Here is a 60,948-nt window from a genome sequence, read left to right as displayed (position 1 = left end):
GCTGTGTGTGCACCGCTGCCCAGCCCGCTCCAATGCAAAGCCGTCCACCGGCCTTTCAACCAGCTCTTTTACCAACCAACGCTGATAGCCACGGGCGGTCACACCCCTCTTCCCACGGGCAGCCCAAGCCATCGCTGTCGGGGGGGTCAAAGCATTAAAAAAGAAATCCCGGCCACGTTTGGGAGCGGGACCACGGCCAGGCTCTGCTCTAAGCACCGCGTGTCTCAGCACCTCTCTCCAGGTCACAGAGCTGTCGAAGCAGGTGAGATTTTAATGTACGTGGCGTGAGGAGAGCCCCAGGGAAATTAGCTTTCCCTTGAAGTCAGCCGCACGTCGCTCTATTTATTATTCATGCCTGCCTTGCTTTTTTTTTTTTTTAAATCCAAGCACGGTGACATCTTAATATGCTGCAAAGCGCAGAGGTGCTGCCAATTTTTCCCCTTCCTCCCAGCCCTCTGACACGTCTTTATTGGCTCAGAAAGAGAAATGAGCCTTTCCTCTCCCGGGAGCACGGGCTGATCCTTCATCACGAGCCACCCGCAGCGCCTGGAGTCTATATATACATATATGGTGGCATCCATAAGGAACGTACTTGAGAGAAGAAATACCTGGCTAGAAATCTCATGTACTCCATTTATTTAAGGGGGCATAAAGCACATCCCAGCACCCACTTTTAACCGGGCACAGGGCGCAGGCACCCCTTGGGTGAGGATGCTGGAGGGAAAGTGGATGGATGTGGATCAGCTGGGCTCTGCAGAAACTCTTCTCCAACCCACTCCTGCGTTGGGCGATGCCCTTTGAATGCTGGGCTTTCATTAAAAAATTCATCATCCTTTGAAAAAGGATATGGGAAGTACGGGCTGAATTCCCTGCGTGGGTTCGGAGATTAGAAAGCAAGGAGAAAGAAGAGCAACCAGGGAAAAATAAATCCTGAGCTAAGGGATACCTGGATGCAGTCCTCCCCTTCCCTCCGTTCTCACACATCACCCCAAACCCCAGCCCCAGGCAGAGCAGGGTGCTGGGTGCTGCTGGGGCCGGTGCTGAGCCACCCCTGCCCTGGGGCTTTGCTCTTTACAACAATAACCAGCACATTGACGGGGGCTGGCGGCCAAGGCTCGTGCCAGCCCCTTCTACGTCTCCGAGTTTAAAATACACCCCTTGAATACCTGGGAGGGCAGAGCAGAGCTGGCGGGGCAGGCAGGGCAGCGGCGTTGGGTGCTCTCTGGCCAGGCTGGGCGAGTGCAGGGTACGGAGGGAGGTCCCGGGGTGCAGGGATGGAGCGGCAGTAAATCCCAGCTGGCCCAAAATCCCACCGCAGCATCCCGAAGGAGAGCAGGAGATGGAGAACCTTCTCCAGCCCCAGCCCTCTGCTGCCCTGGGCGCAGGGAAATAAATACCCGCCGTGCACCTAACGTACCCTTCCAGGGGGGCTGGTTTCCTTTCAGACCCAGCACCTATTTTTCCCCCAGCACCTTTCTCCTCCCAGCACGGCCAGCACCACCGAGCTGCCTGGCGACACGGGGATGGTTTCCCTCTGTGCTGCAGGTTGCGTTTGGGGGCCGGGAGCTGCTGGTACCTGCGGGGCTGCCAGGGACGGAGCTGCCCCACATGTCCCCACCACGGACCGGGCGCTTTGCCCAGCCGGGGCTGGTGAAGGTGGCGAGTGGAGACCGATTTGGGCTGCTGAAGCCAAACCAAACCCTCCCGTGCTGCCACAGTGACACCAGGTGGGGATGGCGTTTTCAAGGCAGGTTGGGCAAAGCACCATCATTTCAGCAGCCACTCAGGGTTTTGGGGAGCAGCACATGAAACTGCCCAGGCACTGGCTCAGGGCAGCGGCGGCTGCATCCCCCATAGCCTCAGCTCCGTCCCCCCTAGCCTCAGCTCCGTCCCCCCTAGCCTCAGCCCGTCCCCCCTAGCCTCAGCTCCGTCTCTGTCCCATTTTTGGTTTCTCACGGCAGTGGGACACCAGCCGACTGCCCCACAGCCCCTCGGGGAGCCGGGAGGAGCACATGCATCCGCCCTACGTCGCCATGCTGCTAGCAGGGACCTCGCTGTGCAGGTCCCCCACCACCAGCCTGGCCACGGCCAGAAAGGGTCTTAGAATCAGAGTGGGTTGGTTGGAAGGGACCTTTAAAGGCCATCTAGTCCAACCCCCTGGCCAGGAGCAGGGACATCTGCAACTAGACCAGGTTGCTCAGAGCCCTGTCCAACCTGGCCTGGAATGTTTCCAGGGATGGGGCATCTACCTCCTCTCTGGGCAACCTGTGTCAGTGTTTCACCTCCCTCACCGTAAATGATTTCTTCCTTATATCTAGCGCCTCTACCATGCACCCAAAGGGTCAGTTTTGCACCCAAGCCAACATCCGTGCTTGCTGCCGCCGTCTCGTGCATCCAGCCCACACAGCAGAAAGCCATAAAGCACCAAAACCCCCTTTGCAGGGAGCTGAGCTCCCTCCGCGTGCCGCAGCCGCGGAGCCATGCTGACCATCGCTGTGCAGACCCTCCACCTCTGGTAACCCCTGCGTCACCTTCACCACTGTTTTCTTTGGGGCAATAAACTGTCTCAGTGAGGCAGGGGGGCAGATCCTGCGCCTGAGCAACGGGGCTGCAGCACCAAAACGCAGGGCAGCGCGTTAACGGGTGGCAGGTGGTCAGTACAGGACCGAGGGCAGCTTTGCACAGGGCCCACTGTCTGTCGCTATTAAAAGTCTCTTACAAACTCACTATAGCAGAGCATAAGCCGAGTTTGCTGGCACAGAAGTCCCGCTATGGCTGGCGGCTCCTGGTTGCCGTGTGCCATGCCAGAGAGCCACAAGAGATGGCCAGCATCCCGCCCTGGCCAGAGGCCACCAGCCAGAGCAGGGTCCTTCCCGCAGACCCTGCTTTTCCACCCTGTTCCTCTTCCCTTTGCAGCCACCTCCCACACTCCTGGACCACAGGCTCCCACTTTCCAGTTGATTCCCTCTTTCGTCCTGGTCCCCCTTGGCAGCGTGGTGCCCCACGGTCCCACCAGCATGTCCTGCCCCAGGTGCAGAAGCAGAGGGCAAGATGCCGGAGGGTGTGAAGGACGCGGTGACGAAGGCACCTTGGTGGGGTCGGTGGTTTCGGAGAGTCACGCGCCCCACGAGCCCACCAACCCCAGGTCCCGGCGGTCGTACGCCAGACGCAGCTCTGCAGAGCAGAACCGAAAGCAGAACCAAAAAGAGGATCTGTCCTCTCCTCTGTGTGGGAGCATCCGCCGAGCAGCTCCGGGGCCATCACTGCTGGGAAGGGGGGGGCTCGGGGGCTCCTCAGCAGCACCAGCAGCTCTGGCCCCAGCAGAAGGGAGCGGGGCAGCTCAGGAGGGGTCTGTGCATGCAGCACTGCCTGGCCCTCCCCGCCCTCGCCCCCGCTCCTCAAATGCAGCTGGAGCAAATGACCTGGAGCTGGACCACAGCGGGGCTGAGCATCCCCAGACATCCCCCACCTCTGTTCCTGGTGTCCCGCTGCAGCGCTGCCCCGGAGCCGGGGCTGCCAGGTGCTGGCTCAGAGGTGATGGTTAGTCTGGTGTTTCTGGATGGACCCACCTGTGTCTTAAGGATTGTCTTCTGATAAGGTTGTTCCCTCCACGGCTTTGTTTGCAATCCCGCAGCAAACCCACGCACCTCTCTGCTCTCCTCCAAGCTTGGAGCCCCTGGGGTTTTGCCAGGAGGTCGCTCCCCCTGTGCAGCTCCGTGTGCTCAGGAAAGCGGGTTGCAGAGAAGCAGCTTGCCCTGGGAGAGGACTGCTGCTGCGGCAGCAGAGATGCACACCAAGGCCCTTGTCCAGGGGAAGTTTCAACATCAAGATGGGCAGGATTTTAGAAGAGGCATCAGCATGTACTGCAGAAGAAAGCACAATGCACAGAAGAGACACCCACAGCCGTACATCGAGCTGGGACCGACCTCTCCTGCCCTGCTGCCTTCAGGGGCCGAGAACAGCAGCCCCAAAACCGTATGAAATATGAACCAGGTGCTGCACCGCTGAGTTAAAATGGTCAAGGCAACTCAAGAAGCCAGGAACAAGCCTTGGCAATTCATTCAGTACTTCTGGCCACTGAATGCCCAATGATCCCAGAGGAACTTGGGCAGCAAGGTGCCTTCAAGCAGGGACACTGTCCCTGTCCCACAGCCGCTCAGCTGCCCGGTGGGAACCAGCTCCTGGGGCGAGCACCGCTCGCCTCTCAGACCCCACTCCTGCAAGGCTTTATGGTACGATGTATGATTGCAAACAAGACCTGACTATAGCTGTGCAAAGGGCTCCTGCCGCCGCAGCAGGAAGGGGAGGACAGGGACTCAAGATTGGATCTCCAGCCGAAGGCAGAGGAGAAAGGCAGGCCAGAGAGTGGGCTCACGCGGCGTGCAGGGAGTTCAGACGCCGGCATCATTGTTCATACAGAGGGATAACCCTCCCACTTCTCTCACCAAATCCACTAGAACAAATCCACTAATTGGCACCCAGAACCACTGCACTAATTATGAGCCATCCGTACCGCGTGTCCCCTCTTCTGCTCAAGACTTGGGCCAAGAGCCACAACCATTTTGGCCAGCCTAAAGCGAGGGCAAACACAACAGTGCTCACTGGGCTTGAAGGAAGCAGCAGTGTCAGGAATGGACACCCCCGCAGGTCCCCCCTTCCCTCCCATCCATCCCCATTTTCCCTTCCAACCTGATGTACTTGGGTACCTGCTCACTTCCCGAAGGCACAGCCTTGCCGCCCGACCTCTGTGGTTAAATCCACCTTCGCATGGCTTCTTACATCCCTCCGTGCAGACCTCAGCTCTTCGTGTCAGACATCTCCCCAAGGAGCACAGCCCAGGAGCCATGGCCTGCATCACTGCTGCCAAGGGCCAAAGCCCTGAGATACTCCTGAAACATCCCAGCAGCAGCACCGGCACCCAGGCCACGTGCTTCGGTACCAGCGTATCCATGCAAGAAGCCATCAAGGCCAAGCACATCCAGCAGCCAAAACTTCTGTTATCGTACACTGCTCATTTTTCTAGGCCTGGACCTGCTGGACTTTTGCACGGTGCGAACAGCAAACGCAGCGCGATCGTAGCTGAAAGGTTTGGAAGATGCAAGCGGGCAAAGCTCATAGGGACTGAGGTTTTTTTGGCAAACCAGTGGATAACAGCTGGAAAAGGCAGAGGAGCTTTTAGGCACAAACTTTTCTCCAGCTCTAGAGGGTTTTTCTGTTTTCAAGCTATCTCATCATCTGCTATGGGGAAGAGAGAGGATTGCAAAGGGTCGAAGGTGATAAAACCACCAGTTCCTGTGAAAAACAGAGAGTTAGAGCCTGTGGAAGGAGGGGAAGGGGAGCACTGGGAACACCACGTCCCCCAAGACACCATCATCCAGTCTGACAGTCCAGCGCTCAGCTCTTCTGAGTTACTTCCCCCCCTCACTCCTGAGCTTTAAGAAACGAGCCTGAGGCAATTCTGGAAATTCACTTATCTCCACCTGTAATTGAGAAAGCCATTTAATAAAGTTGCTTAAGCTCCGCCGTGCAGCGGCTGATGAATATGCATGTGCTGGGATTTACATGTGGAGGACAGGATGTCAGGCAAATGAGTTATGCGAAATGTTGCCTATGCAAATGTTGGCTCCGCTGTAACTTCTCCCTGTAATTCTCATCCTCGAAGCCATTTTTGTCGTTCTCTTATTTGCATTGGAAACGTAGCAACAAAATAACGTAACTTTACAGAAATTGCTCCTGTTTCTATGCACGCAGGGTGGATTCCTAAATATACCTGTAATAGAGCGGAGTCCTGGACTCATGGAGGCCAAAAAAAAAAAATACAGAAGTCCTGCCAAGATCCTGTCAGGCCACGCAGCTCTGGAGTTCTCCAAACCCACGTCTCCTTCATTTAACCTCCCAGCCCTTACCTGAACAAGGCTTATTATCAGCCAAAACACCACAGATCTGCAGGAACAGAAAAGCTGCTGTTTTCACCCACAGTTTCATTTCCATAGTTTCCTGCTCTCAAAAGGGGGACCAGGAGCCCAGCCCAGGAGAGCTGATAGCTGCTGTTTCCTTCAAGAGAGCCTAGGAACCCATTCCTTCAGGTCTTGAAAACTTCAGTAAATCGGACTAACCAGTTAATACCCTGGATTCTCTCAGGTTAGGAAGAGGCAAGAGGTTAAAAAAGAAAGTCAGAAGTGACCATACCTCACCCGCTCCAGTTGGGTTCCAGGTCACTGACGTCCTTCTCCATTCCAATGAGCTCCAGTGTTTCCAGTCCTCTTTCACTCCCCAATTAAACACAGCCCTCCCCAAGCCATGCGAATTGAGGGAAAGGATTGTAATGTTTTAAAAATCCTCTTCTGCCCTAGGTGCCTCACAGAAGATTTTCAGAAGCCCTCTGCTATGCATGGACCAGAGCGGCACACTCTGTCTAAGAGGAGGCAGGGGACAAAGTGCCTGTGTCCTTTAGATGCCTCCACTCAAGAAAAGGCTTTACGAGTAAGGTACTCATCCACTTGTGATGCACCTTGGGCAGAAAAGTGAAGCATTCCACGAACTTGGGGGTAAACCGACGAGTTACCTCATGGCTTTACTAACTGCTCTTTAAAGACACATTTCAAAATGAGCTGCCTCGATGGCTGAGCCTAGAGTAGCCACCAAAGGCACCTCCAAAGCAGGCTGCAGGTCTCGAGTAATTAAGCAAGCAAACCTCTACGTGATTTCGGTACATAACCACCATTGTCATTCAATATTAGACATCTGAAGTTACACACCTAAAGCTTTAGCACCTTCAGAGGAGGTGTTCAGGTGTAGCATGTAACATTCATACTTCCCCACAGCACTTCACCCCACTTCCCCATTTCCTCAATGTGAACATGCAAACTACCTCCTTTTCCTCCTCGTCCAAAGCAGCAGAATTAGTAAGGTTTAGCGGCTGCTGTAAAAACGTGCCCATAAACAATGCTCTTCCATAAGCATGCACAACCGTTACAATGCACCGAGATCAAAAGAAAGTCTCTCAGGATTAACTAAGTAGGTACGTGCTTTCAGAGTGAGCAGGGCGTAGCAGTTATAAAAACCCACAGGAGTTTTAGGGCAGCACAATCTGCATTTTCCCCCTTATAGTAAAGGTTCTGAGAGTGCCACAAACACCAGTACCTAAACACGGGGTGCTGGGGTTAGTCTCAGTGACCAGTGGATGTCACTATTGCTTTAGCCACGGACACCAAGGCAGCAGCCTGGCAAGTTACCCCAGAAACATGTAGTAAGTCGTGGACTACCAGGACGTCAGAAATAAACGTACAGCAACTTGTTTTCACTACACGGAAGTTTATTATGAAAGTTAAACATACAACACAAAAAGTAGCAAAAGCAATCGTGTAGCTTAAGGCAACTCTTACAGGAGATGAATTCAAGAAAAGATGATGCAACTTCAGTTTAAATAGAAATTATGAAAAATATCAAATTGCATCAATAACTTAAAATGCACTTTAAAAAGTCTGCGCTAACCAGCAGAGGGTAAGGGCTTGTCATCTTAATGCCAGCATTAAGATATCAAAAGCAGCAGAATGCTAAATGATGATAGGGAAAGTTCAGTATTTACACCAAGATAGCGACGTTAATATCTGACAGCGTAACTTCCTGTGTACTTATGGTTTAAAACCACCGTCTGAAAAGCCAGGAAAACCTTTTAAAATAAATCTTCAGACTATTCCATCAAAAATACACAGCTGGCAGAGAAGATCCAAGGCGAGGGATGGGTGCAGATGCATGCGTGTGTCCCTTAAATAACTCATTGCAGAAACACTTTAGAAAAATTATTTCTTTGGGGGAAGAAGAGCAAGAAGAATACGTGGCCACAGAGTGAAAAAGGTTATCTTTCAGGTGAATCACATTTAAATTGAAGTATCAAAATATTTCTATTTGATGACATTCTCACAGTTTACAGTTACTGACATTTTTAAGTGAATGTTAAATATTCATATTATTAACATACAAAGATTCTCCTTCACATTGACATCTGCTTACATTTTTGCAAGACCTCTTTTGCATCAATTGTTTTGCCGTTAATGAGGAATGTAATTATCTTAATTACAGAATTTAATAAAGATTTAACTGTTCTAGCCACATGGAGTTTCTACCTTCAAAATAATCTTTAAAATACCCAAGTCAGATCACCTATTTTAAAAAGGTATTGAAGTAACATGTTGATTAACCAGGCTGTACAGGAAGCACCGCATTTTAACAAAGCCAAATGACATCACGTTTCCAATCAATTTTCTTCAGATATTGGACGCAATGAAAAATTTTGGAACAAGTCCATTCACCATCACCTCAAATAAACCAAGATAATTCACACAGATTAACTCATCCGAAATCTTACCCTGTTAGAAAATGCAATATATACTGCAATGTAGTCTTAATTTGCATAAGATTTAAGAGAAGGGTCCTATGCACAGGATGAGATTTTTCTGCACACAACCTCATCGCAGCTTTTCACCATTCAGCACAACTTTACAAAAAGCCTAAGATACAAAATATACTTAAAGCAGCTATCTTAAACACGATTTAATATGGATCACCTTGGCAGCTGATCACTTTCATTCCCAGTTTAACACGCTGTTGAATCTGATTGTAGAGTTGCAGTATCCCTTTTAAGAACTATTTAAAAAAATCCCTGAATAAAACAGAAGCCAGCCTGCGACTTCCGATGAGTTTCAGTAAAGTACTATATACAGGGGTATAATAACCACCCAAACTCACTTGAGACAGAATAAAATCTAAGACTACTGGGGCAGAACACATCAATGCATGAAAATACACATTTTAAGATTTTTATCATTTAAAAAGTGGAACCAATGAATTGTTAGCAGTTAAAAGAATACTGCAACTGTAACGTTTACAAACCCACAAAGTTTGAAAACTGATTCCAACAGCTCTGATTCACTGGGTTTAGCTCGGAAATAATGCAAAATAATGTCAGCAGTTTTAAGAAGGTCTTGCAAATTTAGAGAAAAGAAAACTGAAAGAAAGATAAGAATGCGTATCTAAAATAAAGCAGGAGCACAATAAGGACAATCAAAATTCCAAAAGCCCATATTAAAAAAATTAAGCTTGGAATGCATTGGCTTCCAGCAGTTGATAAAAAAAAAAAATAAAAACAAACAAAGAAGAAGTTTTAAATCTGTAATATCTTGACCTATTTTTAAGTGACAATTTTTATTACAGTTGAGAAAAATGGTTTTATAGCTGCATAAGTTTCCATTTCACTAAAATAGTGCCAACAAAAATAAGTTTGCATAGAAAAACAAAATTTCAAATTGCCACTGGCTACATGCTTAAAATGGGAAATGCAGGTATTGTAACATAAACATAGTGCAAACCATGGCAGTTCATGGTGATTCTGCCTGCCGCAGGTCAGGAAACAGACCATAGTATACCCAGTTATCACAGTTTCTGGTCTTTTATTAAATCCTTTGCCAAGTAGAAGCAATGCATGTGTGCAGACCCATGGTACGCCTGCTGCTGTCGGTTAACGGAGTTTGAGATCATCGCCACTTCCTAGGTTAGATCCAGGACTAGGGTCTTGTTGTCTTCTTGCCTGTATTAACGAATACATATTTAGGATCAAAATAAAATGATTTAGAAGTTACTAGTTTAGTTAATTTCTTCAGTGTGTTAGCATGACTAAGACCATAACCAATTCTAAGGCAGAAATTTTACAATTCAAAGTATTAATTTTTAACATCAAAATCATTCCTTCCCCCCCAAGTCAATAATCCCCCACAACCAAGAGGTATCTCAGAGGAGGGCTGTGGACCCCGCAGCTGGGCACCGTCCTCTCTCTGGAGGGGCACAGAGCCCTCTCCATCCAGCCTGGGGGCAGGAAGGGCTGGAGTGAGTGTGCAAACACACACACACACACACACACACGCGTGCACACTCAGACCACCCCCGAGGCCCTCCTGCAGCCAGGCTGAAACGCTTCTCAGCATCACTTCAACAAAGCAAAGTTACACAAGTTCTCCTTTAAATAAGTGATTCTGTTAAACAGTTTGAGTTGATGGCAGTTTAAAGAGGAAATTAAGGATGCTCAGTCGTAGTAGTATCAGTCACAGTAAAGAAAATTCTATCTAGCTTCTCTACCCGTACACACGCAGGCTGCTTTCAAGTAGCACACACAAATGCTGCACGTAAATACTTAGAAACATTGATATATTTAAATTTTAAAGCAATACTTTGATTCTGGCAACATCTAATACATGCTAGCTGTTTCGTAAGACATTTTAGTATTGATACTTTTATTTAACGTTTACAGAGTGAATAGCTGGCACCTTGGCCTGTAACCCACGCGACCCACCAGCATCCGTTTTCTCTACGTTAGACTTTTCTTTCTCTCGTCACTTCTTCCTCCCTTATCTACCATTCTTGTCTGCCTAATTTTACACTCCCAGTGCAGTTGTTAGCTTCACCCACCCAGAGAACTGTTGCTTCCTTCTCCCATTTAAATACCGATTTAAAGTTACATTTTCTTTTCATGTGCAACGATCCCATTCTGATGCACACAGAGTTCATCTAATAAATCCCTCTAGTAATCAGCACGTTTCCAGAGAAGACAATTCCCTCCTGCACTTTTTTTAGTGGAGGTATTGCCATCACTGTTTCAGAAACACCCTCGCTACTGTAAATATCACAATTGCTACCTACTCCATTTATGTATCCAGTACTGTTGCTGGTTGCGTTTTAGATATTTAGGGGTGACACAATCTTCTCGCTCTATCTGCACCGGCCATACTCTGACCGAGGGAAACAATCTGCTCCTCCTACATGCAGACCTCTGAACACGACGACCAACACCGCCGTCAGTGCACAAACCCACAGATTTCTCGGTAATCTTTCTGAGGAATCGCGTTAAAACAAACAGCTGCAATCACGTACGGCGCGGAAGATTTTAAGTGCTGAAGGGCGTATTCCTTTCAGCCCCTGAAACAACGTTTTCAAACTGCCCTCTTTGTAGAGATGCAGAGTATTGGGAGATGGCATTTAATTGAGATTTCCACATTATTTCCAAAAGCCAAACAATTCAGAGCTTTGACTATCAAGATCACTGTGTAAAACTTAACGAGGGAAAACTCACATTTTTTTTTTCTCCTTCAACAGAAAAGTAAACTGTGCTGTAAAGATTTTTCTTAATACAAAAATGTTGTTCAACAAGTCTAAATAGATACTTCCACGCTAATTTAAGAGTTGTACTAAGATTAACAACAGTATAACAGCTCCCCTTTGCATACTTTTCTCCTGTTGAACAGACTGTAACAAGATTTCTTCTGGTTTTAACTGCCGCCTCCTTCTTCTAGAAGGGAACAAAGGCATGCACTGTCTTTACGAATTAGCAGAATCTTACTTACACCAATCTAGTTACTGGTTTTGTACTCAAACATTTTTACACTTAACTAGCAAAAAAACCAGCAAGTTAATTGCTGCTATACGACTGCTCTAAAAGCAAGAGTTTCTTCTTCAGAAAACAAATCATATGCACGGCAATTTTATTGTCAAGTCTCAGTGAAGACTCCAAGGTACGGGCATATGGTTGCATTTATGCTCTGCCAAAAGTGGCCTTTTCTTTCAAAACATATGAAAGAATTCACATGATTCATGACCTCATTGCTACTTGTAGAGTTTGCAGAAGCCACTACACAACAGCTCCCAGATTTGCCCTTTCAAGCGATGCGCAAAAGGCATGACAAATTACCCTCAAATGTACCAAAAGCAGTCATTACAGTATCTTACACTAGTGTATGTGGATAAAGGTGTAATTTTGCATTTCAGTAAGTGGGGATTTACACAAGCAACTGCAACATGTTGGACTGACAGCTCCATCTCGCTCAGACACCCTCCTTTACTTGTGCTATACCACTATGCAAGAATACATACATGTGAAACACTTATTCTATCAGGCACCATCCTGCCAAGGCACATGTGCACAGTCCGAACAACTACAACTGTGCTTTACATGCTGAAAAAAAATGTAAAACCACCATATATGTATGTATCTAAGAAATAAACACACTCATAAAAGACAGGAGAAATCACCTTGTATGGAGACAGCAAACACACTGTAGAGCATCAGGCATTGGGTGGTATTTTTGCCCAGACAATGGGCAAAATACAACTTTCATAAGAAATGCCACAAGATCCTTAACGCTCGCTGGCAGAAGGAGTGTGCCTATCAGTATGGCAGTATCTGGTGGTTCCCCTCAGTCTATTACAAGCAGCTGAAAGTTCCCTTTTACAGATGTAAAAATAGCAATTGCCAGAATTCTCTCAATTTGGGGTCTCACACACTCTGCACAGCTAATCAGTCCTCTGACTTACAGCATTTGCTGTGATTTTTGAAATGCATACCTTATGACGCCATGCAGAAGCATCAGAATCACTCTCAGTGAATAATGAGCTCAGCTTCTCAAAGATTAAGGAGACTTGCTTCAATTAAGAAAGATGCATCTATCTTTGCCATTGGGAAATGGAATACCCTGCCGTGAGTCATGCGTAATGAGTCACGAGAAAACAGTAGTTATTCATCTTATCTCAGCATATTTCATTTTTCAGTCAAATTCTGATTTTAAGTTTGAAGGAACACTACTGCAAATGTTATTCATCTGCTATTTAGTGAAAGGACAACAAATACTTGCTTGCAAGAAAAACTTGTATATAGTACCGGGATCCCACCACAGTTGTAATTCTCCTCAAATGAATGTATTGAAACCAACACAGCCAGTTTCCTTCCAAATATCCTGAAATTGAACAGTTAATGCGATGCACACATAGGGAGTTTCAATACCCTAAAATACTTTGCACTCAGCTTTCAGCACATGAAGCCATGCAAATCTTCTGCAATACGGAAGGAATTATAACTGGCCACAAGCCATTTAAAACCTCTAACGCTGGAGACGGTACGATGACCGACTGAAAGAATGGCAGGAACGTATCTGGCAAAAAACATTTCAAAGCCTCCTATAACAAGCTGTTCTAGATTTATTCATGCTGAACTCATAATGCTGACACCACAGGGGCAATAACATATTAAAAAGTTATTAACAAAATTATTTTGACTTGAGGGTAAACAAACACAAAAAGTATCCCCTACAATACTCTTACACCTCTTCTCTCTTCAACCCCGTTATCTCTGAGCTTTTCCCAAGCCTACATGCAGGCTAACTGGTATGGGCTGAAGTCACAGCAAGAGAATGAAGCAGTAATATCTGTATTACATTAATTTTCTTCTTAATAAATTAGATAGCTTGCAGTCATCAGATCATTAGCTTAGAATCGTGACTCTCTGGGACAAGGATCATGTTGGAGCATTTACACCTGTTTACTGGGGCATTTAGGTAAAACACATCTAAAACCAATAGCAATAAAGGAAGGCAGCACACAAGCAGTTCCTCCAGCAGCCGAGACAGTCGGACACCATCCTCCTCCTCCAGCCACTCAATCCTGAGCCACGCTGCAGCTAGTCACACTGTCAACAGTGCTCATAAAGCTCCTTAAGCTGGCTTGGAGAAAGCATCTGTAACTACCCCCTTCCGGGGCACGTTCAGAGGCCTCCGACACACCTAAGGAAACCAACTCCTTTTACCACAGGAGTTCATCAGGAAAAGATAATGCAGTCCTACCGTGTGGTTTACGTGACAGCTCTGAGAAAGCAGAACTGGGAAAGCTGGAGGTAAATTTAGTAAGGATGGACAGGGGTGCCATGAGATGGCCCTCCCTTTCGATGAATCACTGAAAAAAAAAAAAAACCAGCAGGCAAAATTGCACTGCATATATAACTTGGAATACTGGTGAAGAGGAGGGAAGGAAAAGGGAGATAATTTGAAGAAGGGCTGTCACAAAGAGTAGCCAAAATAAAGTCTCTCCATGGACAACTCCACTGCAATTCTTTAATTGCGTTCTGGCAACGCCATGCTGCTGGAACAGACAGAGCAGATGCATTATGTGCCTTGGCATCTGTCATCTATAATTTACCAAATAAGTGAAAAATCAAGCTATGTTATGAAAAGCTAAACAGTGAACATTTGGATTCTCTTAGAAGGACTGTCAACCTCCTGAAAAGGATTAAAAGAAAATACAACTGAGAACACATTGCAGATACTTTTCTAAAAAGCACACAACCGCAGGACAGAAAGAAAACCCAACCCAAACAGCAAAACCCTGAAATAAAGATGGCAATACTTAGAAAAATGACCAGGTACACTCAAGCACACCTCCACAAGAGCCCTGCTAAGCGAGGCAGACCCACATCAAGAAAAGCAACAAACTGAAAACTCTTCTCTGAGCTGCTGGTTAATAACAGCCTCCCCCGTAGAGATGAGAACATGGTTAAAACGCTGGCCATGCCTCCACTGCCATCACCCTGAACTCAACAGAAGAGTAGGGGCGGGGAAACACAGCCTTCTCAGAATTAAAGTCAGCAAAACTGGGCCACTACAACACCGTAAGAATGACAGCTTATACATAACAGAACTTCTTCGGACACAGTTACAGCCTGATGAAGCACCCTGGACGCTTTCAGGTCTCGGGGGGGGCTTGAAAAGAGACTCTCCCTCTCGATCTTCACTTCACAGAGCAATTTTAGCTACAGCAGCAAAGGGACCCCATCATCACTGCCCCTGTAAGCTGCTGGCCGTCACCAGGGGAGATGATTTTTACCACGTCCCTAGCAAGCACAGCTATAAGCCCGAGGCTTGGTAGCCCAGATCCAGTCTCTGGAGTTGCTTTGTTTGCTGGCCATAACATCCGTTTTGCAATCGCCTTTCCTTTTCACTTGAACCTGGGAAGAAGTAGCCTTGATCTTTCTTAATTATAATGTCAAGCACCACTTAAATTACACAAATAATGGAAAACAGTCTCTCAAGCTTGGTAAGAAACCTGGATGTTACACTGAAGTCACTGTAGAACAATTAATGTTATGAACTCTATACGTGATGCTCTTTTTTATTCCTGCATCCTTTCTGATTGCCTTTTAAGCTCACTGAAAGTCAGAACAAAATTTTCTAGACAAAGGCCACAGATAAAAATAATTTAGCACCTACCTCCATCAAGATTTCAAGCTTCCAACAACCTGTTTCCTAGAAAGAGGGTACTCTTCACTAATAACACACATCAATCGCATGATGTGCTGAGTCTGCTCTCCCAGCTGCTAGAGATACAGAGCATGACCAGGCCAAGTGGCGTAGCTTCCTTAGCAATTCCTGATGTGCTCTCTTGCCTGAAATCATTGCAACGGTTGCACCTTTGTTTAAAAGCTGTAATGAAGCTACAGATTCTGGTACACCACATTGTACCAGCGAGCCAAGAAAGGAAAGAGCATGGCAACAGAGTAAGCTCTTAAAGAGCTTCAGGTGCAGACTAAAATTTTACTTTTCTATGAAAACTTCTTTTACAAAGAAAAAAAAGCTTGAAATGCTCCCTTTTAGAAAGTATTGTTTGAAGGCTGGTGTAAAGGTTATAAATTTATAATTAATATTGATTGCCTCCAGACAGTATTCCTCTGCTGCTCAGCCCCTTTCTAACCTTCATTGACTGAAAGGCGACGCTTGTATTACAGTATTCCCTGATTTGCAAGATTGATCTCCTCCGTGCCACAGTCAGCATCGATTCTGTACAGCACAAATTGTTTTTCTGATGTATGCATTCCATAGCACTTTTACACAAATACCAGCTATTTAGAGTTCCTGTGAAACAATCTAGTAAATAACAACTTGTACTGTACTCACATTGAGAATCTTTTGAGGCAACAGATACTCACATGCAAGCTTTAATGCCTTTCTCTAAATTATGCCGTATTCATCCTAAATATAAACAAATCATATATATATACGTGCTCATATACACACACACAAGCATATACCAAGTCTGCACTACCCACTGCATATGAAGAATTAAGTGTTTGCATTTCTTTCAGATCCAAAAAGCTGTATTAAAGGTTATACTATTTTTATATCATTGTCAGTTTGGAAAGTACATACAATAAGTAGTAATTAAATTCATTCCAGGTTAATTTTTTAGGAAAAAGCCTTAAAAGTCAGTGTGTTTCATGAGGACCAAAAAAAGAATCTTACAGAATATTGTATTTTCTTCTGAAGTAAGTTATACTTGACAAAAATAATGAGTTAGAGCATTTATGTACACTAGTAGTTTCATCTGAAATTCCTTTATTTTTTTAAGAAAGGAGAATAACTTCACTGCTTAGAACCTTAGAAGAACAGGAAAGTTAGCCCTACTACTTGACTTTGTTTCAGTTGTGAACTGTTTACATTTCTATAGCAAAATCCTGTTTTCTAAGAGTTCACAACTTCAGCGCAATTAAATGAACTACATCTCTCCCATTTCAACTCGTAATTCCCAATGAACAGTGAAAATGTGTACAAACCTAGGGCAGGACTGTGTATTTAAAATTTAGGGTAAATTTGTACTTCAGCAGTTTTTAAAGGGTGGGGTTGGTGGGGTTTTTGGTGCTTCGTATTGAGAGGGATTTCTAGCAGAAGAAACAGAAGTTTCAAAACAGGGGTTTTTTTCCCAGCAAAATAAGGATTTTTAAAATGGGAATTTCATGCAGTTTCCTAAAAAGGCTCTGCTTAGCCATTAATGTAATTTATATTTAGCACAAGACCACAAACAGACAGATTGCTAGACTAGACTGTTTCAGGGAAGAGCAAACCACGCTGCCTCTTTACTCACAGTGTTGCTAAAATAAAGAGCATGACAATAACGTGGGAAATGAACACAAAATAGAAAAATACGACATTCCAAAAATGCTGGTTGAACAAATTGCATTGGAAACCTGAGAAGAGCTCCGACCCACCCCTAGGTAAAGCCATCAGTAGAACATCTTTAGCTAAGCACAAGACTAACAGAGTAGGACAAACTGTGCACTCAAATAGATCACTTCAGTTTTGAAGTTATAGTTTGCCTATACAAAACAAACCTTGACAAAAAACTATCTGCACACAACAACACATAAGACAGTCTCTTCTCTTTATCCATCCCCTTGCTGAAAATCCACCGCTTTGTCCCTTCTGCTCCAGTGAGGAGCTGGCAGGAGGCACGGTCTTGCTGTTTTTCTGGACTGAAAACAGGCCATTACTTTCATTCTATTCTAATTTCTCCAATTGGGGGCTGTTTAAATCTCTCAAAGTCATTCTGGACAGTGTATCCCATTTTGCATCACGCTACTATGGCCAGAACATGGAATAAAAAGCAAAAGTTTTTACTGGAAGATTCAAGCACATCTACACAGCAACCTCGCAGCAATTTCTGCAGAACCCTTCTCATCCTGACACTGAACTCTGGTCATTCACACTGAAAGCACACCAACCAGAAGAAAACACTAGCACTGACTCTCTCGACCTAGACACAAGGGGATAAAGAGGGTGTGAAAAATTAGCATCTGCCTCACTGACATCCCTTCAGTCTCCTCACTCTCTTCTGTTAGCCTGGCAAAGGGAAACTATAGATACTTCGAGTTCATATACCTGTTCAATGGCCCAGCTCCAGAAGATACACCCCTCGGGTAATGGCCTTGGACCAAGTTCCCTGCGATGTGGTACTTGCTCACGGAAAGAGAACTTTGCCTTCGACTGGTATGAAGCCATTACAAAGCGCAAGTTTGCCAAGTAGCTCCGTGTTCCTAAACTTATGAAGCTTCGTGCAATCATTTATTTTTACAATAGTCTTTAACCGGGGATAAGGTCTTTCTTCAGGGGTATCATTAAACATTTACTGTCTTGGCATTCTGATGTTTTTGTAAAAGTGAAAGCCATTGGAACACATGATTAATTTTGAAGCCATTAATTAAAAACACTGACTTCAAAAGCATCTTTTAAACAAAAGAACAGTGAACAGTGAGACAGGATTTGTGGTATCTGGTGTGACCAAGATACATAAATTGACAGAAAAACCCCAAAGCGTCTTGTATCCAAAACTGAAACTATGTTAAAAATATAACAGAACGCAGTTCAACTCAGAAGCACTTAAAAACTTCAATGAAAATGCCTAAATCCCTTCGTATCCTATTTACATTAGAGGAATGCTGTAATTGCACAAGAATATGATCACTTCTGGAAATTCAAGCACAACTTAACCAACCACTACTCATTCTGCCCCCAGATGCAAAGAATATGTTCATTAAAACAAAGATCTGCTGTGCTAATGAATTCATCAATGGAAGGGATACTAAGTGCTGAATGGAGGGTAAGCAAACCTGACAGCACTCGGAGGTTTTTTTTGTTGGTGTTTTTTTTTTTTTTTAATTGGTTGGTTGGTTTTTTTTAGGATAATTAAAAATTAAAATTAGTATAGTGATTATTCCTAAAATTGTTACTCTACTTGCTATTTTCCCCCCCTTCAAAGTACCACCTTCCTAATAGCCAACTGCCACATACAAGCAATTTTAACTGTTTTCAACAACCTTCGCTGATCCCTCCTAGGCAAGGATATACACCACTTTGTTTTAAAAGTCTACAGAGAGACTTAGAATAGGGAATCTTTTGTACACAGAAAGCTGTATAAATAAAGAACTGAATCTGATCATTTTCATATGCTGCCAGACTTTGGATGGATAAATATTTCCAAAGAGCTGGCGCCTCTGTTTTGGGTAGGAGTGGGCGGAATATTGCAGGATTCCCCTTCCCTCCCCACCAAAGCAGAATCTGGTCTCTATTAAAGGCATTTCAGCTGTAATTCTACTGTCTGAAATATCCTGATTTTATACAGTGTTGCAATTCCTAAAACAATCACTAACACTGGTGAGATCCTGTTCCACGTCTGGCAATGCTGAGTTTTACTGTCCATGCCAAGCTTAGCAGGAAAGGAAAAATTTAAGTTTTAATAACGATGAAAGGTGTAGATATCATACTAAAAAGATTATGCTACGGGGATCTCCGTCTGTGTGTAGTGTAACATACATGAAAATTCACTCAGCACACTTAGAACCCACCTTTTCTAGCTGCCCTATAAAAATGTTCAAGTACCATCCGTCTCTGTAGTGCAACCAAAGATATTATTTGACCTACTGAAAGTACACAAACAGTACACAATAGTTTGGACTAGTGTTTTTATAGCTGTCAGCAATGCAATCATCAGAAGGGTACAACTGACAAACCAAATTTCCAAGCTGACTGTGCGTATGAGCACTGGAACACCCAACACAGGCCATAAATACAATAAACATGGGAATGCACGTTTATGCCTTACTTTCTATTGAGAATTCTACACGATGATCATAAGCACTGATTAAAGCTCATTTGATTCTGCCTGAATGCTACATTAGAATACAACTGAAGTGAAAGCCAGGGAAACAATGAATGGTTTGGAAACCTGATTCCTCCTTAGGAATGCACTGTAAGTCTATCTCCGCTCTCTCCCCTGCCCTGCCCCAAAAGATCCTGATTTTTATGCAGTCCTAAGATCCAGAGTGCAAAAGCTCATCTGTAAACATTCCAGCTATGTGGCCAGGACATCTTCCCCCAAACACAAAAATGAAAAGTGAAATGTAAAAATCAATTATAGAACGACAAGTAATTGAGGCAAAGATCTCTTGGTTATACACATTAAACATGAACAGTAAAATAAAAAATAAAGCATGCATAACAAAATGTATTGCAATTATTAAAAACCGGTATTTGATATCACATAAATTTAAAGTACCTTTGACAATATTTTTCATTCTGCTTAAACACACTTCAAGTCATTAATTTTTCCTTTTCTTCCTTTCTGTAGGTGATCTATGCCAGTGCTTTAGAGCTGCGACAACTATTGTTGTTTTAAGAGAAAATGGGTGCTGGCAGCTAATAAGGACATCATTTAATAACAACTGCCTGCTGCCTTATTAAAGCAAGAGTCTTTTCAGAAGTTATTGAATCCAGCTCCTGCAGCTGGCCAGGGATGTTGCTTTTTGTGTCTTGGTGTCACGAGTTTTGATGTCTGTCTTGAAGCCCCAGATGCCTGATATTACCTCAATCTCACTGTTAATTGAAAGAGTTTTTGTGCATCCTAGCTGCAATAAGTGTTTTCTACACTTGGAGGAAAGAATAAGTCTCACAGAACTCCAGAAGTTATTTCAGGAAGCTGCATTCTTTTTTAACCTTCAGCATTCAGTAAGCACATGGCTGCTTCTCTGTAGTAACGGGAGTGGGAAAGAAGGGCACAGTAAAGGAAAATAAATCAAGAAAAGCTTAAAATAAATTCAGGTCAAGGACACAAGGCCAGGCTTAAAGTTCCTACTGTGCTGTTAAAACTAAGGCAGGCTGCCACAGATCTTCACGAACAGCGTTAAGTTAATTCTACCTTCCTTCTGAAGCAGTGTCACAAGCAGGTTCCAGCTATGCTGCGACAGAGATAGAATGATTCAGGCAATCTAGCTGAGGCTCCAAGGATCTAGTGGTAGTGAGACTTCCAAGGCAAGGATTTTAGCTTTGTGACAGCTGACATCTGACCTGGCTACATCAGTGTTTGCAAGGAGATGCACACCAGCCATCCCTTCAAAGTGAGAGGGGTTCTTCTCTGCATCTGCCTTTTCCCTCTCATTCTCATGCTCAGTGTCTTCCAGTTGTACTTGGAAGGGAAGAAAGTGTCTAATGATTTCAGTTATCAGTAAGGATGCCGTAAGAAAAGCAGCTTAGTAATAACCATGATCATATTCTCTAAAAACCTGAGAAGCAGCAGACTGATCACATTTGATTACAGTGAAGTCAGGCTGCACTGACGAAGCAGGAAGTAAGAAATGGGAGTCAGTAACAAAAAGAAATTCAAAGTGTTTCTGCTTTCTCCCCGTTCTCTGCCTGACCTACAGCCTGCCATAACTTGCCAACTCTCCTTATGTATTACTCGTCCTCTTACAGCTCCTGCCTTTCTGACATCTCGGAGCAGCTGGTTTCCATTCCCTTTTCTGGCTCCTCTTTTCTTGATCCCAGTAATTTCTGCTCTCATCAAGGAAGGAAAAAGATTCAAGACTGTGGGGCCCTAGAGAAGCAAAGAACAAGACAGGGGGAACTGCACGAGTAAGACTCCTTGCCAGTAAGAAAAAGGTGAGAGGAAAATAAAACTAGCCTGTACAGGAAAGCAGACTGTGGCATCTGATTAAATTAACTGGCAATGTTTCCCACAACATGGGACAGGACCTACAAAATTATGTGTCCACAGCTCCTGAAGGCTTTCCTGTGTTCATGAGAAATGTATGGATCAAAAGATCCCTCTCTCTGCTATTAAAGTATCCTTCAAGAGAGAGATGGCAGCTCTGTGAACAAATGTATCCTCACAGCTTAAGTGCCCACAAAAAAGGCCACCTACAGAAAGGATAAAAGGATAAAATCAGAGAATTCTTATCAGAACTTCAAAAACTTGAAATTCATTTTACAAGAGTTACAAACAATGCATCTTGCAATTTTTACACGACAACATCGAACAGCAAACACAAAACACACAACATTGTACAAACAGACAAATAAACAGAAACAATCTGAAGTTTTGGGAAAGTACTAACCAGTTACTGACAGCAGCTGTGAAACCCTCACCTCCATTTCCTCCCGATGAGACCTGTCTCTATCCTCGAATTCACGAGTTCTTCGCCGAGCTTCTTCAAAGGCTTGTTGTGCCAATGCATCCTCCTGCTACCAAACCAGACGACACAAGGTGACACAAGAGGCTACCCTCGTTTCTCACAGATCACATTTCTTTTGAACATTAGGGATCACTTGGCAGCAAAGACAAGTACGTCCTCCAGAATCTGACAGAACACAGACGAGTTCCAGCAAATGCCAATATGGGTAATGAAATAATACTCACCTTCAGCACTGCAGTAGAGAGAACCAAAGCTGCAACCCAGCTACTACTAAAATACATTTTCAAAGCAGAACTGATTTTCAAAAGTAGTTTAAAATGCTGCTTTATTTTTAAAAAGCTAGGAATCCTCAAAAGTTATTTGAAAGAGGCAATAGATTTTATTTTCCTTATAAAAGTCATTTTGAAGACAGTATTCACAGGTATATCTAGACAGAGTTCACTAGCGCCATTATATAAATAACGGTAATTTAATCCTCTGTCATTTAAAAAAATAGTATTATCTAAATTACAAACCAAATAAATCCTCCATTTTATCAAAAGCTGCTGAAGGTGCATCAGTATGAACATTCGTAATCCTCATGTATCATTTAAATTATTTACATTTAAGATGCATTAGAAAGGGCAAAGCGAAAGTTATTCCTCCACTGATTCGTACACATTCACACACAACACAGAAGAAACCTGCAGGTTTTCAGCAGTCCCGTTGTTTATTTATTTTCAACAGTGGTTTATGCACAGGAATAGATCTAATAAATCGACGCTCAAAAAAATCCTTTGAATCATATTTTCTGTTAGAAAAGGTTTTAAATAAAGTGTCATTAATATGTAAGCCATTATTAATTAGGTTACAAATTATTTCTCATAAAGAGACCTTTTAGCACATATTTTGCTCAGAATGAAAATAGATTGCTCTGCTCCCCATCAGACTCTTAAAATGTTCAGAACGGAGGAGTCGAGCTTCCACAAAACAGTAAGGGATAAACTGTATTGCTTCTCCTTCCTCCTATCTCCTCAGCTATAATTACTACTAACTCTGCTTATGATGCCCACATACACATAAATGTTATTTCCAAGCCAATAGATTAAAAAAAATATTTAAAAATCCTAACCTTGACTGTTAGAGGACAAAAACATGTCGAGAACCCAACTAAATTTTAATATACCAAGGGATTAAGCGCATAAATTTTTTAATTGAAGATAAAGCATCTCTAGTCTGAGAGAATGTTAAATTGCTTTTTTTGCCATCGGCACAATCACGCGTCCTGAAGCTACTTTGTGAAATGATGTGAACGGCTGCCCCTCATGGCCTAACACAGCTAAACACAAACGTCTGTCAGTCAGTAACTCTGCCCAGCCAGGTCCCCAGACAGCTGCATTGGAAGGCAATGTTTAAAGCTGCCAGTAAGATAACATTTTAACACTACCTACTATTTTTAAAAGTAGAATTTGCCCCTTAATGTTCATGCAATGCATAGCAACCAAGGTCAGACAGCAGAAAGGAAGTTTGTTCTTAATAATGCAGAAGGATAGAGATAAAACAGATACGCTTGTCTCCCAGGTGACTACAGAAAAGCTGCCTTATTTCTAATTTACAGAAGCTACATATGTCTTTATTACTTTTTTTAAAACAGACTTAAATGAAAGCAGACTTTTTTTAAAAGATTTTTGCATTTTTACCATCATTTAAAGTGGTCATGAAATAAAAGGTTAACATATAGCCTCAGCCAGAATATTTTAAAAAAATGGTCAGAACCCACAGAAACTGAATTAGAAATTCGTAGGAGAAGAATCAGTATGTTGACATCCAGAATGAACACACGGTGACAGCTGAAACACTGGTTTACTAATGTCTGAGAAAGGGAAAAAAAGCATCATAATGTATTTTTAAGTAAAAAAACTCTCCCCTACTCTTGGTGATGTGTTGTAACAGAAATTAACAAACATCTCAGGATCTTGTACAACAGGAGTTTAACAAACCTTTTTTCAAGTGTCACCCAAATCTAGTAATTATAGCCTTGTAAATTTGGCTTTATGAAACCCAACCGTCTATCTTAGTTTTAATCATTAAAAATGCTCCTGGTATGAATCTACTAAGAAAAAGAAGAATAAGCAAATATGAGCTATATCAACATGAGAACAGAACAAAACAAACCCCTCAACCCAGAAAAAACAAGAGAGAAGGTGACACACACCCACACATGTACACACCCCCCCAGCCAGCAGCCTGGTAGGAAAAGACTTCGTGAGAACCACCATTCCTAAATACTGAATCTACTGAGCAAGAATGTGCTATTACAGAAGAGAGACAAAAGTACTGAAGACAGAAACAGTCTTTTAAGGCCACTCAAATATCAAACCCAGGGAGATTTCAGCCCCAAATGGGGGCTGATATTCAAGCTGATGGGGGGAAGATATTCAAGCATGTATGTAGAGCTTTGGGGCTAGTCCACTGAAGTCCGAGCAAGCAGCTGAATCAGGGCCTCCAGTAACAAAAAGTAAGACTGCTTATAGTAAAGACATTAATATGCTGTGAATTAAATAGAAAGAACAGTAGCTTGAAAGTTAGGATTAAAGTACTTTATTGTTATGCATGTGTTTTTTCTCCTCAAAATATTTTTTGACCTGGTAAAGGATAGTATAATTTCCAAAGTGCAGCAGCAAATAAATATTTTATCTGATCCCAGTATTAGTAAGAAGTGGTAAGAGACAGGAAAATGCAAGAGCATTACACTTGTATAAGGCAAGCCTTCCAGAAAACGGGAGTAAGGGGTGCATAGGGGGTGGGTGCATGCCAATAAGACCTCTTATTAAAAAAGACAGCAGGTACCACAGGCACTACACTGTACAGCATGAGCCACTTAAACCTGCTCTGACATCAGTGTTATTCTGGGATCAAAGTCAGCAGCTGGGTCAATTGCCACTAGCAATATTAAAACAGTTCTTCAAAAGGAAGCAAAATGACAGATACAGGAAAAAGGAAACTGAAGAATGTAAAAGATTGCCCAAACGTTTACAATACTAACACACACACACACAAAAACCACTATGCAACACCAAGGGTGCAGCTGCTTCTCCATGTCTGTACAGTGCCTTATGACACCAGTAACTCTTAGGTACTACTACTGTAGGAACTAAGAGAACCAATGACGACCTCGTAATTGCGGAGAAGCACAAACTGAAAACAAATTGCAGACCTGTAACTGAGGGCAAACATATCTCTGTAGATCCACACTGGGCAACACCTCCAGCCCAGCAGCCTGTGCTCAAAACTCAAGAAAGCACCGACACCTGAGAGCGTGCATATATTCCTTCACAAAAAAAAAAAAAGGAATAAATCACATGCTCAGTGCACACACACCTTCTGAAGACAACAAAAAGGAATTCTTAAGTGTATTTAAGACAGCGTGTACACATCAGGAAACTAAAATAATCCAAGAGCATGTGAAAACATTTACTGGAAAATTAAAAAGAGAAAAATTGAACTCACAGGCTACCTGACCACCCTCCTTTTTGGAAGGGTGCCCACTTTCTTCAGGAACTATGCAATTTTGGGGAAGAGTGACACTATCTCCCTGTTGAGCACACATTCAAACCTGTCTCCTCTCAGTTCAGAAGTCAGGTGCCTTGGCGTTATCATTCCATTACGAATCTTGGGATTTATCTTGCCCAGTCCTCAGGGGTCTACATTTGACCTTGCTTTGTAAGCCATTATAGTCCAAAGGCCTTCTAACCAATGGTGTCTACAGCAGTTACTCTCTTTCCAAAGAAAACACTGCTGCAACAGGAACTTCACTAGCTCAAATGTCCACACCCAGCTTTGGAAGAAAGAAGCAGCAAATAGTAGCATTCAGGTAAAAGCCTCATTCCGTGGCTTTTCTCAAGGGTTAACAAAAGGTGGCAGGACTATTCCCAGAATAGTATGCCCTCTCTTTCTAGGCATCCTCAAGAAAGCACGCAGGGCTGTGGCTATTTCACAGACACTGTTTTGACACGAACATAGTCACAGTAACATAATCTCATTAATTTGCAAATTAGTTTCTTAAGTTAGGGAGAGGCAAGGCACCACAAAGCTTGCAACTATACATATCGCCATGTAAAATTTGATTTGAACTTCCAGCTCTTGAACAGAAACAAATTAATCAATATGCCCTTCAGTTCTGCATGCCTGGAATAGAGGAGTGCTCATGGTACTTAGGTGGAATCAAAGGGATCCTACTTGTTAAGCAGTGACCAGCTGTGGCTAGAGAAGACTAAAAGGGGAACCCCAAGGAAGTGAGGGCTGAGAATGAGACACACAGTGGAAACAGAAAATGCATCCTTATTTAAATCAGCTCCAGTGCACAACTGCCACAAGCAAACCCCTCAGAGGGCACAAAGGGAAAGTACAGGTAATTTGGAAAAACAACCGATTGTGTGAATATTAAGTTTTTGCAAAAATCACCCCTATGACATACACGAGGTGTAACGAAGACAGACAAAGGGAATCACCAGTGTCACACAAACCAGTTCCATTATTCACATGAGTGAGTTGCTTTGGGTCCCTGAGTTTAAGGGAACAAAAGAAGAAGATAAAGCAAGTTCCAATTTCATTATGCCATCAAATGAAAAAGACAGAGTTACCATTTAGGAGACATTGAACAGTGGGTTCAAAGTGAACTATTCAAGTTTCCAGAAAAGTTAGGGAAAGTCATGATGGTCTTGGGTGAAAGAAGTCTTCAGAGACAAGTTAGGAGAAAAAGGCTATATACAGGTACAGAGTAAAATATTAAGAATCATTTGCTGCAGTACCAGTACAGAACTTGGGGAGGGAAAAAAAAAGCTGCAGAAATTGCTCACCCTTCTTCATTTCTCTGCATGTTTAACAAACTCTTGTATTCAGCAGCACTTTGGACCATTCCTTCACATAGGGCTAACATTTATAGACTATCAAACTACAGAAATGAACAGCTGAGTTCACAATATAGATTCTGTAAGTCATAACTCTGATAACTGATGTTACTACATCAAATTTACTGTCCACTGCAGAGACAGGTGATCTGTATGGAAGCCCACACAAACCTGGTGCAACAGCTTTCAGTACCACTTAAGTAGCTTTGTTACCAAGCTACATCTCAAAAGCAAAGATCTGTCTCAAGTCTGACTAAATTAATGAACCCTACAGCTGTGTAAGTGACCCTTATATATGTGATATGCACTTAAAAAGTCACTTCCTCTGTGTTTCTTTGTTCTTGTGCGTGTCCAAAGGTTCAGCTGCTAGACAGTCACTTTGGTGGTAGGAAGTAGGTAGATAGGAAGTAAGTTCTCAAAAGCTGCTGTACCTTAACAGAGCAGAGTCTACCACTGCTAGAGAACAAATGAGAAAACCCTATTCATCCTCCTCCCCCATATGTAATAAAACAAAAAGCTACTTTAAAAAAAACCCAATCACCCTAAAGTAAACAGCTAAAATAGACTTGCCAGTTAAATTGTTTCATACAAACACAGCTTTTCAAATACTTTAAGATTTACTACTCTGTAGCATAGTAATAGTGCTAAATCATGCATAAAGTTGTAAACTACTGATGATTCTTGTCCCTAATATTTTGCTCTAATTAAAACACTAGTTTAGCTGCAACCACCTATTTCTGAACTTCTATACTGTAAATTTCCTTTGGAATTCGTACTCAAAGTGAAGATAGAAAACAAGCAAATTAGAATGTGTGATTGCTACCTGTGTGTTTCCTTCCAGAAGGACAAACAAGTGTCTAATGCACACTAGCCACAGGAAGACTTCTTACCTGTGCTCTCTCTTCATCAAATTCCAGGCAGCCCATACCATCCAGTCTCTGTAGATCTATCCAGCCTTTCCAGATTACACAGACACCGTTGAGAATCATAGGTGCCTTCAAGTACACCTGAAATAAAAGCAAAACACATGCTATGAATTTGAAAGCATTTACACACATGCCTGCACAATGAAAACAGTGATGCAGGAAGCTTCTATATGTATTCGTAGAACATCCAAACCAGCTGGTAACATGAGACTCCACTCAACAGCTTCTCCTGCCTCCTTTCCAAGAACTCATTTTAATCAAGTGAGTGCTGTAACTTTTGCCCACTGTACTGGATGGAATAAATTTAAGCTGTGTTCTCATGTTATAAACTGGCATGCACCAGGATTTGGTTAGAATTCTGTTACTGCTTTCAGTTAAAGGAACTGTTTTTCTTGTCATCTTACCTTTGTGTCACACAGAAAGTTGCACGCTGCCAGACAGGGCAGATTCTTTACAGCACGTTTAAATGGCTAAACGAACACATGCTTTCCTACTCCCAAGCAGCACTGTATTTTACAATAATTTTTATTTACACGAGCTCTTTCCACAAAGAACAAGCACCAGTTTCAGTCCTCCTCACATTTACAAACTAGTCAGAGTTTGGTAAAATACACTATATATACACCCTGCTAAAAATAAGAGTGTCTTCCTGTGTCTATTCCAGCATCTGTGAAAGGCTTTCCAAAAGAAGCAACACCAGATGATCAAAACCCATCTACAGCATCAACGTGCACAGTGCCTTGAGCTGCAGCAAGGAATAATGCATGAGCTTAAGGCCCCACGTCTAGATCATGGTAGATGGTAGAGTGATTTAAAGCAGAAGTATTTCCCCTTCTAAAGACCAGAGATTAATCTCCACACAGGAAATTTAAAAAGCAGCAAATACAACACTAAATGAGTTTGACACCCTACATTTAATGACATCAGGCTAAAAAAAAAAAAAATACCCCAAGCCAGCAAAATTACCTAAATTGTAAAGAAAATCAACTTTCAGTAGTTATTTCAGCCTACTTGGCAAGTCAAACTGCTTATGGCACATAAGTTTGTCTATGTTGAATCGCCAGAGAGATAAACCATGCACACAGCTCTGTGCCCACTTCAGATTTAAACACGGCCCAGACAATCAAAATCCTGTTCAGTCCTTTTGCTCTTCAGGGGTGGCCCAGCTAAGCAGGGGAATTTTCACACAGCGCCTCCTTTAATAGCTCTAAACTCATCCTCTGGCAAATCCTCAGCAAAGCATAATTGATATTTAGCGCTACAACACATTTCAAAGCACCCTGACTGTGCGTATCTGCTCAGTTCCACACTTACCACACCAGCTAGGGTCACTCAGGCAGCAAAAGGCAAGGCAAAGCAATAGAGGCGGTGCAGAAGGAAGGTGAGCCTTCCTTACGCAAAGGCCATCCTGGAAAAGTTAAGCACTGAACAAGAGGAAAGGTAATCCCTGAGTGGAAGAGAGGGAACAAACAACACGAAACCAACGGACAAACACCTAATGTTCTTTGCCAAGTAAAATACACATTTGATCTCTGAGCTTCGTTTTTACAACTTACCACACTTCACTATGAAGTGACATACTCTAGAGGTTTTAATCAGTACAATATGCAGTAGCTCAATAATGAAGAAATAAGGGTTAGTTCAAGCCTATCTTCTTCGTATCAGCTCTCCTACCGCAGGGTCTCCGCTAAGAGCGGCACAGGCTGGTTTTCTGTCCCTGTATCCACAGACTATGCAAGTCATCACACCTATGCCTTCTGTGCTGACAGCACGCTACGCAGGGCGCAGATCCACCAGCCAACAGCTTCTGCGAGCAGAGGCGTCAGAACCAGCATGAGTAAGGCGTGGACTACCAGGAAACCACCTCCCACAGCCCTCATTTCAAGATTAATCATTTCAAACCTACAGAATACAACACTGCTCCCTTTCAGCACAGTCTTCACTCATTCATCTCACAAGAAACAAACGAAGTACGCACCATCAATTTAATAGATGCGTTTAATTAGTTTAGGAGTGAAAGACAGTTAAAGAGGCTATTAGAAGCAAAAGTCATTCCCTTCTAAGAGGGATGCAGAATAATTCAAAAGTGGGGAAAAAAACAAAGGCAGCATAACCTAGCTATGGGTCTGTAAAGACTGAACAGTCTGTACTCTAATGCAGAGAAGGAAACAAGCACTTTGCTGCTCTTCATTTAGGGTTTCCCTTTCACCTAGCCTCCTCTATCCTGGTCCACAGCAAAAGCCTGGGGCATCGAAAGTTACACAGGACATCCCACAGATAACAAAATTTAGCTTTTCAGGGTGTCCAGAAGAAGAATATTTTTTGTTTGTTTCTTTGACAAGGAATATTATGCTGCCACTAACCACCTCATTTCAGGGCTGTTCAGTTGCCTCGGTGACTGCAGCTGCTAGTGCATTACGTGCAAACTTTCCAGCTCGGTGCAAGCAGCGGGTAGCTCAGGCGCAGCTCTGAGGCTCAGCACTTCACACGCAACGCCTCACCATCACCTGGAAGCCTGAGCAGTGATGGAAATTCTGTGAAAGCCTTCAGAAGTCAAAGGGGAAAAGGGAAACAAGCTGACAGAGCTGATGTGATTGCTGATGCCGACTATCTGCCCGAAGCACAGTGACCAACAGCTGAGCTGCTGGCAGAGCAGCTCGTGAGCCACCGGCACGCAGCCTCACCTTTGAGATACAGCGCTCTGCCCTCGCTCCTGAACCGGAGCCCTTAAAGCCTTACACCACCGGATTCAGCAGGTCTTCAAAAAAATCACACAATAAACATCTTTCACCTCTGAAAGGATTAATTCCTTAGCAAGGTATTTGAGTTTTCAAATTACTATATAATCATTCAGATTTAGTATAATTCATATTGAAACCGCATGCACTTATGCAGAAACTTTTCTCTCATTAAGACACACAACAAAGCAAAGGTGCTTTTTCCTTTATTTTAGAGAAAGGAATTTAGAGTCCTTTTCCCCTTCTCCCCTTTCTGGAGAATGGAAACCACCTAAGACTGCAGCCAAAACCGTTTAACCACATATTTCCTTCTTTTCAGATAAAGCCATGCTGCTTCCCTTTCAATTTCCGAACTTAACAGAATTATTAATAAATTACTGCTCTTGTCTATGAGCACATGATCTGTTATGGCACCTCAAAATCCAGCACACAGTTGTCTTAAAAACTTTCAGAATTCTCTATTCTCTAGAACAGTCACAGTAAGACAGCAAAGGCAAAAGCCACATTATTTCTATAAAGACCTCAACTTCCCCACTTAATATTACTGAGCTATACAATTTGATTAAAAGTAGATAAAAGGATGTCTTTGCTAGAATAACTCTTTCAAGGTTTTGTTGCCAACCCCAAATTAACTGCATTTATATAATTTTATAAATCCTCCCCACACCTCCGGGTGCTTTTCATAATAATATCTGGAAGTCAGTGGTGTAAAACTCAGACACTTGGGTGAAAAGCACTAGAGAGGAATAGGAAGAAGGAGGGGCTGGAAGTCAGGTAATTACCAATTTCATATTCAGTGGACTAATTTAATGCTACATAAAGAAACACCACTATAGGGACATAGAAGAGGAAAATATTATTATACAGCTGCCTCCTTCCAGAGTACAGTCCATCCTATAAACCAGACAAGGTATGGCTTTTCTGACAGTGACAGCAGATGGTTGTGTAACTAAGTTAAGCATTATTATATACATATCGAAGGAGGAGAATAAGTTCTCCCTCATTTTGCACCCACATTTTCCACACACTGGCACAGCCAAAGCTGATTAGTTTGTTAGATTTTGAGACCCAGGTAGACTGTCACACACTGAAATCTGCAATTTTTGTTAGCTGAATTTTTGTTCAGGTGGCTGTTACACAAAAGTCTCCTTTCACTTCAAACTACATCTTTCATTTCAAACTCCTACTACAAATTGAAGTAGCATTAGAATTTTTTAAACAAGAAAAGCAGACATGTTACTTTTACATTGGAAATAGGCTTTTATTGTTAGAACAAATATTTTGCTTGCTGACTGGACAACCAGCAAGAGCAGACACTCCTCTCCTGGCAGATTATCTGGATGGAGGATGAACGGCACCATAAACACACACAAACACGTTAGGCTCTAAGTTGTTGGGCTGTTTGTGCTTTCTCAGCCTACCAGCTGTCTTGATCTCAAAGACCTCTATGGCACACCTTCAGTACACAGGGCATTTCACCTTCCTTTTTGTACTCTTTCAACTAATCTGTTATTTCTTTTCATCTGCATTTAAATGAGCAACCCTCTCCTCCAACTCCAACTAACTGGGAGTTAGCTTTGTTGTTAAAAATAGGCAGGGACGTGGCTCCTGCAACACCATCCGTTCATATTTTAAAAACCAAACTTGATTTGAATATGGTGAAGCAGACAGAGGACAATTCTCAATGACCTTAATAAAAAAAAAGCTGCTTTACTTGAGCACAAGACACAAAACCTCAGTTTCACATCCTATTTTAGTCCTCTAGTAAATCCTTATCTCGCAACACCAGGGTATTGAACCGATGTGCTACAGATATGCTATCTGTGTGCTCCATCCACACATCCTGCAGTTACAGAAAACTGTTCCTTCTCCCTAAAGCAACCAAGCCATTTCCTCCCCCAGAGATTGCACGCAGGTCTCACCACCCACCAGCTAATGAATCAGCACGCGCACAACAGCCACTGCCACCGACGGGACCAAAACCACCTCCCCGGGAAGCACCAGTGCCCAGCGAAGCGGTGCGGTCCCCTCCTTTCTGTTTTCATTTTCCCAGCACACTGGAGCAAAACACATTCTTTGAGCAGAGGCTCAGTTCTGACTCACTGTCTGCCTCATCACACACACGTCTGCCCATTCATAACTGCTCACACAAGCTGCCTGTCTCTCTCTCAGCTGAGCCGAGTACGTACGTCCCAGTTTTGATCCCACCTTCCCCTGAATCATACCGCACTTTTAAACAGCAGCCTCCCCAGTGACTTCATATATGAAACACTGACGACTAAGAAAGAAACAGCTGCAAACATTTACTCCAAGAAAGAAAGATGTTAAATTGGTTAAGGCTAACCTCATCATTTCAGCCTCTCTGAACACACTGCCGAGTAAAAGGAGACGGCCTATTCAAAATATTCAAATGGGAAAGTATGTGTTCACCTGTTTCCTTTAACAGAAGTCTTAAAGGAGCATATATGCATTTTCATAAACAAAATGCAGTGGTCTCACCATACAGACTTGGCCTGACCGTTTTGAAATGTGAAGTTGAGTCAGTCCTCCCTCCCCAAATACCAGGGCTCTCACTCGCATAGTGTCATCAGAGAAGGGCTGCTGCCTGGGTTTCAACAAGGGGACAGAGCATGAGAGAGGGAGCAATCTACGAAAGGCAAAAAAAAGTTTTTCTAAAACTTTGCAATAGAACTTATACGCTAAAATCCTCCGTTATTTGGGGAGGATTCCAACAGTATCTTCATTAGTATAACAACAACCGAAGTTACAGCAAAAGCTGACAACTCCATACAAGGCTTCAGGCTACACTTTTAGATACTCGTCATTCATATTTTAAAAGAAACTAATGAAAAATAACCAAGTCATGGACAGAGTTTACAGCACTTAGACTGTCGGTTCAATTCTGAAACAAAACCTTTGTAACGTAGTTTTAACTGGGAATGAAACAGTAAATAGGAACAGATGAAAAGAATCCCATTTAGACAGTCACTAGGAGTGAAATATAGTGGTTTTAATCTTAGAACAATAGACACATTACAAACCATAAGAGCTCAAAAATCCAACACATTTAGATCAATCCTTCTGCCTCATGCCTCAAAGCACTATTCTTCCTTTAAACACACAAAGAAAATGTTTTCCAAGTTATTTTGAAAGTTATATCTTGAAACTGCTTCCACTACAAGAAAATGAGGTTTCGTTAAAATTTAAACCTTACACTATTTTGTAAAAACGCGAAGGAACGATACTTCCTGGCAAAAACAAAAGTCTTTCCTAAACAGTTGTACGTGGATGACCAAACTCCGGCTTTCAAGAGGAACACAGCTCTCAGTTTCTCAAGGGTGGCACTTTTGTCACAACGGCATCACACCACTTCTCTGCCTGTGACCTCCTCCTATAGCTCCTCTCTGTGATCCCACAAAGACATTTCACTTGCCACTTTAGACCATGTAAATCATCTGATAAGAGGCTGGTAGGATCAGGAATGACCAGGCCTATTGTAGTGCACGAAAAAACCCATTTCAACTTCTTAGTTCTCCTCTTTCCTCTATTTTACCTACACATGCCATAACACCCACCCAAAAAAAACCAACACAAACCAAAAACCAACCACCCAGGCATTAGTTTTTACAGACCACCAGAAGAATTTCTGGAAAGAAAGTTTAACGTTCAAAGTGAAATAGGGTTACTCTATTTCATCAGCTATGACAAAGGTCGATTCCTCAGGCAAAACCAGAAATATTAACAAAACAGTATGCTTGCTCAGAGTCTCAGTCTAGACTACTACGCTTAGGAAAAAAAACATGAAGAAAATAAGTTTTAAATGCAGTCTTTCATACTGCCATCTTTTGAGATCACAAAAAGCAGCGGAAATACAAATTGACCAACTATGAGGAACAAAGTATCTTAAAGAAAAGAATTTGCTGAGATACAAAATATCCCATGAATTGCTAACAGCCTGTACTAGAATTTTAATAGCAACAAGTAAAAATAGCTGAGCACAGGGCTAACTAGCTTAACTATTATTTGCAGGAGGTTTGTTGTATATAGGCAGTTAAAATTGTTGTTAAAGATTTTAAACCCCTGTATTTTCCCCCCTTTAGAGCAATATTGTTCATTCTGCTTCTGCGTACTGGAGCTTATTAAGATAACTTTAAAGCTTAAAGTGTATTAGAAAAGTTGCAACTATGATTTAACTTCTCAAAGATTTTTTTAATTTAGTCTGACCTTCATCAAAATACCGTACCTGTCAGATTCAGGAGTCAGAGGAATACAATTTTTTAATACAAGCTTTAGACTCTTAAATGCATTTCGCCACCCCCATGGAAACCTATGAATTTATACATGCCTATATATACATGCTAATGTCAGAGGTGATTCAAGGTACAGCCTGAAATATTAGCCTAAGGCATTTCACAGACAAGGTAAAAAAAAAAAATAATCTCAAAAAACTTGTGCCATAAGTTCCATTCAGCAACATAAAAATCTATTTTAGCTCTCTAACTACAGCAGAAGGCGTGTGGATAACAAGTGATAGCATTCCCTTCGTGTATTCCCGCAGGAAAGAACACAGTCCGATTCACAATGGCAAAACCGTCTCAGAAAATACTTGCTACAACTTTCAACTTCATACCAAAACCTGACGGTCTGACATTATGTATTTCAGCCAATTTTTAAGTATGCTTACATAAATCACCTGTTTTTATAACAAATAAAATGAAAGGTTCGGAAAATGCCCATTTGGATAAAATTCAGATGCAGCACAATCCATTTTTACAATTTATGTTGAAAACAAATCCATGTATGGACTCACATTAAAACTGTCTTTGTAAAAATGTATCAGAGCTGTGACAAACCCTCTCCCCACATGCTTCCTGTGCTACTGAAACACTACAGTGATGATTTTTCTTTTGGTTTCTCAAACTTCAAAAAAGAACAGCAGAAAAATCTTCCTCCCTTTACGGGAGAGACAGAATTTACAAGTCGCTTTCAGAAAACCTGATATTTTTATGGTTTTTTGGTTGTTGTTTGTTGGGGTTTTTTTGCGTAGTTAGCTCAGCTATGTCATCACTACTCCTTTTCCAAAGCAGATCAATGTTTCATTAAACTATGCAGGTTACTATTTCAGTTAACTAAAAAACAAGTCTATAATGAAGAACAGATATGAAGCATTAAGGATGTCAGAACAAATGCGATTAAAATCTGTGGAGACCACATTTTATTCCTGGATTAAGATCACTGGTCAGTACTTAGCTCAGAAGTTAACAGAGAAAAATACTGAAATGCTCCTGCACAGAAATTATACTGATTTAATAACAAATAAGTCTCCAGTGAAACTTCCAAAATATTGCAACTGCTGGACTGAGCAGGAAATATACACTAACACTTGACCAAAACCACCAAAAAAACCCCTAATACATAGCAAAAAGTAGGTGGCTTCTTCGTTTTGCAGTGACACTACAAAAAGGTCTAATGCCTCCCGACATGAAATGCATCTCATGCCCAGGCTCACTCCATTTGCCTCCAAAAAGACAAACCCAACCCCACAGCTGGAATTGAGAATCAACAAAAAATGCAATGGGTGGAATATAGGATAATCTGAAAGGCAAATACATGGTGGGGCTTTCCCCTGTGAAACTTTACAGGGTCTTTTATCAGTACATCTTTACCAACAGATTCTACATGAGAAAGACGACTGGATTTTAAATATACTTTTCCCAAAAAAAGACCCAATTTTTCTTGCAACATTTGAAAATAATAATGTTTTTGCAGCAAAACACTGCTAGGAGACTGCTGCCAGTATGCATCCATGTAACTGAGAAATGCTTACGCTCACAAAACCAGTTAACTAGCAGGGACACACACTGTTTGCTGCCACGTTGACAGAAGATATTTTCCAGACGGAAATTTCAAAATTGGTTGGGAAATTAGTTGTTCTCAAGCTTTCAGAAAACAGCACAGCAAAATGCAGTTATAGCTAGAAACTCCAACAGAGGGTTAGGAAGAGAGGTTTATCTAAAACACATCATTTACACACCACGCCACCTGTGTGCAGATCAATAGACTATTAAACCTGTATTTTTTAACTTAAAAACTGAAATGCGTAATGCAAGTAGACTTAACTAGAAGGTACCCGATTTTGACAACATGGGCAAGCAACTAATAAAAACCATCCAGGAACCGACCAGAGCAGGAGAGGGGCAAGAACACTTGCCTCTTCTGCCCTTTGGCTTTTATTATGTTCTTGAGCACTTTGACTGCCTCGTCCTTCCCCCTTAAGCAGGATTCAAGTCAGGAAGAACTGCATGAACATTTATTCAACATGCAGCACTGCACCAAGCCTTAAAATAACGTTAGTAATTTTTTTCTCTTTTGTATACCGTAACAACTACTTAGGTTTCATCACCCAGTAAAATTTCATAGTGTCATAGTTATTCTGTAGAAGACTATCAGCTTCTGCAGAGAAACGTCACTAGCAATGGCTGTGGATTTTCTTTAACAGAGTCACTGGCACTTTCAGATATATGTTTAATACCAAGTTCTCCAAACAGCAAAATCCTGGAAAGAAAATGGACATAGTTATAAAGATAGTGAATAATATAAATACAGCTTTGGTTAGCCAGAAGGCAACAAGAATTCTCCCAGCACAAGACCAGGAAAGGACCAAACCAACACTGTATGATCTGCAGGAGAGGGGAACGGATTTAAATTCTTACGCTCTATTTATTTCTATTCCCTATAAACCACATACTGATTCATTTTCATGAAGTTAAAAAAATTTATAGCTGACATGAGCTACACTTCCTCAAAAGTCTGATTCTCAAGTTCCAGGTACCAGAATAGAGCTTAAAAAGAATTTCATACAGCTTCTCAGAATGCTTTGTCAGGAAAGTACCATCCCGTGTGTTTCATGAACGGTCGGTCTGTTGCAAGACCTTTTGAAGGGATTAGAAACAACGGCTTTTGCGTTTGCTGTAACTAAAATCCTGATAATTTTCTGCAATGAAAACCCACCAGGCTACCAGGCTGTGCAATCACACTGCAGGGTACCCTACTCTTGAGTCCCCTAGTTGGAGGCATCTGGACATGAGATGATTGCCCACTGTCCCTCCACCCAAGTGAAAACACTTGCCCTCGATATATTAAAAACAAATAAATCAGAGAAGCGTGCAAGCTTTATAAAGAAATCCCCAAACGCTCGTTAGTAGCATGAGAAAAATACACTACTATAGCTGTTTTACTTTGTCTACATGCCTTCCTTGCCTTAGTTTTCCTATCCTCAAGCACTCTTTAAGCATGTATTAATTTTCCAAAAAGAAAAAGTCCAATATTGCCTCTACTGAAGAATGTAAGCTCTTCCTTTTTTTTTTTAAACCTATTTTATTTTTTTTAAAGGAATACATTGGCTGAGAAGAAACTAAAAATTCCTTCTTGTCACCTCTGATCTGTTTTGTTAAACAATGCTGGCTACTCCTCAACTGCCATCAAGAGGTATTTCATCAGGACATAAAAGCCCCCATTAAGTCTTCCAGAGCTGCTTTCTTCCCTAGATTTCAGACCTAAAAAGTATTTGAAATATCCGACAGACACCACTTTGTCCTCGGTCACTGTATTTCAACAGAAAATTGAAGTTTAATGACCCTTACTGTAAAAATTATGCCAGGTTTAAGAACTCTGTCACCTTCTATAGGTTTTATCTTCTGTATTTATACTGAAATGAACAGATAAAACAAGTTGCATACCCAGAAGTCCCACAACATAAAGCTGCTGCCTGCAACTGTTTAAGCAAAGCATCTTGAATACAGAAAGAAGGCAGACGTTCTGCACAGACCCCTCAAGTAGCTACAATTTGGATCTCATATACAAGTCTAGATATTACTGTAACAGAAAACATATAGACTTTCTGCTTAGAAAAAACATCTGCAGCATCAGCTATTCCCCAAAAAACGATCCTTTCATTATCACTCATGCTCTTGGAATAGCAGTCTTGTGCAAGAGTCCTAATTTTTTTTTTCCATATTATTGTCACAGTACATATTTCACCATGCCAACTTCTTAAACATCAAATATGCAATTATGCAAGCTAATTAGCTCATTTCATTACTTGTACTTTGGACAATAAAGCTTGAAGAAACATTTCAGTACCCTCCAGAAAAATGAGTTTCTTGTAGCAAATGTTTCATCATCTTATTGAATTTTTCTTTATTTAAATATGAAGTACTAAGTGATTTTTCACAAAGAAACAGACAGCCTCCAACACCCTCCAATACCTTTCTCAATCATTTATACAAAGAGCAGAGAAGCATAAAGTTAACAACTTTGCTTGGTAAGTGGAGACTGATACGCACACAAGAGGATTCAACAATCCGAATGTCTGGATTTCTTCCAGCATCTCTGCTGCAGAGACCTCAAGTACTGCTTTCATCCACACAGCACTCATCTGTCCTTATCTATAGATGGCTCTCAAATGCAAAATTTAGCTCACTAACTCTGGTTTTGTTCCTCATCTGGGAAACTTTAGAATGATGGTATGAGTAAATTTGAAGACTTGTCTATACAACTCTAATGGGTGCATTTAGACCACTGGAAAAAGTTCAAGGTAATATATAAAATCTGACTAACTGCTTCTACAACATATAATAAAATCTAATCAAAAGCAGGTTTACTGGTGGCAGATATTAAGTGCTTGGGACCTGCAGACAGGGTTGATAGGTAGGCATCACAGCCGTGCCCTAAATACTCTTCATAAGCATTGTTTCAAAACGGCATCATCGCCGCACGCACCGTAATGCACGAACAAGGCTGCGTGCAGTAACAAAAGCGTTTGGAGGACGGGGGAGTGAAAGGATTACGGGGAAAAGGCTGTGGGCACTTGTCACATGAGAGATGCCTGGTGTGAGTCACGCTCTGGTGGCGGAGGGCACCCTATGATAGATAAATCACTCTTCAGGAACAACTGTCCAAATCTCAGCCAGCAGCTGCTTGCCAGCACAGGACAACATGTACCTAACAAGCTACAAGCTCTAAAAGAGTTCTCTTCCCAAAATCCAAGTTCCTGATTGTTAACAGTGTATAAACTGTATGCAGATAGAGGCATCTCCCCGTTTTGAGAGAAAGGGAATAAGCAAAGATATACTACGACAACCTGGCTTCAAATGGAGTTTCAGTTAAATAGCTCTCCTCTATGAATAAAACCTCAAAGTATCCAGGCAAAACAAGAAAAAGTTTCCCTCTCCTCTAGAGCAAAAACAGTATAGGAGCATAAACAAAGAAAGGACATATCTGGAAAAAAGAAAAAAGAAACTGAGTAGTCTCTTCTAAATAAAAGACTCTTAGGCACCAACACAATAATGAAATCTAGAATCACAAGAATCTATAGCAAACTAGTATTTTACCCAAACTATATAGATGATCCTCGATGAAAACTGATCAAGGGGACCATCTAGGAAAGTGTGTTCTTCTCATTCACCAACCCTTTGCAGGGCTGCCCCCACACTACTCCAAGAAAAAATTCAGCTGTTTCGCCAGGCTGGGTACAAACTGGATACACCACCAAACCCATTAATCTGCTGTCAGAACACAACCACACACTGACTTTCTTGTTTAAAGCTTACAGAAAAGGCCTGAGAAAGATAAAAAGGAACGTCAGCAATGCGGGCTTCTTCAGGGCAACACCACTTCCCTTGGCATGCAAAAGCACCTCAAAGGGCCCGAGCACACAGACAGCTCAGCAGCTGATGTGCCTTCACTGACCACCAGCTGCTCTGCACAGAAGAATCTCTCCCAGTTACCACAATGTTTTGGAGTTGTGGGGTCATCAGGTAGGTCCGAGCAGGAGGATAAACAGTTGTTTAAGGGTGCTCAGGAAAAGCACCAGCTCTGAGGACAGGCACCAGTCAGATCTTCCCTGCTCCATGTTCCTGAAGTAAGCTGAAACTAAGCTGGAAGAGGAATTCTGTATCATTCTGCTAGTGCAAAGTGAGAAAACAGCAGATGAACATGATAAAAATCTGACCCCAAAATATCCTTACCCTAACCCACCAGTGCGTTAAGGGACCAGCCTAAAAAATCAGTCAAGAGCTGCGTACAGCTATGCAATGAACCTCAGCTCGAGTTCAGAGCTGTGAAGCAACAAGACTCTCCTGCAAAGAAAGCGTTTGTGAGCAGGACAGCTCCTGGGAAACAAAGCGTCCTCACCAGATGCCCTTGCATATTAAGAGACGATCCACAAAGGATGTACCGGGTACCACTTAAAGGTCGACATTTCATCTTATGTGCCCATGTGCCTCTGCCACATACAAACCGCTCCGTGAACTTTTGTTAGGTGACGCCCAGCTCTTCAGGGTTGTAGCACTGTCTCCTGAAGTGCTTTAAACAGAGACCTTCGCAATAATTAGGAGCATTAAATTACTACAGACGAATAAAAGGATGAAGTCTTAATAACTGTTAAGACCACATGCATCTCATGGCTGAGATGGTTTGCCCTATGTGATGACACACCGCAGTGCGATCTTTAATTAATATTACAGCTCAAGCATATGGGTTTTTTTCTAAATCCCTAACATCAGACATCCTTTCCCACTGATCTGGGAAAAAAAAAAATCAAATTCAAATCCTTTCTGTCCAGAGACTCGGTGGACTGCAGGGACCACATGCAAGAAACTGCGAACTGTAAGAACATTTTAGATGGTGACAATGCAAAAACCCCAAATACTGCTGGACTGAAACCATAAGAACTTAAGGACGCTCTTTAGCACTATGATGAGAGTAAAATGAGAGCTGAAACTGTAAATCAGTTTCCCAGACACCTTTACTGATTTTTTAAAAGTAAGGGTACCTAAAGAAAGAAAAAAGAAAGCTGCTACTCCAGCTTTGTCTGAATGACTTAATGTGTCATCTAAATTCTTCAGAAAGTGATGGGGACCAAAGAAAGTAAAACTTCTGATTCAATACAGGTTAGCACTGATATTCAGATATTTCTCATAAATTAAGCTTTCACTTTCCAAGCAAATTCCAGCAGGTACGCTGTGATCCTATGTTTGACTGGAAATTGCATTTGCTCAGAAAACAGAGCAGCCAATACACCATCCCAATAACTATGAAACTTTATTGCTAAACTCCGAAAATAAAAAGTCAATTTGGAAACAAGTCCTATCTATCAAACTTCTAGCGAGAAAAGAGGACACAAATGGAAAACTGCTGCTGTTGGCTGCCATTTAAATATAGTTTTTATCCAAATACAGCACCTTTGTTTCTCATTACATTTCTGCAACTGCTGCAACGTCTGCAGCACAACAGAGATTTTCAGTTTTTTAGATTCATCCAAGGACTTATCATCAACTTACAGCCAAATAAAATTTCCTAGTTAAACCAGAAAAAAACTGCACAAGTAGGAACTCAGCATCTTCAGGAAGAAAACTGAAGCCCAGTAATATTTAGTTATGGCTAGAACAAAGTTAATATACTCTAGTGAGTAGAAATCCTAGCTACTACATCACACATGTGGCATACCAGGCACTCTGAATCAATTTAAATCATGTCTGATGTGCTTTCCTCCAGAACTGCGGAGTTCATAGCGCGTTACACTGAAATAAGCCTGTGCTGAAGATTCTGGTTTATGAGCAGCTGCCGCCGAACAGCAGACAGGAAGTTAAGCTGCGTTAGAAATGAGATGGAGAACAGTACTATAAAGGGGAGGGGGGAGTAAAACAACTTCACACACTTCATCAGGGCAGTAACTGGTATTTAAACAATAAAAAATATCTGAGAACTAATGTTCTTGCAGGTAAGAAAGACCAGAGCTACATAAACATCTCAAATAACAAATAAAAACCGGGGACATTTTATTGTACTGTAAGAAGTATATAAAATGAATCACGCAAAGAAAGTTGATCACACAGTTCTTAAGAAAACAAGAGGACTTTCAATAAAATTAAATTTTAAGCAGCACTGAGGCTCACACACACACAGTTCAGCCTGAAGTTCATATGGTATCAGTATAAAACTGAAGTAAAAATTAAAGAACTTCATTAAGCACAATAAAACTAGTCTAAGTCATTAACAGTACCAGAGAAGCAAGGTGAAAATAAAGCTCTTCATTTCACTACAAAGTTCAATTATGTGAGATTACAGACAATACATTATACTACTACACTGTCTGCCTCTGAATTTCTTAACAATATCTAAACATTTGTTCTTTTTAAGGAAAAAAAAAAAAAACCAAAAAAATGGACATTAGCTGACAACACAAAGGATCAGGAAGCCTTGGTATGGTCTGGATATCCAGAAACAGGACATACACTGAATTTGACAGGCCCCACAATCACAGTGAAATAAAACGTTCTACGATTTTCACAATCTAGGGACCTATTTTTAGTGCTGCTTTTTCTTTTGCTATGACAAACCTGAAAAATTGCTCAAATACACAATTAAATTTGCTACAGGTCAAAGGCAGCACAGAATGTTAAAACTATCTCAAAGAAAAATGTTAAGCTTGAGTTTAAAATGAGTAGAAACATTAAGGGAACACTCAGCTACCCAATTCCTGAACTAATGAAGACAGAGGCTACCCACCCATCGAGAACATCAGATGCATTGAATTAAAAGGCAAATTAAGCATAGGAAAAACCCCTCAGTTAAGAAATACCAGAATGAAAAACCTCAAGCCTATGAAGTAGATGTCCACAGAATCCCGACTTTCATACAGATTCACAAGGGTGTTGCTCTTTCTAAAATTCAACCATTTAAGAAGCAATTCTAGCAGATGCTGCATCGGTAGCTTTGCCAGTCCGGGTACAGAACTGCTTAGGCACAATAGCAAAATACTTCAACTCTGGACAAACTATTTTGGGCCATCATTTGCTAAGCCAAACACCAAAGCAGAATTCCAGAATAAAAATATTCTAGCGCTGGTAAGTTTATCTACATTCTAGATCTCAAACTAATGCCTAAAATAATAATTAACTGACAGCTCCCCCCATAGCCTTTTTTTTACTCGTATAATTAAAAACATGCCTTGCTGGCTTAAATCCAGTGATGAACAAACACACATTATGCACTGCCTCAAGAATCAAAGCTCATAAAACAATGCTGCACAGAGCTACAAAAATCACATGGTGTTAAGAGACTGCTGAAGCCTATGAAAGAAATTCTTAATAAAACCAAACGACAAAAACCTATAGAGGACAAAATCTCAGACAATTCATATGAAACACTTAACTGTTGCTGTTGGTAACACAAGAAACCCTCTCCCATTCTGCTTACTCCTCTTCTGAAGTTATGGGAGTGACTTACTTTCAGACAAGTTTAATTCCCTGCAGAGCAAGCCTGCATTCGCGTGTGATTTACACTAGTAAACTCTGATTACAACGGTGAATTTGTGATTTGTTCATACTACAGCATAACACTATCCCCATTTATTAGTTTGTCCACCTCTAGCCTCATTCAGACAAATTCTTCTAAACATTTTAGTGAAGCACTCTAGAATTTACTGTAAACACACATAAAACTGGGAGTGGCATTCACTAATGAGGCGTATGTTCTATTTTAATACACAGCCTGCCTACCACGCTCTTACGTGATTAAGACAACACAAGAAAATGGATGTAGTAGTTCAGTACTTTAAGAATGCATTCAGAGAAAACAAAGTTAAAAAAAAATCATAGGAGTAAATAAAATTAGTTTTGAACTGGCAAAAAGAGAGACTTCAGTCTTCTTACACATTACAAGAAAAATTCCTCATTCAATTGTGAGCCAGAATCAATATTTTTCAATAAGAGCCAGATTCAATTCCGTTTCCTTAGCAAAGCAGCCAGTACCCAGCATAGCCAACTTCACTCCTTCTCCCCCAATTTGTCAAACTTCTGCAAGCCTCACAGGACTAAACGAAAACCAATTTTTTCCAAAAAACCTCATTAACTTGAATTCCAAATACCATATCTGCCCTCAGGAATTTTTTTTCCTTCCAATCAAGTTTTCCCACTATATGAAATATTTATCTTCCACCTAGCAGCATTTAAAAGACCCAATATGCCATTAAACCTGAACATGCTTCAAATATTTCCTCCAGCCTGGTAGGCTTGGTAGCATTAGCTGTTACTTGTTACAAGAGCAGGTAAAAAATTTTAGGCAAAAGCAAGACTTTTGAAGTCTATTAAAAGTCTTCAAAGTCAAAAAATTATACAGAAATTAGCCTGAAACAGAAAGGCTATGGGGGTTTAAGTGCTGGCCCAAACCTACTGAGGTCTGCAGAAAGTGTCCTATTGCATTCAGTGATCTTTGAATCAGTCCCAAAGCATCTACAGTAGCACAGATAAGAGACAGCATCTACATTTTAAAGGTATGTTTTTCCTGTAAAACAAAACCAGCTGTAAGTGATTTCAGTAAGTTTATTCTCACGAGGCTAAGCAAGGTTTCTGACTTTAAATCTAATACAGCTTCACAGCAACCATCACTGTCATTAGAGAATTCTAGCTTTCAGTATCAGTCTATGGGACAATCACCTCAGAAAAAAATTATTCAGAAATTAATTCTGAAAGCTACGCTTCTGTATTATAGCTCATGGTGAAACTGAGGAAAAAAAGCTTCATTCCACTAAGCAGCACACTGAATGCTTGCTGTACCAAGTGGCAACCTGAGACCCAGTGAAGTAACCTGCTTGAAGTACAAATTTTCCCTACTGTCTCCCACAATTTGTTGGCCAAGGTCTAATTTCTGAACTATTTTAGAAGCACCTGGTCAACACTACATTTAAATTGTTCCCCAAAATTTTATCACAGCATGACAGTAGAAATAAAGTTCTGTTCTTCAAAATACTAAAAAGCCACCAGTACTGCCCACGTGTTTCCCTCCAGAAATGTCAACGTGCTTTAAAACAAAGTGATACCAGAGTTTATCCTACCAGCTTTCAGTTGTACTCCTGTGATTACCCACATGCACAGAGATGTGAAATATTAGTATGGACTGCAGGTACGATGCAAAATTACTAAAGAGATCATAAGCACAACATAAAAATTTCTTTCAGTCGCAACAATTTTCTTCTTACCTTGCCTCCTTCTCTTTCAAAGTCGACATATTCCCGGGTCGGTGTCTGCCGCTGCTCCCCCTGCCAGCTGGCCGGAAAAAACTGGAGAGACAGATTGGTTCCTGTGGCCACAAAAGCCTTTTAGAAAAATCAATACAAACAGGATCAGGGAGCAAGACATTACATAAATTATGCAGGCAGTCATTTATTTTTACATCAGTTTATGTCTTAAGCCAGGCAGCACAGAGAATACTTAAAGTCAAAAACATGCACTCATCATTTTTCTTAAGTATTAAGTTACAAACATTTGATTCCATTTTGACAACATTTGCCATTGGCTGCTTCGGATATAAAATACAACGTGGAATCAATACTTCTTTCAAATCAGTTTTGCTGACGTTAGAATCTGTCCTTTCAGTTCTGTCTGGAAACCCTGCACCAACTTAGTACCTGCAATATTAAAAATTGCCCATGCTTTTTAAAGAAGCTGCATATCCCTAAAGGAAGCACTGCTGAAGGAAAATGAACTCCTGAGACCTGTTACTAGGGGCAACTTCTTTTGAAAAAGGACTCACTTCCTTTCACAATCTACTTGCACCTAGATAAACACTTATCTGAACTGAAGTGTAAATATTCCTATTTCACCATCTACAGGCAAGCAGCATCAATATACAGCTCAATTAAACTTCACAGGACGACGTCCTCTTGCCACATTAAGACACCAATGAAACCCAAATCAGCAGATGCTGTGTCAGTGAGAATAGGCAACCATAGGAATTCTTCTCAGCTGCAGCCCTCCGTAAAATCATTAAAGGGACTGACATAACCATATTAGAAAAAGCATACGTTGCTTTCAAGTAAATAATTTTTTTATGGTTTCAAATGAAAATAAGATTCAGTTTTCTCTATAAATTATCTGTATTTATTTGTATATCTTATAAAGTCCAAGCCATGCGGAGTATGTAAATTTGTAGACGTGAAATAAAAAAACGATTTTTGCAAGTAAAAGTCGGATTCACGGCATTTATACCCTTCTCTGGTACACTTATGTCCTGTAAGTGTGCGAATACTCGAACGTGCCTCCAGAATATAACTCTGCTCAAAATCCCAGGGTTAAACATAATTTGTTGCAATCAAATAACTGTATTGATTACCATGATCACTTAGATTTAAATGGTCATTAATCCAGAATACAGTTTCTCTTAAAAGCTATACCAATACCACTCTGATAGCTGGAATTTCCTGACACGCAGATTCCTTTCAAAAACCCAGAATTCAGCAACTTTATGGTATAACTATACCGCTACCTACTACGCAATAGCTCTACCTGTTATTTAAGACAGTTCCAGTCATGTACTGCTGTCTGTCACAGGATTAATGCCTCCCATTTGGAAAGTAGAAGTCCTTTGTCTTGACTTTTTCCCCTCCGCCAAGGGAGACTAATACTCTGCAATCAGGTTCCATTCCAGGCTATCCTTAAAAGCAGAGTTTTTATTCATTTATTTATTTTTTAAATCTCCTGTTAAGCACATTCTCAATGTCATTAAAATTGACAAATCGGTCCTACTAATAACTGGGGTGGATATTGGATTGGTACGTTAATATTTGTTTGCCCTACAATACGCAAAGACAAACATTTCGATCAGTGTAACAGAAGCTTCAGCGAGGAAACACTTGCACTAATCGGAAGCATCAAACCTGTGAGGGCCGTGGACCATCAGCATCAGGCTGGCTAGCTTGTGTTATCCCTTTGCTTTTCTAAGGGATTCTATTTACGTATCAACAGAAAAAATTATACCTATCTCCAAATATTTCTGACTCATAAGTCATCACCACTTCGTCTGTTCAAGAACTACCTTCCCACCTCCGAGCATCTTTAGCCAATACGTGTTTCACGCTCCTTGATTTATACACTTAAAGCAAAACGCCAAGGAGCGAGACCTTTGAGTGTGAACCGACCGACCGCTCCGGCCCGCTCCGGTTTCCGTAGGCCCCAAGGATGCTGGCTCGGTACTTTACTTGCTTTCTGGGAAACGGAGCAATGCAGCGAAGTGCCCATGCCTCCCTGCTTCCACCCCGACTCGTGCTAGAGGGCCATGAAAAACCATGGGAAAAATATCACAGAAAATAAGAAAATGAAAGTACACAAATTCCCACATCCTCCTGGAGTCATGCAGGCAACACTTAAACTAGAGGCTATTTAAAAAGCTATGTAGATATTTATTCTCTGGAGTTTTCAAGCCTGTTCCCTCCCTTTGAACAGATAAAACCATCCAATTAAAATACCCACGTGCTTCTCAAATCAAAATCATAGGTAAATACCAAAAAAACTCGAGAACAGTCTCGCTAGTAACCACACAGGGCTACCCTGAACCCAACAACTTTCTTCTACTAACAAGCAAATTTTTAAAAATTAAAAAAAAAAAAAAAATCACCCCACTAGTTCGGTCTTAAACTTGAAAGGAAGAAAACTATAATTTTCTCTACAGAGCCTTTTAAAGCTCAGTCTGACACACTATCATACACATATGCCTCCAATTTTGGAAAAAGCTTCTCAGGAAGCACAAGGGTGATCCGACCCCCATGTAGACAACGTAAGTACAGGCACCTTTCAAACAAATAGCTAGTTAAGAAGCCTCCCAAAACAAACTGAACATGTAAAGTTATTTTCAAGTTATCAAAGCAATACCAGTAAACCCAAAATCTAATTTTTCACAGTTACTTTCTCAGTAATACTGTAATTATTTTCTTTATTCAATCAAGAGTTATTTGACAGAAGTAACCAACAACCTACTGCCAGTTCTATCCCTATCTAATCCCTAAGCTGTTCTCTGTTTTTTTGCCTGCTTAAAAATATGTAAGGTCATTTGCAACGGCTCCCTTTGGAGATAAAAGAATAAATCCTTGATGTCTGGAAAAACATTCAAGACTAAAAAAAATGTAAAATTGCGAGCTCTTTTTAACATCAGTCATTACACACACTACATTTCTAAATAAACCTGACTACTTGTGCCCTGTTCACAAAAGAAAACCAGATGTTTCAGATCAAGAAATTTAGAGGCTGTTTTATAATTAAGTGGAAGTAAAAATACGTAGAACAGGCATTACAGGGTGCTTCCAAGGGATGATGTTCTGACAGAGAAAGACAGCAGCAGGCTTAGAAGCACAAAGGTGAAACTACAGTGATTTCCCATTTATATAAATAACTGCATAGGCTGCATTAGAAAGCTAGTTTATAAGCTACGTGTCCTTTTTTTTTTTATTTCAGGGAAGGACTTGGGTATACTATGCACTCTCACCTGTTCAGGAACTTTAAATGCTAGCAAACGACGCTTTCCTTGCCTACCCATTGTTTCCCTGGTGACTTTTAAAGGAAGCAAACATGCACAATGAAAAATGAATGTTAAAAAAAAAAAAACACCATCAGTAAAATTAAGAAACTGACTACACAGGGCCTCTCACAAAATAATATTACAGGTTCTAAGCCACAGATAACAAGCAGGGATAAGACTGAGCTAAAATAAAGTTACTCAGTAAAAGATAGCTGTGTACTTGAGTGTATATCCTTTTACTCACAAATGTAAACGAACAAGATCAGCTGCAGTAAGTGGTATTCAAGTATATTTGTTTGGATGTGCAGAAGAATAATTTCATTCTGTGTAAGAATAATTTCATTGTGAACCAACTAGCGATATCTATACCACGTGAAATTAAAGAATCACCATAAACCAAACTCGGTGAAAGCAGGGGTTATCTTCTACGGGAAGGGACTTTTTATCTCATCTTTCACTATATACTGCAAATGAAAAAGAGGTTACTTCTGCATTTTTAAGAACAGCGAAGAGTTAAGAACTTAACAACAATGCTATGAGATCCTGATCCTACAGAAGGAACATATAGCAGAAATCAAACCAGGAAATAACGAGTCAGTTCTTGACTACTCCGAGCCATACTTCATCTCACTTCTTAATTCAGAAGAGAGTAGTCTGTAACTAACCTTAACGACTGAGAAAAACGGGGCTGAAGTTGCGAGTTTCAAAGCCTAATTTTTAAAAGCCTCTGATTGAGTTCACAAACACATCAAACAGCTCATTCAAGACTTCTAGCTATCGCCTTCTGAACAATTTTACTCATTTCTGAAAGCTACTGTTTCCGGGGGGGGGGGGGGGAGGAGAAAAAAAAAAAAAAAAGCTGAATATTGAAATAAGCAGCTTCCAGCTGTAACACGTGCCCAGGGAGGCAGCACAGGCAGCTGGCACTGGCGGGTGGCTCCGAAGCTCCCCGATTTCCCCCACCGCCCCATCACCTCCCTCTAACCCCAGCGCTCCAGCCAGCGGCACCGGCACCGCTCCGGCGCGGGCACGTTTTACCGAAAAAGCGCTCTTCTAGGGGGAAAGAAACGCCGCCTTTTAGCGGAACCCTCCCTCCCCCGCCGTCTGAAAGGCAGCAGATGTCACTTTTTTTTTTCCTTAAGGAAAACTTTTCAGCGCGGCCACCCAGACCTCACCGGCACCCCGCACCGTGCCCCCGCCACACCCAGCGCTGAGCCTTTCAGCTTCGTTACTGCCAAGGGTTCCTCCTCCCCAAAGCCCCCCTGAAACTTTTTATTTAATAAAAACAAGGGGCGCAAAGCGGCGGAGGGGCCCGGGAGCGGCTGCTCGGCCCCGGGGGCGGCCGTCACCCCGCCCGCGGTTGACAGGCGCCGGCCCGGCCCGGTCCCGGCGGGCCCCGAGGGGAACGCGGCGCCACTTACGATCTCGGAGCGGCCGTCGCGGCAGGCGTTCTGGAAGCGGGCCTGCCTCTCCTCGTGGGGCCGGTCCCTGAAGCCGGTGTATTTAATCTGCGGAGCACAGGGCGCGCAATCAGGAGGGGCCAAATCCCGGCGATAAGGGGGGCAGCGGAGTGCACAGACTGCGGCTCCCCGCGCCGCCGGGCTCGGCTCCCCCCGCCGCGGCTGAGGCGAGGCGCCGGGCTCCCTCCGCGGGGAAAGTTTCCGCGGGCCGCGGAGGGAAGGAGGGAGAGAGGGAGGGAAAGGGGGCTGCGCCAGCGCCTCACCTCGCACTCGCGGCTCAGCTTCCTGAAGAACTCCTCGTTCTCGAACTTGCTCCGCTGGTCGGGGACAACCCGCGGCATGGTGGTGGGGCCGCCGCCTGCCCGCCCCGCGCTGTCCCAGCCCCAGCGCTCGCCTCGCCCTTTGTTAGCCCCCGCCGGCGGCGCCCCCCTCCCGCCTCCTCCCTCTCCCTCCTCCTCCTCCTCCTCCCGCCGCCGCCCGCCCCTCTCTCCCTCCCTCCCCTCCGACTTCCTCCCCGGCTCGTAAACTCCGGCCGAACAGCCGCGCCATTCACAACTCCGCCGCGCATGCGCCGCGGGGCGCCCGCACCTCCCTCCGAGGCGGGAAGCGGGGTGGGGTGTTTGGGGGGGTGAGTCAGTGCCCCCCCCGCTCCCCCAGAGCCGGGCGGTGTCTCACCCCGCGGCGCTGAGGGGAGCGGGGTCGCTCCCCCCTCGCTCCCCCCCCTCGGTAACGCCGCTCGGCTCGATGGTTTCCGGCTTCCTGCTTCGAGGGCAGGAGCCTCAGCGCTGCCGCGGGGCCCGCCACCCCGGTGCCCGTGGGGCGCTGTCCCCCCTCCCGGCGGGGACGCGGCGGTCCCTCCCCGGCCGCCCCCTGCACCTGCTCCGGCCGTCCCGCTTGGGTTGGGAGAAAGGAGAGGGGGCCGCGTCCTGCCCCCCCCAGCCTCGGGTGGTCGTGGTGAGGAGGGGGCGGGCAGCAGGGACGGGGCAGCCGTCGCACCGGCCTCCTGTGGCTGCCCTCGGGGTCAGCGGGGGCTGAGCCCGGCCCAGGAGTCGGTGCAAAGGCCTGGCTTAGCCCAAAGGGTGGTCCCAGACCCTGCAGCCCGGCTGTCCCGTTCCACCCAAACCAGGGCTCCTGGGGCTGCCTCACCCCCAGAGCAGCAGGGAGCCAGCCCCCCCAGCAGCCGCACGCAGGCCGCAGGCGAGGGGCCTGTTCCTCAGGGGAGCAGGAGCACCCACCACTTCAAAACCTGCAGCAGGGCTGCTCAGTGTCTTTGAAATCTTGGTGTCAGCCTGCAGCAAAAAACCCAGCACTTCGGTTCACCAGCACTCAAAAAGTTCACTTAATCGCATGCTAAAAAGACAGCACCAAGGCTGCAGCCTCAACTCTTCATTCTTCATCTTCACAAACAGGCATTTTACAGGAGCTAATTCAATCAAGGAGCACAGCAGGACATACATCACCTGTCCCTAAATCCATTTTTTCCATACATACCTTGATTATTTTTCCCTTCAACTATTCCCCCACCTTTTTAGCAACTCTGGAGCATAGTAAGGACAGCTGCACATGCCAAAAACCAGCTGGATATTACGATACCTATCGCCAACATAAAAATATTAGAGCGTATTAGATCTGTTGATAAAGAAATGAGGTTTTCTAATCTCTCAGTATTACAATCTTAACTTTACTCGTAGTCATGCAAATTGGAAGAGGGCAATGCTACGGTTAGCCAGAAGGCATGATTTGAATCAAGTATGAGCAAATTAATAAAAAAAATGAGGGAAGTGTCTGTATCCCTTAACTAATGGTACACTGACTTCATAAAAAAAACTGTAGAAGTTTTTTTTCTAAATGTGGAAAATATTCTAAGAGAAGTTTAATACGTTTGTGAACTGCAGATTTAGGCAGTAACTCAGTATATGTTCAAGCTGTATCTTCCCATTTTTGGTACATTACTGTAATGCAGATACACATGTAAATTCAGAAGTTAAAAGCACTAAATGAACTGTTTTAAAAGCTTTCTTTTATAATAACCAAATCTGAAAATATACTCAGATTGAGAACATAAAAGTGTTGTATATTATCTTGATTCATTTAGATTAATACTAACCCTTAAGCAAAATTATTGTGACTGTCAGGCACATTTAAAGGTCCCAAAATGAGACTTTTTTTAAAAATCCATATCACTATTCATCTTGCAGCAAGATCGATACCAAGAGCATAGACCTGCAGGAGAACTGCCAAGTTCATAAGGTAGAAATCTGCTCTCTTAACCTTCAATAATCTTTCACTACTTGCTAGTACATCGCCCAGTTCCCACCTCCTCACCCCTCCAAACTGCCTGTGCCTTCTTCCAAACAACAGTTTGCAAAATAAATTACCAAGGTCAAAAGCAGGATGAGTGGTTGTGAAGCCCTAAAATAAGAAACGGGAGACATAATCACCTAGCAAGTTTGTGTTTTTGACCTTGGCATATATTTTTCAAGACTTTGGAAACAACACCGAATTTGACTGCTTTCCCCCAGGCAGCTCGTTGTTTAATGTTTGTCATCCTGGAGCTTGCATCTCTCCACTGCAAAGTTTTTGTTTTAAATAAAGCGAGCCAATATTATCGGAAAGTCCGTAACAGATCAGATACTGCCTCTGTTTATTGCCTCAGTTCGTCTGATGCCGAAGAGGCGAGATGGAAAACAGTGGCACAGAATCACATTATTCTTCTGAATTTATCCTGTTTCTCTACACTAAGCTGACACCAAAAAAAAAAAAAAAAGGACTTCTGCTCTGAAGAATACCTCCTTGGTGAAGGGAACCGATTCCTTTATATCATAACAGATATAACTGGGAGAAAACAATTATTTTAGGCCTGTTTTCTCATCAAGGAAAGCTTATAGTATTGGACCAGCTCTTCATCTCTCTACCCCATGCAGCCCCCAACACTTAACAAGGCAATTCAAGTCCTAAAGACAGAGAAGCCCCTACTTTTTTTGTTCCTAGCTAGACAGAGGAGAGGCACACAAATCCACATCTGTGCTGCAAGAAAGGCTAGAGCAGCATTTCCACAGTTATTTACCCTGTTTGGCCAGAGTCGCTGGCCACCGGCCAGACAGTCAACATAGATCAGAAGCAGCTTCGCAGGTGGTAGCTGGCGGACGTGAGAGGGAAAGCTGAGGTTATCGTGTTGGAGGTGGGATACAAACTCCTGGGGATTCTGCAGCTCACAACCTGTTTTTGCTTTTGCTTTTAGTTTTTAGCACTGTATCATCAATGCGTCAAAACGAGCTAGAACTTTTTTTACTTGTGCATGACCAAATGCAACTGCTTCCTAAAGGTGTCTCAGTGATATCTCTGCAAACCCTTTCAGCTTGGTTCAGGCTGCTCAAATGTTAGTGGAGTTATCTTGGTCTGCAAATCACACAGAATCACACAAATCCTTGGTCTGTTGATTCACAAGAACTGAGGCTGTTCATCTGGCCTCTGGGTGAGTCACCTTCAGAAAATAGAAATGGTCAAGCTTGTAGGCATGCTGCTTTCCGAGCGATTTCTCAGAAGAGACCCCCTTCCAAAATAAGATGTAGTGTGTTTTCAGTGCGTGGATAAGTAAGACAGAATACCACTTAAAGATTTACAGGTGGGATGTGCTTGAGAAAGGGAGCTTTCTTTAAGTGACAGGTCCTGTATATACTGCTCTTTCTGTAACCCTTCTCTATCACATCTTTCAAACCTCTGGCTTCCCCTAGGTAGCAGCATTTGATGAACAACTGCATGGCACCGATGTTATATCATTCTCTAGACTTCACGCAGATGAGACACTAATAAGCAAGACTCCTGTGCATCCATTGATCTATGGCAGCTGCAGCATAATCAAACACCAGTGTTATGTATATACAAGCTACTCTATGATTATAGATCCATTAATAAACTGTTTGCAAGATATAATTATGCATATTAGGTGCAAAATGCAATCCATTTATGCAAGGTCCATGCTATGGGTTCTACAAAATTCAGGGAGAGGGGGAGAAAATGAGCAGATGAACTGACTTCTTTCCCCCAGACTAATTTTTATTTCCTTACTACTACAACCAATACTCCCAGCCAGAATATCCTCACTGAAGCCATCCCACCAGTGACACAGAGTATTGCTCATTGATATGGAGCCACAGTCACATGCAGAAACCATCCCGAAATGCTCTCGCCTCCAGAGCAGCCGTTCGTGCCTAGCCTGCATACATCAGCATAAAGATCTATCTTATCTCAGGACTCCCAAAACAACCCTAATGAGGGACGTGGGCAACACAGAGGGCCATGAGCTATCAGAGTCAGTTCACATCGGTTGAAGCACTTTATGCAGAGATGGATGTAGGGACTCCAAATGCGACAACATGCAGCTTTCAGGACTTGGCGAAGTCCAAAGTTGATACCTAAACATCTTACACAGCACCCAAAGAGAGATAAGAGCCATACCACAACACCTAAACAAAATGATCTAATTTTGCATTCTGAGTGGGAAGCTGCCTACCAGTTAAAGAATGCTAAACACGGCAGGTATGAGGGAGGAACCAGCGCCTGAGCTCTCTTTTCTCTAAACCAGGCTACAAGAGAGATGCATCTGTTGACTCCAGATGCCAAAGCTGGAACCCTTTTCCTAAAAGAAGATGCCTGCAGGTGCTACTTGAAATAACTGAACGTGACTCTCCCGTAGCAGAAGGTGACTCCTTAACAGCGTGCTTCACAGAGAGATAGCCTTTCTTCCAATAACATACATGTGCGGCGTCTCCCACGAATGCATGGCCTGTACAGCATGGGACATCCACCTGGACACACTCTTCAGACACTTGCATGCCAGCAACTAGTCACAAAAAGATCAGGGACATGTGCAACTACAGAAGTGCAGTGTGATACCAGGTACACGTGTCTGATGGAGCAAAGGAGGCTGCTGATTATTGAGCTTGGCACTGTCTTAGGAAAACACATCATAATGAATTGGAAATCTGTTTAAATTCTTTCAATTAACCAGGGGAATACAGATGTTTTTCTAGAAATCACCATGAAATGAAACTTGAGAGCATCAGAACCAATTATTCCTCCGATGATGCACCGGAGGCTGAACTATACAATTAGTTAGAGAACTCAACCAGATTATCCCAGAAGGCTACTTTTCATACTGGTTATTGGGAACAGTGACAATCCGTGAAGTAGGTGTACATTTCTATGATTCTGTGCTATCTATACATGTTTTGGCAATGGGACTGTGCAGCTTTTGTATTAAAACCCTTTTTTCATTTTACCAATTGCAGCACAAACTGTGAAAAGAAATATTGTCTGAACTCAGAGTCTGCATTGTCTGGCGAGCAGAGGGCAGGACTGGGTGCCTCTTCCAGCCTTGCCCGTGGCCTGCTAAGTGACTTTGGGCATACCGCTTCACCGCTCATGCCTCAATTCCCCCACCTATCAAACGACTCGAGATCTCCTAATGAAGATCTCGAGGTCTCTATGTAAAGAGCCAGGCACTGTCATTACCCGGGATGTTGAGCAACGAGGAGAAAGTTTAACTGAGCACAAGGCGTGACTCACCCAAGCCTGCATACATAAAAGGAAGTGTTTAAAATCTGCCTGTGTGAAATTGGTCCTGAAGATGCTGTTATCGGCGCACAGACAACACTAATGGCACTCAACTGTATGTTGTTCAGGCATAGCTTTTTCTGTGTATTATCTGCTGTGCTGCTGTCAGCCACACTGTCTCATTACATTGCATTTCTTCATCAATTAAAAACTCCTTCAAAAGTATATGCATGGTTTTGGGGGGTAGCATGCTCTGCTAGAGCGCCTTTTACATGTTTTACAAACCATTAAGCACAGCAAGACATAAAAGGGCTGAACAAGATCTGTAATCTTGTAGCTGTTGTAGAAGTCGCTGCAGATTTTCAGATCTCAAGGACTTTCAGAAAGCAACAGGAGAATGGATGATGCAGTTTCACCTTGCCCAGCACAAGCCAGCTGTAGTACTCTGGCAGCTCAGAGCAGACATGAAGTTGCCCACCCAGGATATCTGAGGTCTTCTGCCACATGAAGGAATCAGGGTGATACTGATCATGAGCAGAGATCCTGTCTAAGCAACAGTCAAAGCATGCACGTGCTCTAGTAGCCTCCACCAGCCAAGTCTCTATCTGATAAACTAAATGCAACATCATCTCTCTAGATTAATCATATTTGCTCCTCTTCTGTTACCAGTCTTCAAGGGTTTTGGGGTTTGTGAGAGAGGAGGCTGTGTGCAGGACAGCACAAGTGTCAGGTCCTGCAGCCATCCCTTCTCATTCCTGCACGAGCAGCACAGGATATGTTCCAATTCAAAGCCTGGAAACCAAACGCTTGTTGGGATAGCTGTTCATGGGTTGAATGCGAGATGATGGGGGAGAAAGCTAAACAGAGGGTGACTCAAAGCCCCGCTCTTGTTTCACATGTGAATGTTTATTGCTGAGCAAGCTGTGTTATAGTCTGGTATACTTTTGATTATACTCAGTACAACTGTTGGAGGTGATTCAGTCTTGGTACAGATAATGTCCAAGTGACTCTTCAGATTCAACAGAAATTGTTCTTGTAAGCTTTGAGCTACAATTCTTTCCTCTCATAGATCCAGTGGTGGAAAGCTGCTGCATTTCTGCAGCTTTTTTTACCTCCTCTATGGTCAAAGCAGAAATGAACTCCCAACTGTAATCAAGGACTTTAAGACTTTACCGAACTGAAATAAAAATACCAATAAACTTCACAGTCGGGGAGATTTGCCACAGGCACATCTTGGCTGAAAGTGTTTTGCTGATGAGAAACAAAGTTTATGCGCAAAAGTAAAATCTCTTTCCAAAATGCCATATTTGTTTAGAAGAGTCAGACAACTCCAGAGGATTTATCAGCATGACTTGCATTAATCTTAAAGATAATTTTGTTAAAATCCTCTCTTCTGTTTCTAGGAAGTTTTCTTGAAGATCTTGGAAGTTAAAGTTTTTCTACTGCCATTCAGTCCTCTTGGTCTCTCACACTTTATCATCTGCATTCACGACACACGTCTGACTTTAAATTTGCCTCAAAAGGCAGCAATTCAAACCATCAGATTATTTGAACCATCTTGCTCTTTCTTAAATAATTATTTTAATTTTCAAGGTGAAAGTTGCATTTCAGAACTGAGCAGAGTTCTGCTGTCTTGTTACACACAAAACACATCAAAAGCTTGTGTTTCCATACATCTAACACACCAGGGTGCCGCATGGTATCATAACAAATGGATCATCGGCTGTTTTGTTGTGCTTTCAGAGAAATCAGTGCTCCACTTAGGTGAACGCAGAGACTGGGAGACCAAGTGTTGTCTAATTAGACATTCCAGGCTAGGAAGAGCTGCCACCATTTACAGATGGATCACTGAGAGGTGAGGTCTCTTGCTGAGGCCGATACTGAAAATTAGCAATATTTAAATTTGTGTCTCAAACCAAGTCTGCAAGGAAATATTCCTCTTTATCAGCACATTCCATCACGGGCAGGTTTGGAGCGCTCTGGCACAGGGGCTGCCGACCGCTGCTTACATTATGGAGCTCGCAAAGTTAGAAAAAAACCAACCTGGCTGCTGCTTTGGGGTGCTACTGAACTCTGCCTGCCTCATGTCAGCTCCGAGAAAGCAAAGAAAAGCCCATTTCTTGGGTGTGTACTGCTGAGGGAGCTGCCTTTTCACCTTCTTTTCATACAGTGCTGTTATTGTTTTTGTTCGCATTGATCTTATCCTTTGAGAATTTGGAAGGGATTTCAAAGAGGCAGGGTGTTGATAGTAACTTTGTTTTCGTGCTTCTCCTCTGTTGCTAGAGCTATTTGTTTTTACTGACTAGGAATTAGGATGGCCCCAGTCCTCCACCTTGATCCAAACGGGCGCGCCCTGGGTCAGAATGAAGTCTCATAGACTTTCCCTTGACTTTGTAAGAGCACAAGAATTTCCCCATGGAGATTTGATTGCATGTTCCAGGTTGAAGGGTGTATTTACAGCTGCCCTTTTGCCTTCTTTATGTCCCAAGACAGATTCCTTAGCTCGCTCTACCATAGGATTTTCCTATTAGATGTGGATTTTCCCCCCAAGTCTTTAGCGTTGTAATTTGCTGCATTTTTGTGCTTTGCTCCCCCTGCCCAGGCCTGTGCTTACCAACAAGAAGGAGACCAGCAAGACATCTACGAGCCGACGCTACAGCAGCAGCCAAAGAAGCAAGTCACAAGAGGAGCAGAGGTTGCTCTTCACCTCTCAGTCACCTTTGTGGTCTCCGTTAGCAGCTGGAACGTTTGTAGATGTCCAGTTAAGCTCAAGACTGACCCACAGAACAAGGAGAAACAAAGGTCACTTCCAGTTTCACCAGAAAGAAATTCCAGTGGCTACTCCAACCCCATAATCCAGCCATGATTAATGTGTATCGAAGGCAGATCTGGTTTCATCAGAGATCCTAGATTTTGAACAGTCTTAACTGTTTGGAGGGAAAAAAAACCAGCCTTGAAAGCTGAAGGAGGAAAAATATGGTTCAAATACAAAGTTGGATCCTGTCACAGAGGAGTTAACAAATAACAATGTTCTACACAAACACAGGCTGCTCTGCGAAGCATTGAAACAAAGGTAGGCTGGTTTCCTCAGGATTTGCACCTCCATTCTCCTCTTTCACCCATACCACCTAATTTAAAGGCTTTTGAAGGAATTTCTGAAACCCGCTTTCCCTCCCACTCTCAAATTTGCTTGCATTTGACCTGCGGACTCAACAATTTGTGGTGTGGGAGAACAGAATAGAGAAAAAAAGGCGCACAGGTGTAGTCATCTCCCACACCTTGCTTTACTATGAGGCTAGTGTCAAACTGAGTTTGTGCAGGGTGAGGCTTTTTTTGGATGGAAAATCCTTTCAGGACAAGGAGAGCGACTCCTGAACCTCTCACAAGAAACATCTCAGTATCAACTGAGATTCCCAGGCTGGAGCCAGACCAACCAACTCATGTCTGCCATGGAGAGCTGTCATTTTGGGGAGGTTAGCACCTGGCTGGCTGATCTTCAAGTCACAGCTCTGCTACCAGATTTCAGATCACATCACTCAAGGTTTCCAAAAATAGTCCCATCACCGAAGTTCTCCCGATCAGCCATAATGCAGCAGTATCATTCCCTAACCTCGTTCTCAGAAACAGCTGAGATTTTTGGCTGCATTTTAAAACAAAAAGGCAAAGAGGAGGCAAAAAGTAGGGGGTGGAAAAGAGCTTGAGGGAAATGCCTGGCATGGAAAAGCTTTAGCCTAAATAGCTGAGCTCTGGCAAAGCTGTAAGCAGTCAGACTGCTTCTTAGAATGCAAACCACCCGACACACTTGATCGGCGCATACCCACTCATAAAAATGCAGACACCGACCTGTACCTGCAAAAACCCACGCTCCCCAGCAGATAGGGTGAGATGTAATGAATGGGTTCAAATCGCAGCAGCAAGATCAAGATTAGGTAACAGGAGAATATTTAGCTATAAACATAGCTTGAGTCCTGGGATAGATTTCCCAGGACAAATCAGTTTCCATCACGGGAGGTTGTCAGAAGCAGATGGAGCGCAACCAACCCTGCAGTAGCAAAGAGCAGCTAAAAAGTGAACCAGGTGACACGTCAAGACTCCTCAATATTTACTCTATACACAATCATTTACACATGCTAACAATGAGGAATAATGCTCTTCCCTTAGTAGAATGATTTTATAACTGTTGAAATGATCTATTTTTCACATCCATGTTTTAACAGAAACAGTATCTCTACCCCCATTTGACAGAAGTGATGAAGCAGAGGCACACGGAGGTTGTGCAACTTGTCCATGCTCATAGAAAACTAGTTTGGGTAGGGCTGATGACACCAACGTTTAGAGTTCTGCATTCGTCACTTCTCAACTCAAATCGTTCTTCTCCCTGGGAATTTCAGAAAAGTTCACACACACATTTTCATGGCCACAGATTGATGGAGTTCCTTTTTTTTTGGCTGCTGCTGGTTCTGCTCTAGGGTTTATGCGAGCCCAGTACGCTAGGATCTCCTTACAGCTACCTCGTCCTCTCTTTCTTCTTTTCTCCAGCCAGGGGATTTCCACTCTGTTGTCAGATCCAAGGTTGCATACGTCCCTTTTATCTAGCAGTCTGCTGTGCTTCCTCTTTCTGAGGAAAGACCCTGGATGGGAGCTTTTCCTCTCTGTTTTCATCATCTACTTTTCAACTCCTTCCCTTTACTTCCAACCTGGCAGGTCTTCACTGTGTCTACTTCATAAAATGGGGATTCTTGTTTATTTGCTGTTTCTGTTCCCTCTCTTTCAAGGCTTCATTTTAATAGTAGAAAGTCAAAGAGGAATCCTTTGGGAATCAGAGGAAGCCACTTGAGAGTGTCAGAAGATTCAACAGAGAACATCCTACCACTGCCCAGCCAAGGATGTCTGGTGGGCAGCTCATGACCCTGGGAACAGCTTGTTTCCTCACCACTTCTCTTTTGCTCTCAACAGCAGCTTCCTCGACGTTATCATGTACCAACAAATTTATGACTATCAGTTTTGAGCTTCCCAGATCCTTTGAGATCCAGAGGGTTTTTGTTTCTTCCACCCCATTGTCTTTTAGACTTGATTTTCATGTCCTTCATATTTATGGTCATTTTCTCAGTAGCACCAGATTGTTCACCTGTTTTTCTTCGGTTTGCCTCTAGATGGGAAACAGCTACAAATAATTCAGGATCTGTTCTCGTTTTGCACTCTGCAGACTGATTTCCCACAGTGTTGGATCCCGGCCTCTATCACATCTGCTCTCACTCAGTTTGGCAACATACTCATTTTCCACCGTGGTATCTTAATGGCTCTTCTCTGCCTTCGTAAGGAGTCTACTGCCATTTCAGAGTTTTGCCCTTCAATAGGTCTTTATCTGGCAGGAATCTGAAGCAACATTCACTTCCAAAGATGAAAACCAGGTGTGCTCTT

General features: G+C 42.7%; 1 protein-coding gene across 2 annotated transcripts; it reads right to left on the bottom strand.

Annotated features, from left to right (window-relative positions):
* Positions 1-7,294: 7,294 nt before the first annotated feature.
* CBFB (core-binding factor subunit beta) lies at positions 7,295-50,376 on the bottom strand. 2 transcript variants are annotated; one of them, XM_068411254.1, is made up of 6 exons: positions 50,235-50,376; positions 49,933-50,019; positions 45,201-45,317; positions 27,387-27,503; positions 21,530-21,656; positions 7,295-9,586 (listed from the first exon to the last, which is right to left on the bottom strand). In XM_068411254.1, the coding sequence occupies exons 1-6, from the start codon at positions 50,310-50,312 to the stop codon at positions 9,564-9,566; spliced, it is 549 nt and encodes a 182-aa protein (XP_068267355.1). In that variant the 5' UTR covers positions 50,313-50,376; the 3' UTR covers positions 7,295-9,563. The 2 variants fall into 2 exon arrangements, with proteins under 2 accessions (XP_068267355.1, XP_068267354.1); XM_068411253.1 differs by having other exon boundaries at positions 21,561-21,656.
* Between the last annotated feature and the right edge of the window lie 10,572 nt (positions 50,377-60,948).

This window comes from Nyctibius grandis, chromosome 12 (genome assembly GCF_013368605.1).
Source record: "Nyctibius grandis isolate bNycGra1 chromosome 12, bNycGra1.pri, whole genome shotgun sequence".
In the NCBI taxonomy this organism is placed as follows: Eukaryota; Metazoa; Chordata; class Aves; order Nyctibiiformes; family Nyctibiidae; genus Nyctibius; species Nyctibius grandis.
The sequence above is the reverse complement of the archived record's forward strand: the minus strand, read 5'-3'. Positions and strand labels throughout refer to the sequence as shown.

What these genes read in the sequence shown, in the direction of transcription:
- CBFB (XM_068411253.1), bottom strand. Translation starts at nt 50,312, where the DNA reads ATGCCGCGGGTTGTCCCCGACCAGCGGAGCAAGTTCGAGAACGAGGAG. An exon ending in AGCTGAGCCGCGAGTGCGAG is followed by an intron (nt 50,020 to 50,234) that starts GTGAGGCGCTGG and finishes TGTGCTCCGCAG; the next exon opens with ATTAAATACACCGGCTTCAG. An exon ending in GCGACGGCCGCTCCGAGATC is followed by an intron (nt 45,318 to 49,932) that starts GTAAGTGGCGCC and finishes TTTTTCTAAAAG; the next exon opens with GCTTTTGTGGCCACAGGAAC.